General features: G+C 39.7%; 4 pseudogenes; 2 read left to right on the top strand and 2 right to left on the bottom strand.

Annotated features, from left to right (window-relative positions):
* On the bottom strand, positions 14,514-18,141 carry Gm8258 (predicted gene 8258; annotated as a pseudogene).
* Gm19949 (predicted gene, 19949) lies at positions 36,625-37,148 on the top strand (annotated as a pseudogene).
* Positions 41,955-42,640, top strand: Gm3196 (predicted gene 3196; annotated as a pseudogene).
* Gm31526 lies at positions 42,782-46,865 on the bottom strand (annotated as a pseudogene).
* Between the last annotated feature and the right edge of the window lie 10,733 nt (positions 46,866-57,598).

Genomic DNA, 57,598 nt, shown 5'->3' with positions numbered 1-57,598 from the left:
TTACCTGGTGTTTTTTGATTTTAGATCATCTAGATTCATGAGTTCTGTGTATATTTTTGTATATTACAACTTTATCAGATTTGTTTAAAATGTACAAATACTTTTCTCATTCCTTAGACTGTCTATTTGTCCAATTGACTGGGCTTTTTCCTTACACAAACATCACTGTTTCATTAGGTCCATTTTATGAATTGTTGATCTTAGTTTCTGCACTATTAGTATTCTGTTCAGAACGGTGTCTCCTGTAACATTGAAATCAGTGAGGTTCTCCCATTATACTTTTGTCAGAATCATTGTGTCTGGTTTTAAGTCTTTAACCAATTTGGAAAGAAGTTTTGTGTAGGGCAAAGAATATAGATCTGTTTGCATATATCTTCGTGTAGAACTACACTTTAACAAAGCACCACTTTGCTAAGCAAGTGTGGCCCTAGTGGGAACAGGTTGACATGGTTCCTGCCCCTGAGACAGGGCACTTGTATAAGCCTCCATGAGTGTTGATGGCTGTTGTAAGCATAAGTAAGGCTTATTTGTGTAATCATGTACAAATTGTCTAGATCCACTAGCAGAGGAGAACTCTTTCCTTTAGAGGAAGGTCTTCCCTATAAATGGTAACTACTCCATGAGGGTTAGAATCAGATGGAGTCCTGCAGTTCAGGGTATGGCTATGTCACATCAAAGTGGTGAAAACTGAGATTTCAGGACAGCCTTTAAGGCTATGGGAAAAAAAGCTCTAAATACATGAGTTTGAAAATATGTAATTTCTCAACTTTGCAAAAAATAAGGATGCTTTATGAATTATATGAGGGGCATCTTAAGAAATCTAAAGGAACAAAGGCAGCTACACTATGAGCAAGGGAGTCAGAAAGATACTAAGGCAGGAAAATAAAAAGGCAGGCACATTCCTGAGTTCAAGGTTAGTTTGTGACATAGCAAGTCCAGTCCCAGGAGTGATAACAGTGTTAATTTCAGGGCAAGGTCCCATGCAACTACCAATTCATGAGCATGAGAAAGTTTCCTATCATATCTACTTCAATTTTTTTTAAATAATTGAACTTATTATGCAAATCTTTCATTTACTTTTTTAAAGTGACTTACTTTTTAAATGTTACTCTGACACATTTTATTTGTTATTTATTACACTGTTGCTCTGATTTTTTTCTCGGTCCATTTGTCAGTTTGATATATGAGGTATACATAAGGGATATTGATTTACACAGTTTTCAGTTAATCTTGGATCCAACCTCTTTCCTGAAATGGTTTATAAGCTATAGAAAGTTGGTAGCAGAATTTTTTGGGTCAGGAGGATGACAGTAGGATACCTCTACTGTGAACTGTGTGAATGCAGAGACAGTGCTGCTCAAAATACAAGGCTAAGGGACCCTTGAGTGCTTATCTCCAACAGAACGCCTATAGCTCAGAGCATTGTGGAATATGGGGAGAATGAGTGCAGGAGCCAGAAGATGAAAAGAAGGAATGGAAATGCAGTATTGTGGTCATGAATAGACATAGCAACCATGGTCTGTGGCCCAACTCTACAGCCTAACTGCATAAGCCTGGATCCCTCATCAGCACAGGAAGGAACAAAGGGGACCTCAAAGGCCCCATCCACCATTCTGCTCAGCTATTGGCTACTGGAAGATCATGGGAGAGAGGCAGTCACTGATTCACATTTACACTCACATTCAAATGGAGCCTACAGGACTCCAGTGGAAAGTCAGAAACCCTTCATCACACAGACAGCCCTGTTTAAACCCTTTGGATCACATGACAAACCCAAAGTTGTGAAGGTGAGAAAGAGACTTGTAAAAAGGAGTATGTCAAGGGAGTGTAAAAGAGAAGAGAGAGGTGGGACAGAGTGGGAATGGCTGAAATGAACTATATACGCATATAAAATTGTCAATTTTAAAATAAAATTACAAATATACAAAAATTGTATAAAGTAATAAAGATTGCTATTTAACTTATATTATTCTGTAAATTAGCAATAATTATATGTTTACGAAATCACAAAATAATAGCAAATTAATTATAAGTAAAAGGTTCTAAGCCCTAAACGTCTACAGAGACACTTGCTCATCCCTTGTGTTTCTGTAGTGCATAAAATAAAAACTTCAACAACCAAGACAATATGTCTGTTGTAGAATTCAGTAACTCTATCAAAAACATGAAAACTGATCTATAGGAAGATGCAGTTGTGGACCATCTTAATGTATTAGTGTTCAATGACAAAAGTAAATGAGGTCTCCAGGGTCCTAGTGTCAAGTTATGTACACTAACTGATAGCTTTGGCAATAATCTGTGATGTTCGTGGGAATCCATAGAATCCCCTGTAACAAATGTCTCAACATGATGTAATAAATTCCTAGCACTGTAGATGACAGACATCTTAATTGGTAATTAATTGGCTGGCTTATTGTGCCCTTGTATAATCCATTATATGGTGACTCTATTTAAAGTCCTTTCATAAATGTATACAATGTAGGGTAACACTATGGTATGTAGCAGGAATGGTGGGCCACCAAAGCAACTCCTGCAGGAGGACCTAATTGAAGACTGCCTGAGAGAACAAGGATTGCTGGTTCATACAAAGCCAACCAATCAGAGCTGCCTTTTAGAAGAGGTGCATCCTTGGTCCCAATAGAGCCCCGTGGGGAATATTAAAGGAGCTAGCAGCAGTGGTCAGAGAGCTTGCTGCTGTCTTTCTTGCTTGCTCCTGAAAACTTTGTTCTTGATTCTAGGTCACCTCATCTCCAACCCCCAAGGGCAGGTTGGTCAGCAGGGACTTGTCCAGGGTACAGGAAAGAATGGTAGTGTCTTTGGATATGTCTTTTCGAATGCTCCTTAGTTGTTTTGGTTTTTGTTTGTTTGTTTCCTCCTTTCAATTATTCCTTCCTATATAAGTTCTGGTTTTACTGCTGAGAACAGTACCATGACAGATACCATGATAAAGGCCACTCTTATAAGGACAACATTAATTGGGACTCAATTACAATGCACAAGTTCACTCCATTACCATCAATGCTGGTGCATGGCAAAGCCCAGGCTGGCATGGTGCAGAAGAAGCTGAGGGTCTTACATCTTGTTACAAAGGCTGCCAGGAGAAGACTGGCTTCCAGGCAGCTAGGACAGGGATCTTAAAACACTGTCATTCATGGAACAGAAAAAGTTCATAATGTCATCCTCATATAATACTGAGCTTCACCATGGGAAGGCAGCAAGAAATTAACATAGGCCTTGCTACGCTCTCTGGTCGAGTCAACTGGACAAGCCGAAAGGCTTAAAAGTCACTCATGAGGCAAAAGAGTTTCAAGGAAGCTCTCCTCCTGGAGTCTAGCGTTCCCTACCCATACAGTAATTTTTCATTCTCGCGTTCCATTCCCGCATTAGTCTAGTGTATGGATCCACGTGCTCTCTTTCAGTATTGTCCTATTATAAGTGCTTTTTAAAATTGAATTCTGACATGGCTTAAGCCTTCTGCCAGTGTTCCAACAGTCCAAGGGCATCCTTGACCAAGATCAAGGGTTTAGAATTTAGCAAGATTGTAAAAGCTAAGTCACTCCCTTACACAGGAATTTACCATCACTTAAAAAGAAGGAAGTTTCAGACCAAAGGAGAAACCAGAATAGATACTATAGCAGAGTTACACCCATACACACGTATTTACGATGGCCTAAGGGGAAGGTGGACTATACAAGAGACTAAAATAGGAACTGTGGCAAGGACGCGAAGCCCTTGACCCTGGCTTCTAAGATTAGTGAATTTTAGGTGGAGCCCTTGTTGATCCCAGCTGTTATCAATGTATTCTATCCTGGGTGGTTCCCGTTAGACCTTTTGTGTTTGCATTCCTCTGTTTTATGTAAGATTCCAGTTACCTCAATTATACCTTGTGAATATGTCACCCAACTTCCTTATTGTCCTCTGCATGAAAAGTCTGATGCTCGAGTTGTAAAATTACATTCAGATTCCACACAAACTCTCCTGCGTGTGTGTCTGTCTGTCATTCATCCACGCTTTGCCCACCCACGTCGAGAGACCACATTCCACACAGACACAGGGTCCCAGAAGGTCTGCGGCAGCTGGCGCCTTCGAACAGGGACACCAGAGCGGGTTAGTCTTTAGTTCTTCTTCTTTCTTTTTTCTTTTTCTTCTTTATTTTCTCAGGCAAAGACAGGATCTCGTCGGACTGCACTGCAGGCAGGCTGATTCGTAGATCAGTTAAAGGACGAGTAAGTTTTTATCATGGGGCAGTCAGAATCTAAAGGGAAGAGGTTGTTTCTATCGGTCTTCAAGCACATGTTGTCTGGAAGAGGCCTAAAAGTCTCGGGTAAATCTTTACAAGAATTTTATGATTTCGTACAAAAAATCAGTCCCTGGTTTCCAGAGGAGGGAAGCTTAACATTAGAAGATTGGAAGCGTGTAGGTAAGGATATGAGAAAGTTCTATAAGAAATCGAACTGCACAGGCAAGAAAGGGAGAAGGCTAGAGGAAAGCGAATCAGAGACTACTTACAGCGAAGGTGATGTTGAATGGGATACTACTGAGGGAATGAGAAAGTGTGAATTTAAGGGGAGAAGAGAACGTTTGTTTTCGCAGCTACCAAGACAGCAGTGAGGAGGAGTCTTTACTAGGAGATCTCACACTCACTTACCCGGTAATTTGCGAAGAAGGGAGTGAGCCGCGATGGAAACCTTTGCCATTAAAAACTCTTAAGGAATTACAGTCAGCAGTAAAAACGCTGGGCCCTACTGCACCTTATACTTTACAGATTCTGGATGCAGTAGCAAGCCAGTGGCTGACCCCTTGTGATTGGCACCAAACAGCAAAGGCTACTCTCAATCCCAGAGATTTCATTCTCTGGAGAACAGAGTATGAAGAGAGGGCCAGAAAGTTAGCTCAGGAAAAATCTACATGGAAATATGGAGCTAAACCCATGGTGCCTATGCTTCTTGGGCAAAAAGACTGCTAAACCAGCAGCACAGCTGAAAACCCCAAAGGCAGTGTTAGAGAAAATCAATCAGATAGCCATATCCAGCTGGCAGAGTTTACCTCCACCTAAAAGTTCACAGTCCTTTCAGGAATTAGGCAAAAGCATGATGAGTCTTATGAAGGTTTTGTGGAAGAGGCAGTTTCTAGGATGCCTCCCCCCTCGGAAGGAACTGATATATTAATAAAACAATTGGCTTGGGAATACGTGAACACCTTGTGCCAAGACCTAAACAGACCAATCCGCAAGACAAGTTCCCTACAAGATTATATTAAAGCATGTGTAGATGCCTCACCGGCTGTAATTCAGGGGATAGTTTACACCGCAGCAAAGAAAGGAAAGACATTCGGCGCTAGTGATGGAATTACATGTCTCGGTTGTAAAAAACCGGGGTACCTGAGAGATTGTAAAAATCTCTCAGGAGACAAGAAGAGCATTCCTTTGGGTCCTTTCCAGCGTTGTGACAAACACTGGAGAAGTGTATGTAAACCAAAGTCCCATAAGGATGGGACTCCGCTCACAAAAGAAGCAGGTAAGACAGAAAACTATGGAACTGCATGTTTCGGTTGTAAAAAGCCCAGGCACCTGAGTAAAGATTGTAAGAATCCCTCGGGAAACAAGAAGGGCCTTTCTCTAGGTCTCTGTCCAGGCTGTGGTGGAGAGAACCTTGGAGGAATGATTACAGGTCAAAGTCCCATAAAGATGGGACTCAGCTCACAAAAGAGGCGGGTAAGGAAAAAACTAAAGGGGCAATCTCTTAGCCCCATTCAGGAACTGTAGAGCTCATTATATAGGACACAGCTCCAGTTATAAGAAAAACTTCAAGTGGTGGATTCTGATACTTTAGGTAAAATTAAAAGTTATGGTTAGATTATGGTTAAAGTATAAAAAGAGACTTCATAAAGGTCAAAATATAGCTCACTTCTTACTGTTACCTTATTTACAATTTCCCAATCCTACATTGTGTCAAAAAATTCGTAGTAAAGGCTTATTTGAAAGTTAAGTCATCTCCTCAAACATATATAATTCATTCTATAGATAGTATTTTTGTTGGTTGCAGAAAGTAGAGAGCATTTTACAGATGGCTATAAAATATTTGACTAAGTGTGGACTGATTGCTTCAAAAAAGATTCAGCATGGTAAACTTCTAGGCTGAGACATTTTGTGTATAGAGATTGTGTGTTTTCTCAAAAATTTGCCCTCAGATTAAATAAATTAGAAGTTTTAGATGCTTGCCAAAAGCTGTTAGAAAAGTCTAGATTTTAATCTTGGTTTGACAAGCTACCTCTTACAAGCAGAAAAGGAAAGGAAGGAATAGAGGAAAATGGATTTTAAAACTCTCCCAGGGACAGAGAGAAATCGGGGGACGCCCTGTTTTATTCTCTCTGGCCCCTATAGGAGGAATTCTCTACCCCCTTTATGTATTGTCTAATGTTTGGTGCACCAATCATGCCAATTCATGTGTGTTTTTTGTTTCGTTGTCTGAATGATTGTTGAATGACTGACTGTTTAATGTTTCATGTTAAAAAGAAAAAAAATGGTTAAAACTTTACCTACTGATTCACTCTCAGTTTGCACAACGGAGGCTGAGAGAGGGCTCCCTCACTTTAGCCAAAATTCAAGCACAGCAGGAGAGGTCCTGCTAAAAAACTTGTCTTTAAAGAAAAGGAGTCTTCAACCTCTTAATTCTAAGACAAATAAGCTGATAGTTGTTTTTCCTAAAAAATTCTCTGCAAGTTTGTGATTATTGTGTTTAGCAAATTACAAAGTGTTTTATCTTATAGTATAGCTATAAAAAGTAAAATTCTTTGATTGATCTAAATTTATAAGATTCGTGTAGCCACTTGATTTGGTTTTTGACTGGTCTTAAAGGTATAAATATGATCTGCATATCTTGATCATAGAAAATTGGTTTATAAGTTATTTGGGTATGATTAAAAAGATGTATAACTGGTTATAAAGTTAACTTAAAAGTAGTAACTCAGGGCCAGAGTCGTTTTCAAACAAAAGCACCTGGCATAAACCAGCCCAGAGAACTAGTCCTCTAAAGATACTTCTAAATTAAGATAACATTTTATGTAATTCTTATCCTAAAAGATAGACTTACAAAGATAAAATTTTAAAATGATGTCTCTTTAATGGAACATTAAAATCTAAACTGTCATACATTAATGAATTGACAGCCAAATTTTGTAATGTGATAGTGATGTTTTTATTATTAACTTTTAAGGAAAATAATTTGTTTAAAATTGGGTCTTGCTTTCCAAAAGTTATAGATATATTCTAATATTGCAATGGAAACTTAAAAATTATGGTTAAAATTGTCAGTGTCCCATTGACTGCAGTTTGCAGTTTGATCAAAAGCTTAAGATTTTTAACTCACCCAAAATTAAGATTGTTACAAAAGTAATTATCTTATGAGAGTGCTAATGGCGCTCGTTTTGGCCATTCAGCCATACAAACCAAGGCAGAGTTAACTAGATATATTAGTCTTTGTGCAGAAATTAGACCCTCACACAATCAGTTTGGCTATGGTTGCGGCCTTACAAGACCATAAAAGGTTATAAAAGAAAGTGTTTAAGGTATAAGTCATCTTAAAAAAGATTGCCCAAAATTAGAGATGTGGATAGAGAGTTAAATTGTTCCTCAAAAATCGGTTCTCATTACAGGAGGGCCAAGATGCTCAGTTTGGAAAACATATACATTTGGGTTAATACAAAGCTTAAACCAGCCTCAAGAAAGTTTGTGCAAAGTTTCTTGCCTTTTGCAGACTGCGCCTAAGGAAATTCTTGAAACTTCACCCTCCCTGCCTTCAGGGAGATTTCTTTTAGCTAAACAACAACATTTTTTCTTTTCAGATCTACCCAGGTGTTGTTCATAATAAAGTCTAAATTAAAGATTTATAAAAGGTCAATCAGGCTTTATAACTTATAAAGGCATTACAAGATAGCTTACCTACTTCATACAAAATTATTATAGATTTGAAAGTTTATTATTTCCTTTGCATCCTGTTAACTGTAAAGAGTTTACTTCTAGTGAACTAGTGACCATTAAAGATTTTTGTCCCTAGGTATGGCTAACATAGCTTTATAATATGTAAGAAAATTTTATTGTCAGCTTCATTACAAAAAGCAAAAAGTTTAGATCTTTCAGTGTATATTGTTTCCTAAACAAAAAGTATTTTATTAGCTAATGCCTCTAAAGAAAAGTTTACTTCAAATCTTTGTTTTTCACACAGTGAGCCTTAAAATTCTGGGAAGTAATTGTTGCTTCATAAGATTCAGAGACAATATCTTTTTTAATATTTAGGGTTTTTAATTATACTAAAAAATTGTGGTACAAATTTGCTTCAAAATTTTATTTTCAAAAGCTTCCAAGAGATGTTAATTGGAAAAGACCTCACCTTAAACTCACCACAGGAGAACCTAAGCCTCTATTAGGTGCTATCAAGTGAGATTCAAATTAACTGATGATAACCAACAAGGCTTTAACAGAAAGTACAGGAAACTTCTGTAATCTATTGATATGGATTGTAATTGGTGGTAATCAAATATTAGCTACATATTCTAGTTATTTTTGTTAAAAATGTCCACAACTATTCTTTGACAAGAAAAAACATTAATGTAAAATCATCCTTCTTCACCTTAAAGTTTTAACATCCTATTATAAGGCTGCTGTGGTGCTAATTAAGAATTAAGAATCCCTTCTTCCAAACAGCAATTGGTTATTACAGAATATTGATATTTGACCTATTACATACCATCATTTTAAATAAAATTGATACTCATCCTAAAAATAAGTTAAAAATTGCTTATATGCATGCTTTTGTTTGTTTCTTCTATAAATTCATGCATGCATCACATTTACTGTATTTAATAACAACCCATCTATGGGAAAAAGGTATATGTAAATTAGATCACATGTTTATTCTTTTGAGTTTCCGCCTGCTTCAGCACAGATAATTAATTTATGTGCTGTAGATGGTGTTTTAAAATGATAAGATTGCCTAAAAAAGACCTCTTAAGACAATGCCATGCTAGATTTATATCCCAGGTAGATTATAAATCTTATACAAAAATAATTGGCCATATAATCTCATTCTTTATATCATCAAAATAGTAATGGCTTGAGATAATAATTTGGTATTTTAAATAAATAAGTAAATAAATAAATAAATAAATGGGCATGTCTTTGTAAAGATTTGCTCTCAGTGTCCTCAGTTTCTACCTGTTCCACACATTGGTGTTAATTCTCGACGACCTATACTTTTTTTTTTCCTTTTTTTATTAGGTATTTAGCTCATTTACATTTCCAATGCTATACCAAAAGTCGCCCATACACCCCCCACTCCCCTACCCACCCACTCCCCCTTTTTGGCCCTGGCGTTCCCCTGTACTGGGGCATATAAAGTTTACAAGTCCAATGGGCCTCTCTTTGCAGTGATGGCCGACTAGGCCATCTTTTGATACATATGCAGCTAGAGACAAGAGCTCCGGGGTACTGCTTAGTTCATATTGTTGTTCCACCTATAGGGTTGCAGTTCCCTTTAGTTCCTTGGGTGCTTTCTCTAGTTCCTCCATTGGGGGCTCTGTGGTCCATTCAATAGCTGACTGTGAGCATCCACTTCTGTGTTTGCTAGGCCCTGGCATAGTCTCACAAGAGACAGCTATATCTGGGTCCTTTCAGCAAAATCTTGCTAGTGTATACAATGGTGTCAGCGTTTGGAAGCTGATCATGGGATGGATCTCTGGATATGGCAATCACTAGATGGTCCATCCTTTCGTCACACTTCCAGATTTTGTCTCTGTAACTCCTTCCATGGGTGTTTTGTTTCCTATTCTAAGAAGGGGCAAAGTGTCCACACTTTGGTCTTCGTTCTCTTGAGTTTAATGTTTTTAGCAAATTATATCTTATATCTTGGATATCCTAAGTTTCTGGGCTAATATCCACTTATCAGTGAGTACATATTGTGAGAGTTCCTTTGTGATTGGGTTACCTTACTCAGGATGATGCCCTCCAGGTCCATCCATTTGCCTAGGAATTTCATAAATTCATTCTTTTTAATAGCTGAGTAGTACTCCATTGTGTAAATGTACCACATTTTCTGTATCCATTCCTATGTTGAGGGGCATCTGGGTTCTTTCCAGCTTCTGGCTATTATAAATAAGGCTGCTATGAACATAGTGGAGCATGTGTCCTTCTTATCGGTTGGGGCATCTTCTGGATATATGCCCAGAAGAGGTATTGCTGGATCTTCCGGTAGTACTATGTCCAATTTTCTGAGGAACCGCCAGACTGATTTCCAGAGTGGTTGTACAAGCTTGCAATCCCACCAACAATGGAGGAGTGTTCCTCTTTCTTCACATCCTCGCCAGCATCTGCTATCACCTGAATTTTTGATCTTAGCCATTCTGACTGGTGTGAGGTGGAATCTCAAGGTTGTTTTGATTTGCATTTCCCTGATGATTAAAGATGTTGAACATTTTTTCAGCTGCTTCTCTGCCATTCGGTATTCCTCGGGTGAGAAATCTTTGTTCAGTTCCGAGCCCCATTTTTTAATGCGGTTATTTGATTTTATGGATCTACCTTCTTGAGTTCTTTATATATATTGGATATTAGTCCCCTGTCCGATTTGGGATAGGTAAAGATCCTTTCCCAATCTGTTGGTGGTCTTTTTGTCTTATTGACAGTGTCTTTTGCCTTGCAGAAGCTTTGCAATTTTATGAGGTCCCATTTATCGATTCTCAATCTTACAGCACAAGCCATTGCTGTTCTATTCAGGAATTTTTCCCCTGTACCCATATCTTCGAGGTTTTTCCCTACTTTCTCCTCTGTAAGTTTCAGTGTCTCTGGTTTTATGTGGAGATCCTTAATCCACTTAGATTTGACCTTAGTACAAGGAGATAGTACTGGCTCAATTCGAAATCTTCTACATGATAACAGCCAGTTGTGCCAGCACCATTTGTTGAAAATGCTGTCTTTTTTCCACTGGATGGTTTTTGCTCCCTTGTCAAAGGTCAAGTGACCATAGGTGTGTGGGTTCATCTCTGGGTCTTCAATTCCGTTCCATTGGTCTACTTGTCTGTCATTATACCAGTACTATGCAGTTTTTATCACAATTGCTCTGTAGTACATCTTTAGGTCAGGCATGGTGATTCCACCAGAGGTTCTTTTATCCTTGAGAAGAGTTTTTGCTATCCTAGGTTTTATGTTATTCCAGATGAATCTGCCGATTGCCCTTTCTAATTCGTTGAAGAATTGAGTTGGAATTTTGATGGGGATTGCATTGAATCTGTAGATTGCTTTTGGCAAGATAGCCATTTTTACTATATTGATCCTGCCAATCCATGAGCATGGGAGATCTTTCCATCTTCTGAGATCTTCTTTAATTTCTTTCTTCAGAGACTTGAAGTTCTTGTCATAGAGATCTTTCACTTCCTTAGTTAGAGTCACGCCTAGGTATTTTATATTTGTGGTTATTGAGAAGGGTGTTGTTTCCCTAATTTCTTTCTCAGCCTGTTTGTCCTTTGTGTAGAGAAAGGCCATTGACTTGTTTGAGTTAATTTTATATCCAGCTACTTCACTGAAGCTGTTTATCAGGCTTAGGAGTTCTCTGGAATTTTTAGGGTCACTTATATATACTATCATATCATCTGCAAAAAGTGATAATTTGACTTCTTCCTTTCCAATTTGTATCCCCTTGATCTCCTTTTGTTGTCTAATTACTCTGGCTAGGACTTCAAGTACAATGTTGAATAGGTAGGGAGAGAGTGGACAGCCTTGTCTGGTCCCTGATTTTAGTGGGATTCCTTCCAGCTTCTCACCATTTACTTTGATGTTGGCTACTGGTTTGCTGTAGATTGCTTTTATCATGTTTATGTATGGGCCTTGAGTTCCTGATCTTTCCAAGACTTTTATCATGAATGGGTGTTGGATCTTGTCAAATGCTTTTTCTGCATCTAACGAGATGATCATGTGGTTTTTGTCTTTGAGTTTGTTTATATACTGGATTACAATGATGGATTTCCGTATACTGAACCATCCCTGCATCCCTGGGATGAAACCTACTTGGTCAGTATGGATGATTGTTTTGATGTGTTCTTGAATTTGGTTAGTGAGAAATTTATTGAGTATTTTTGCATCGATATTCATAAGGGAAATTGGTCTGAAGTTCTCTATCTTTCTTGGGTCTTTTTGTGGTTTAGGTATCAGAGTAATTGTGGCTTCATAGAATGAGTTGGGTAGAGTACCTTCTGTTTCTAGTTTGTGGAATAGTTTGTGAAGAACTGGGATTAGATCTTCTTTGAAGGTCTGATAGAACTCTGCACTAAACCCATCTGGTCCTGGGCTTTTTTTGTTGGGAGACTATTAATGACTGCTTCTATTTCTTTGGGGGATATCGGGCTGTTTAGATCATTAACCTGATCTTGATTCAACTTTGGTACCTGGTATCTGTCCAGAAATTTGTCCATTTCGTCTAGAAACTTCTCCATTTCATCCAGGTTCTCCAGTTTTGTTGAGTATAGCCTTTTGTAGAAGGATCATATGGTGTTTTGGATTTCTTCAGGATCTGTTGTTATGTCTCCCTTTTCATTTCTGATTTTGTTAATTAGAATGCTTTCCCTGTGCCCTCTAGTGAGTCTGGCTAATGGTTTGTCTATCTTGTTGATTTTCTCGATGAACCAGCTCCTCAATTGGTTGATTCTCTGAATAGTTCTTCTTGTTTTCACTTGGTTGATTTCGCCCCTGAGTTTGATTATTTCCTACCATCTACTCCTCTTGGGTGAATTTGCTTCCTTTTCTTCTAGAGCTTTTAGGTGTGTTGTCAAGCTGCTAATGTATGCTCTCTAGTTTCTTTTTGGAGGCACTCAGACCTATGAGTTTTCCTCTTAGAAATGCTTTCATTGTGTCCCATAAGTTTGGGTATGAAGTGGCTTCATTTTCATTGAACTCTAATAAGTCCTTAATTTCTTTCTTTATTCCTTCCTTGACCAAGGTATCATTGAGAAGAGTGTTGTTCAGTTTCCACGTGAATGTTGGCTTTCTGTTATTTATTTTGTTATTGAAGATCAGCCTTAGTGCATGGTGATCTGATAGGATACATGGGACAATTTCAATATTTTTGAATCTGTTGAGGCCTGTTTTGTGACCTATTATGTGGTCAATTTTGGAGAAGGTACCATGAGGTGCTGAGAAGAAGGTATATCCTTTTGTTTTAGGATAAAATGTTCTGTAGATATCTGTCAGATCCATTTGTTTCATCACTTCTGTTAGTTTCAGTGTGTCCCTGTTTAGTTTCTGTTTCCATGATCTGTCCATTGGTGAAAGTGGTGTGTTGGAAGTCTCCCACTATTATTGTGTGAGGTGCAATGTGTGCTTTGAGCTTTACTAAAGTTTCTTTAATGAATGTGGCTGCCCTTGTATTTGGAGCATAGATATTCAGAATTGAAAGTTCCTCTTGGAGGATTTTGCCTTTGATGAGAATGAAGTGCCCCTCCTTGTCTTTTTTTGATGACTTTGGGTTGGAAGTCAATCTTATCAGATATTAGGATGGCTACTCCAGCTTGTTTCTTCATACCATTTGCTTGGAAAATTGTTTTCCAGCCTTTCATTCTGAGGTAGTGTCTATCTTTTTCTCTGAGATGAGTTTCCTGTAAGCAGCAAAATGTTGGGTCTTTTTGTGTAGCCAGTTTTTTAGTCTATGTCTTTTTATTGGGGAGTTGAGACCATTGATGTTAAGAGATATTAAGGAAAAGTAATTGTTGCTTCCTGTTATTTTTGTTGTTAAAGTTGGCATTCTGTTCTTGTGGCTGTCTTCTTTTAGGTTTGTTGAGGGATTACCTTCTTGTTTTTTCTAGGGCGTTGTTCCCGTTCTTGTATTGGTTTTTTTCTGTTATTATCCTTTGAAGGGCTGGATTCGTGGACAGATAATGTGTGAATTTGGTTTTGTCGTGGAATACTTTGGTTTCTCCATCTATGGTAATTGAGAGTTTGGCTGGGTATAGTAGCCTGGGCTGGAATTTGTGTTCTCTTAGTGTCTGTATAACCTCTGTCCAGGCTCTTCTGGCTTTCATAGTCTCTGGTGAAAAATCTGGTGTAATTCTGATAGGCTTGCCTTTATATGTTACTTGACCTTTTTCCCTTACTGCTTTTAGTATTCTATCTTTATTTAGTGCATTTGTTGTTCTGATTATTATGTGTCGGGAGGAATTTCTTTTCTGGTCCAGTCTATTTGGAGTTCTGTAGGCTTCTTGTATGTTCATAGGCATCTCTTTCTTTAGATTTGGGAAGTTTTCTTCAATAATTTTGTTGAAGATGTTTTCTGGTCCTTTGAGTTGAAAATCTTCATTCTCATCCACTCCTATTATCCATAGGTTTGGTTTTCTTATTGTGTCCTGGATTTCCTGGATATTTTGAGTTAGGATCTTTTTGCATTTTCCATTTTCTTTGATTGTTGTGCCGATGTTCTCTATGGAATCTTCTGCACCTGAGATTCTCTCTTCCATCTCTTTTTTTTTTTTTTTTTTTTATTTCATCATACATATTTACTTAATCTCTACAGAATTGAGTAGATAAAATCAGATTTACGGTAGTGAAAAATCTCTACAAAATGTCTTTGAAAAGCAAAACAAGACTGCCTCTTAACAATTCATATCCTCATGAAAGACGTGGGCTGTAAAAATAAAGCAGTGTGTTTAGCACAAACTATATCTGCATCATTTTTTCACAGTTATTTCCATCTACAGTCTGAAAGAGGTAGATTTTTTTTTCTGCAACACCTGAGAGTTGAATTGTGATAACCAGGTGTGTAATAAAGGCAGTTGCATACATAACTAAAAAATACAGGTCTCAAGACCAGAAAATGTACTTCTACAAGTCTGAGGATGAAATGGCCTGATACCCAAGTTTCGCTACATTTTGGGGTCTACTGACACTAAAAATATACATCAAGATTGCATGGTAGTGCACCATATGCAGTAAGTGAATTCAACATAGAAATCTTTTCTGGGCCAGCATAGTAGTAGCATTACAGTGTTCTAGAATACGGTAGTACAGGGCGTGCTACAAAGCCACAACACTGGGCTGCTGAGGTGATCACTTTAAGGGAGGGAGGGAGGGAGGGTATCCTTTGAGGTCCCATCTGTTTTCATTCACAGGGTGATGGAGGAGATATTCTGCATATGCATATTTCATACAGAATCTCCTCTAAAGATCTAGCTAAAAATGCATGTAAGCCAAAAGCAGCAGGCCAGGACTGTTAATCACATTGCTTTATAAAGCCCTTGAAAATATGCAATATTCCACACAGGACAAGTACCACAAAAAATGTGGCAGGCTACACACATGGCTTAATCAAATGTTAAGAGCTGTGTATCCAGCAGACTTGTGAAATGTGATCATTAGTAGTAATTTCAATATTTCTGACACGTTCATGGGGAAAAAGTCCAGTATTTGATAAGAGGCTATTGAAAGGGTTTTTTGTTGTTTCTGACTTCACTTCTTTTACTTTTGACCCCTTGATTAGTTTAGAAAAATAACCATCTACAGGGACTGTTTTCTGGCTTTTGGCCATTTTTTCAATTATTTGAACCTAGTTTTGACCATAAAAATAAAATGTGCTAAGGAGTACAAATGAAATTTTTAGCCAATTGAACAAGTCAGTCTCTGAATATGGTGCTTTACTAGAACCTTTAATAAATTTACTTTACCAAAGAGAAAGACCTAGTAATTTGCATGGCTGAGCCATAAATATCAAAGTGTCAAACATTAATACTGGTTTTTATTGTTTTAAAGTGATAGCATCAAAAAACGGAGAAATAGACTAGAAAGCTAGGCGTCTTTTTGACTATGTAAACAATCTGCCAATTTTTCCCAAGCTGGTTCCAGTGTTTTTACTTTGGAAATGTTATGTTATCTGATCTATAATTTAAATTCTCTATTAGGAAACAAAATAACTAGTGTTCTTTGCTGATGAAACTTGTCAACCCAGAGCCTCTTATGATAGGCAAATGCTTGCCACTGAGCTACACACATGTACAGCCCTGCTTGTTGAGTCTTAATGCAAATGAACACAAAACTTCAACAAAGCCAGAATGTATGGTGAGGAAGGGAGCTTTTATGTTTTTGCTGGAAACTGCAAAAAAGCACTTTTCAAGGAATAATCACCTTTTTAATGTCATCTATCCTCAAATCAATATATTAGGACTACTTTATGAGTACTTAAGTTAGTTTTGTCAGAACTTCAAGGTTATTTTACTTTGTCAAGTGAATCAAGAAAAGCTGATTCAAATGAAAAATGTTTCTGACCAGTTCCCGAATTCTAATCCCGTATTTAAATGGGTTATTAAAGGTATTTTCCTTTCACTAATATTAGTGGGATATTGTTTTCACATCAAGGAACCGTTGGGAGAATATAATTCCTCTAATGGCCTTGTTTTTTAGTTATGAAAATTATGTGCTGAAGGCATGCACTCCAAAGGGGGAAAATGAGGCAGATGTGCAACATAGTTGAGGGAAATTTATAGAGTAAAACTATTCCAAACTGCTAAGCAGCCTCCTGTACCACATAAGTCCAGTAGTTCTAAGAAAATACAGATATGGTAGAAAAAGTAAGAAAATCTTCACCACAAAACCAATAGTTACTACTAACAGGAAGTTATACACAAAATATATCTCTCAATACAGTGATCATACTTCACCCTAGTCAACTGACTCAATGCCTTGAGCAGGAGAACCTGAAGATGAGGGCTTTTGTACAGCACTTTTCTCACACACTGACTTGGCTCTAGCCTCCAAGTGCATTCCCAGGGTTCTTCTTGAAGTCTCTTTGAAGGAATCCAGGACAGCACAGGGCTGCGTTGCAGGTGACACCAAGTCCCCATCTGCTGCTTTGATAGAGACCTGCTCTTTCAGGACTTCGACCGACCTTCTCGTTGAGCTCATTTCTCTCTGTCTGTAGAGCCCTGCACAGCTTCTCTAACCGTTCCAGTTTTATTTGAAAAGCCTTGTACTCTTTATCACGGACAGTTTTCTCTTCGGCCATCTGCAGAAGTGCTTTATTATTGTTTTCCCATTTGGTACGCCATATTATTGTTTCTTTTTCCAGTTTTTTAATTTTCTTTGTCATCTTTTCCATTTCCTGCCTGAAGGTTGTAAAAAGTTCATTGCTTTTTGCCATAGTAGTCTGGAATTCTTCAAATTTATCCATATAAAGAAAAAGCTGCTGTTTTAGTTGTACTTCTTGCTGTTTCATTTGTTCATATTTGTGCCTGGATTCTGTTGCTTCTTTTAATAAAAACTCTCTCTCTCTCTCTGATGTTTTTCATCAGCTTCTTTTATCAGCTGTGTTGTTTGCTGAAGTTTGGCATCCACAAGCTGTTGTTGCAATTCCTTGTGTTTGAATACTTTATCAATATGCTCTTCCCTTAGTGCATACTGCTCAATAAGCTTCTTCAACTTCTCTCCCAGTTCAATGTTCTCCTGTCGCAGTTTGGCATTGTGGATGTCATGTTGTTCCAACTGCGCTTGGATTTCATTTAGAGTTATCTGGAAATGTGCTGTTGCTTCTTTCCGTCGTTCTTCCTCCTCTCGTGCCTGCTGCATGTTCTCCTCCTTTAAGGTCTTATTATGACGCTGAAGTTCCCTGCAAAGAGATTCCAGTTTGCTTCTTGCCAAGATGGCTTTGCTGTGTTCACTCTGAAGGTGAACTTTCTCTTTCACAATCTGGGCTTGCTTCTTCTGCAGAATCTTCATTTGTTTCTGAACATTCCTGCTTTCTTCCAGGAGATCAGCATATTTCTTACAGAGAGCTGCCAGCTTCTCCTCTGGGGTTGAAAGGGTGTTTAGCGCTTGCATCAGTAACAAAACTTCTTTTCCTAAGGTCTTCTCTTTGTTCCTGCTGCACTCTGAATCTTGCTGGCCATCAGGAGGACCTGTTCGAGCTTCTCGTCCAGGAATTTCTTCTCTTTTCTCCATGTCTGCTTTTACTCCTAACCCACAAATTCTAGCTTCTTCCATTGTGCCAATTTCAAACAGATCCATTTCAGTCACAACCACCCCGCACCTGCTCCCCAACTATCGTCACTCTTCTGAAGGAAAAGGGGGAACCCGTCCGCCCCGTCCGCCCTCACTAGCCTCCTCAGTACCCTCCATCTCTTGTATTCTGTTGCTGATGCTCAAATCTATGGTTCCAGATTTCTTTCCTAGGGTTTCTATCTCCAGTGTTGCCTCACTTTGAGTTTTCTTTATTGTGTCTACTTCCCTTTTTAGGTCTAGTATGGTTTTGTTCATTTCCATCACCAGTTTGTATGTTTTCCTCTTTTTCTGTAAGGACTTCTACCTGTTTGATTGTGTTTTCCTGTTTTTCTTTAAGGACTTGTAACTCTTTAGCAGTGTTCTCCTGTATTTCTTTAAGTGAGTTATTAAAGTCCTTCTTGATGTCCTCTACCATCATCATGAGATATGCTTTTAAATCTGGGTCTAGGTTTTTGGGTGTGTTGGGGTGCCCTGGACTGGGCGAAGTGGGAGTGCTGGGTTCTGATGATGGTGAGTGGTCTTGGTTCCTGTTAGTAAGATTCCTACGTTTACCTTTCGCCATCTGGTAATCTCTGGAGTTAGTAGTTATAGTTGACTTTGTTTAGAGATTGTTCTTCTGGTGATTCTGTTACCGTCTATCAGCAGACCTGGGAGACAGATTCTCTCCTCTGAGTTTCAGTGCTCAGAGCACTCTCTGCTGGCAAGCTCTCTTACAGGGAAGGTGCTCAGATATCTTGTGTTTGGACCTGCTCCTGGCCAAAGAAGAAGGCCCAAAACGGGACATTTCTCAGAAGCTGTGTTGCTTTGGCAGGTCCCAGAAGCTGTCAGCTTCTGTGGTGCAGACTCTCACCTGTGCAGACTAAATTCCTAAGTTCTGCGGAGTCCCGGAACCAAGATGGCGACCGCTGCTCCTGAGGCTGAGGCCGCCTCCGGAGCCAGGCAGACACCTGTCCTCTGGTCCGGACGGTGGCTAGCTGTCTGCGGCCCGCAAAGGTTGCTGCCTCGGCGGCTCTGTGCCTCCGCCTGTCCCAGAAGCTGTCCGGTTCTCTGGCGCACCCTCTCACCTGTTCAGACTAATTTCCTAAGTTCTGCGGAGTCCCGGAACCAAGATCGAGGACCTATACTTAATCAATTATTACAAATGGATACTCATTTTTGATTTTAGAAAAATAAAATATGCACATGGGACTATTGATCCCACACATCACCAAGCCAATAACCATAACACAGAAGCAGAGGACCTGGGTTAGATCCATGCAATCCCCGTTTGTAAAGGAACAAAGTGCCCTGGGAACTTTCAGGACACTCTGAGGGTGACCCTGGTGACCACTCCTACTAATGGAGGACAGAGTCTTAACTGTTCATCCTTTATAGGCAGCATATATTCAGTGTTGGGAACAGGTTACATTTCATTGAGTTGTTAGCCAAGGATGGCTCAAAACTACCCATGCTGATTTCCAGGAAAAACATCTTGCTCTCAGCAACCTAAGCACAGGGACTAATTATTGGGACAACTTCCACACAACCCACTAAATCTGAAAATCAACTTTGTGCTTATTTGGAGCCTTTATCCCTATGTTCTAGTCTCTTTGCAGAGAGAAGGTAGTCAATAGACCACAGAAAGAAAATCTTGAAAAAAAAAATACGAGCTATAAAACCTCTACATACACATTCCTGTCTGTAAAATGTGCTGAGCAAACTTGCTAATGAACCTCTTTGATTGGCCAACCAATGTGATTTAATTTGAGGAGCTGGACATCAGTGGGAACCTAATTCTTACATGGCCAGGGTTTTCAGAAACCCCACAAAGACTTAAACAGCAAAAAATGGAGATTGCTTGGGGCTCAGCCAGGTCCTCTGCTTGTGTGTTATGGTGGTTAGCTTGGTGATGTGTGGTAACCCTAACACTGGGAGGAAGTATGGCTCTGACTCCTTTGCTTGATCTTGATGTTCTTTTCTTCCTATTGGCTTGCCATGGACAGCCCCAAAATTAGGGCTCTCAACATGCCTTCTCTATCTTGTTTTGTTCTGCTTGGCTCTCCTCTCCTTGCAACCTGCACTCTTCTAACGAGAAAACAGAATGAGAGGGAATCTGTGGGAGAGGAGGATAGAGGAGGTGGCAGGGTAACTGGAAGGAATGCAGGGAGGAGAAACTGTAGGCCTGATATACTGTATGAGGGGAGAAGAATCTACTTTCAATGAAAAATTAATTGAATTATTACTTGAATGAAAAGGTAAAGAGCTGGGAAGTGGTGGTGCACACCTTTTTTTTCCAGAACTTGGGAAGCAGAGGCAAGTGGACTTTCGAGTTCCAGGCCAGCCTGGTCTACAGAGTGAGTTCCAGGACAGCCAGGGCTATACAGAGAAACAATGTCAAAACAAAAACAACAACAAAAGAAAAAAAAAGGAAAAGTAAAAACAAAGGAAAATGCAAAGGAGAGAAACAATGAAGAAAGAAAATAAAAATGATGAAGAGTAGGAGAGCATGATTTTTGACAGATACATTTCTCATGCTCTTTCTGAAGAGGATGACCATCACAGAAGAGTTCATGCCAAGCCTGTGTGTGTGTGTGTATGTGTGTGCCTGTGCGCGTGCGCGCGCCTGAGCGCGCGTATGTTTGTGTGCCTGTACATATATATATATGCAAACACACATAAAATAGGAAAGCAGGAAAGAGACTCAGGTCATTATCTTGTGTTATCTTTCATAAGGTTGGACTGTGGAATTAGAAAAATAATTGCACGTTTATTTCTAAACAACCACTCTTGCTTATCAATATGAAAATTATATTTGATTAACTATTCAAAAATAAGAAATGCATACATATCATTGGGTATTGATATTACAATTATATATTACACTTAACAGACACTCCTGGGCAAAAATGTTAAATGTTGGGCTGGAGAGATGGCTCAGAGGTGAAGAGAACTGGCTGTTCTTCCAAAAGTCCTGAGTTCAATTCCCAGCAACCATAAGGTAGTTCATAGTCATGTATAATGAGATCAGGTTCCCTCTCCTGGCTTGCATACATACATAAAGGCAATGTACTGTATACATAAAAAAATAAATGAATGAAAATAAATGAATAAATAACATCTTTTTAAAAAATCTCTTAAATATTTACAAACATATTCTACAAAAAAAAAAAAAAATGTGTGACTACCTAAGCCTGGTTATTTACTCAGAAGAATTGAAATGGGTCACTTTTCTAAAGTATTGCACTTTTGCTCAATGATCATTTATTGCCATTATTTAAATTCAAACAAAATCAATTTAGTCTGATTCTTAACCTCATTTTTACTTTTTGGTCCACTGTGACTCATGGGCAGAAAGTCCTCTTTGCATCCACATAGAACAACTTTCTGGATTCTTCCAGTCTGCGATGACCTATTTGCTTCTCAATAACCTGGCAACTCTGGTGTAAAAAGCTTGACACTCACTCTTTCTTCCCTAAACACCAACCAGAAGAACTTTATAAAAACATTTTGAACGTGAAAGCTGATGCTACGTTCTGTGCTTTCTCCCCCGAATTTTCAATTTCAACCTGTAATGTATGTAGACAAGTCGGCTGAAGCTCTCACATCCATCTGACAAATAACAGTGTCATAAAAGAAAGAGTCAGCAGGACATCGCTTAAGCTCTCATTCTGTGCTGTTTTTTTTTTAAAAGATTTAATTATTATTTATATGTAAGTACACTGTATCTGTCTTCAGACACACCAATAGAGGGCATCAGATGTCATTACAGATGGTTGTAAGCCACCATGTGGTTGCTGGTATTTGAACTCAGGACCTACATAAGAACAGTCAGTGCTCTTACCCACTGACCATCTCTCCAGCCCCATTCTGTGCTGTTTTATAACCAATAGGGCATTGGTTGTATGGATTCTTTTTAAGGGTATAGTCCCTTAAATGTGAACTTGAACAATGTTACTTATGAGCACATGTGTATTGTAAGTAAAACAAAACAAAACAAAACCTCACAAACTCCAACAACAATAACAAAACTCAAAGTGACTTTAACTGTTAAGTTTCTCACTGTCCACCTACTATTCATCCTCCAAACAGTGAGGCCCCATGCTCTACAGATCTCTCTGCATGAAGAAGATCAGAATGGTGGCTATGGCTCTGCAGTCTCTCATACCTCTTTGTGACTTCAGGAAAATCCATGCCCTCTGAAACCCACAAAGAAAACAACTTGGAAGAGCAATTTAGTGTCTGCTTCCTGCCAAGCACCATGAACACATGAAAAACCTCTGAAACTCAAATCTACTTTTGAACAGTGGACTCAATTTCCATGAAACATGCATTGTGGCTGGTGGTAATAGAACAAGGGACAGATGCATAACAATAGTGACTTTCAAGAAGCGCAGGCCATTCCCTGCTGAGGAAATGCCATCAATAAGATGATGTATGATCTTGTCCTTATGTGTAATATTAGCTGCTGAAATCTGTAACCTGACACACACAGAGGTTCTCAGCTGACATAATTACATCAACAAAGTTTGATCCCACAGAACATCCCCAACTTGTATACCCACCAAACTGTACAATTTCTATAAACATACATGAATTAATAAATGCTGAGGAATTTAAAACACTCACTCACTTTGCCTCAGAATGATGGCCCCTGCAGATGACTCCCTTAAACTTTAGTCTGTGAGCTAGCTCTTGTCTACATTGTTTCACCCTACAGTGTACACAGTAAACCATTCCTCCTGTTCTAGTCTGAAGGCAGAAGACATGTTCCACAGGAACGCACTTTTCCTTTCACTGCAAAGGACAGTTAATTACAGAACTTGCATGAGTAATTCTAAAAACGCTCTTGTACATACATTTAAATTCGAACTTAGAAAGTCTAATAAAAAGGAAAGCAGGGTCATTGCCCTGGGGAGGATGAGACTGGGATGCACGTGACAACATGGCTTGTCTCAGAAACATTTTTCTAAAAGGCTAAAGGTGCAGCTGTACAAAAATTAACGATTCTATTTTTTGTTTCCTTAAAAACACAGACATATTGAAAGAACGTGCTCTCAGTCACCCAACAGATGGGATGCCTTTTACAACTAGATGAAATTAACTCCAAATGAATCACAACAAAAAATGATAGAGGAGAAGAGCTTGTAGACTCTACTAGAGGAACCAAGCCTGCCTGCCACTGGCATCCTGTTAAGGATGTTTCTATACACAAGGCCCTGCTTCAAATGCTTTGTGCAGATTCAGCCCAGAGAGGGAAGTTATTCAGATGCCACTGCTGGGTCTAGGAATGGCTTACACTAAGAGACCTCACACGCGGCTGCATAAACCTGCCGGTTCCCGCCCAGCCCCGAGTAGGACCCACCACAATGGCTCCAGCTCCTCACCTTTGTGGGCAGTGAGCATGTGCTGGCCATGCTGCAATTTCAGAGCTTGCTTAGGCTTCCCTCAGTACTCAGCAGTTGAGGTCGAAGCACAACACACCAATTGACTCACAATAGCATGGAACCTGCCACATGATTTCGGGAAGAAGCCTCCTCCTATTCTGACTGGCAGGCACGTATGGAGGCTCTGATTGGTCAGTGAATCTGTCAGTTCATGTATTCACTTCCGCTGGTTTCAGCCTCTTTGGGCTCTGAACCGAGGAATATATGACTGGTTTTTCCTTTCTGCAGAGTGATTGGTGCTGGGCTTCAGGGGAAGCCAAGACTCTGCTCAGGGATGGGAAATGCAGTCCACGATGAGGGGCAGGCCAGAGCTGGTTGGGGAGTTCCTGAGCTGTGATATGTCCCCGACCTGGGCTGGAGGGTGGGGGTGAGGTTCTGACTCTTGGTCATTCAGACACAGCTGGGAGTCCCAGAAGAGCCAAGAACTGGGTCAGGGCCCTTGGGGCACATACCTGTGTGATATGATTTTTAATTATGTAACCATATTGTATTGACAATATTTTAGCCTCGTAAAGAATAAATTCTAAAGCCTTTTTACAAACGCAAATCTATTCTTTTTGGGTCTCAATCCACCATAAACGTATTTCAAGGCCTCTGTTAATTTCTTTCTCCCTTCCCTTGGTGAAGCTCTGTATTATATGAGGATGACATGAAGTTTTTCTGTTCCATGAATGACAGTGCTTTAAGATCCTTGTCCTAGCTGCCTGGAAGCCAGTCTTCTCCTGACAGCCCTTGTAACAAGATGTGGAACTACCAGCTCTTCTGGCCCCATGCCATCCTGGTCTTTGCTATGCACCAGCATTGATGATAATGGAGTGAACCTCTGAATTGTAATCCAGCCCCAATTAAATGTTGTTCTTGTGAGAGTGCATTTGTCATATCTGTTCACAGCAGTAAAACCATAATTAAAACAGGAAAAATTGAAAGGAGAAAACAAACAGTTAAAGGCCATTTCAAAAGACATATGCAAAGACACTACCATTGTTTCCTGTCCCCTGGAACTCCTGGCTGACCTTAGCTGCCATTGTGGGTTGGACATGAAGTGACAGAGAGTCAAGGACACAGACTTCTGGAGCAGACAAGAAAGACAGTGCAAGGTCTCTAGTAACACTGCTGCAAGCTCCTTTAATTCCCTCCCCCCATGCTCATTAGTACCAAGAAAGTTTCTGTGAGTATGAATATAAATGCTCAGATATACTGTGGAATGACAACTCTTTAAATAATTTTAGACAATTCCCACCATTGTACATGTCAGTTGCAAGTTTATTTGCTGGATTTAGAGTACAAAGAAAAAAAATACAAAATAAAGAAAGAGAAAAAAGAAGATTGTTTCTGTTTCTTGTCAGGATATTTCAAACAAATCAGAAATTTAAATATGAAAACATCAAAAATGGTAATTTAACAATGAATCCTTTTTTGAAGAGGTAGCAATTGTACATAATTAATTGTTAAGAGGATAATCATTATACAAGCTAAAGACAGGTGATTCTCTCACAAACCCCATGATGAGACATGGAGGCCCAAGATGAGAGATGGAAACCCTGGGTCTCCAAGAATTCTTCACCAGCACATCTCTAAGACAACACACTCAAAGGTAATGTCAAAGTTAATTCAGGATATTTACTGTTGCTTCCATTTACAAACATATAGTTAAAACACATCATACGAGTGTGAGACAACACACTCAAAGGTAATGTCAAAGTTAATTCAGGATATTTACTGTTGCTTCCATTTACAAACACACAGTTAAAACACATTATTAAACATTTCCTGTTATTTAATTGACAGTAGTCCTGATATGATTACAATTTTGTTATACATCATTCCAATCCATCAATTGTATTGAATCTGGTACTTTAGTTAATTTCAAAAACAATACAAATGAGGTTAGCTGCAACATCTACTCAAAAGCATACTGGAAATAGTCTTAATAAGCTTGGCAAGTTCTCAGATCAACACTGTAATCCAACTGTGTAGACACAACAATGTTGTTCATTTCTATATCTATAATGCTGCCCTCTACAAAGGGGAAAAGTATGGATCGAATATCGCTACTCCTGTAGAAGAAAACCCCGGCTTCCTAATGACACAGATGTTTCAAGGAGATAAACGTTTTGTCAGCATTTTGCTTATTCTGTAGACACTCATGTACAAGAACAGAAGCAATGAAGCCTAGACCTGGGACCAGAGGAGGACAAGAACTTCATTCAGCCAGGAGACAGTGAATTCCTGTCTGCTCCTATACAAAGTCTGAAGTGACTATAGCTTGTGTCAAGTTGACAATAAGGTACCCAGCATAAATCCCACACAATTATAACCTATATTGCATCACCCATACATAGCGCCAGGTACACATTTGAATTCCTGTAAAGTGTAGGATGGTTAGAGTTTATTCTCTGGATACTCTCCATGGCCTCTCTAAAACAGACCATTTACCAGAGGGGTCTCATTGTCCTGCATCTTGACTGATCTAGGAAGAAAAAACACTACATGTCCTCTCTGAACATTATGTCCTCTTTGCTGTAGATTTCAAGGTTTGTTTGAAATACGATAGCAAGCCGGGCACACGCCTTTAATCCTACCACTCGGGAGGCAGAGGCAGGTGGATTTCTGAGTTCGAGGACAGCCTGGTCTACAAAGTGAGTTCCAGGACAGCAAGGGCTATACAGAGAAACCCTGTCTCAAAAAAAAAAAAAAAAAAAAAAAAAAAAAAAAAAAAAAAAAAGAAAAAGAAAAAAGAAAAGAAAAGAAAAGAAAGAAAGAAATACCATAGCTTTCCCAGTGTTGTCACTTAAACTCTGTGCAACATGCAGATGAAGCTCAGACATTTAAAATGAATGTTGGGTTTTGTTTGTAGAGTAGTTCAATCTAACAAAGTTTAAAACACAATAATTATCTTGTTTGCATGTATCTTTGTTTTGTATCTTTGTTTTGTATCTGTGATAACTGAAACACCTCACATAAAGCTTTAGAAGCAAGTATTTATAACTGTTACCAGGATTGGTCAAAGCTAATGGGAACTCTGTTGATTTAAGTAGAGGCTTGACATCAATACATTGGTCCTTGGCTTACAAATTGAAATATCCTGTCTATCATCTCTTTTTTCTTTTTTTTTCTTTTTTTTTTGGTTTTTTGAGACAGGGTTTCTTTGTATACCCCTGGCTATTCTGGAACTCACTCTGTATACCAGGCTTGTGTTGAACTCAGAAATCCACCTGCCTCTACTCCCAAGTGCTGGGATTAAAGGCATGTGCCACCATGCCCGGCTCCTGTCAATCATCTCTAAAGTTTATCATTTACATATCTTAATAACTTACTTGGACACTTCCAACTTGCATAAACTTCCTAATTTCTCTTTCCATTCTGGAAACATCCAGCCATTCTAATCTTCATAGATAAAAGTTTATTTATTAAAACTCAATCATTGCCTTCTCTTACTCCTCCTTCTCTCTTTTGTTTTTGTTATTGATAAAGGGTTGCTCCGTGTAGCCCAGGCTGTCCTGGAATTCAGTACTATTCAGTACTACCTCCTTCTGCAGGAGGATCCCCTGTAGAAGCCACCCAAGTTGCTGCTCATGCTCAAGAGCACACTGGGGAATGAAAGCTCACAAATGTGTTTCAATGTTGCCCTAGTTTCAATTTCTTGAGTGAAGACTGTAATTGTTGCAGATGCATATGAAATTTAAGAGGCAAACAACTCCCTATAGCAAAAGCCAACAGAGAAACTGAAGTGGACAGGCTGACAAGCAACAGGAGCAACAGCCTTAGTGAAAGCTGTGGTTTGGGTCAGCTCAGCCCACACAAAGGCCAGTCTATTACACAGAATTTCAAGAGAACTCCAGGACACAATTTAACATCACAGTCTCTTCTGTACTCCTTTTGAAATTCCACCATATATCCTAGGGGGTATAAGTACTGTTATTTATCCATATTGTTCCCTCATTACTCATCACAATCACACAGGAGAAAAAATGGGAGCAATCACAGACTCTTTTCCCATTTATTTATATGTACTCATCCAATTGTCTTTCACCCTCAAGCCAATGCTCCTGAGTCACTGGAGAACTGCATTTCATAGATTTGTAATCCTCTCTCATAATACACAGGCAGCTATTGGCTCTGAAAGGTGCCCACATATTTATGCTCATACTATCTATACATATACACATATACAATAAATAGACATAGACTAGATGTAGACTTACAATAGATGTAGACTTGATGTGTACATTTGTAGTCTTCCTGAGAAACAAATATTTTTTTATTTTTATTTGAGTCCATAGATTCAAAAATATTGCACATTTCAAGAGTGCTGGAAATCAAAGTGTTAAGCCTATATTTAGAGTCAGAGACTACTCCATAACTGTATCCATATTTCTAACAGATGAACCTGACTGCATGAACTTATAAAAAGCACTCACCATACAATCTGACTCTGACAAAACCAGGCATACCAAAAATATGAAGTCTTATGAATAGTATAGTCTCTACAGGGCACAAGCAAGGCCTGAATCTGAAATTAGAACAGATTCCTGAGTTGAGTGACATCTCCACAGCAGCTTAGAGTCAATACCCTAGGGGAAAACTGAAAATCACCATCTGTACGTGGTCTTTTCCCAAGCTGTTCAAAAGATGAATAAGTGGGCCTGAAGCCAGCATGTTGAGTAAGAGGGTCACCACAACTGGGAAGCACAACAAAGGGTTCAGTAAGAAACAAGCATGCATGCAGGACTAGAGAAGGAAGATGAATAACAAGCCAGTACTGTTAACCTAACACAAATCCTGCCACCAATTTAACCACTGGTATTTAAAGTTGAGAAACCCACACACAGTTAAGTCTGCATCCCTGATTTCCCCTGTTCTGGTTTGCAGATCCTGTGAACGAAAAAGCTCTCATAACAATAGATGACCATCCCTGCAGATCTGAAGGACTTCAAAGCATCCTGTGCAGGTCCATGAAACATAATTTTTTCTGAAGCCACTAAGGTGAGGCTATCAAAAAATCTGAAGATAGAGTACTGAGGCCGATTGATGGATAAGATGATGGTCCGTCCCCTCTTCAACATCGTAACTTCACAGAGGGAGACATGCTAAGTCACTGGACACTGGAACCTTGACTTCTCCACAGAACATTTCACTCCTGAAGGCACACTCTTTCCTGTCATTTCAGGTTGAAATTTCCTTATAAACACCTCATCTCCCTTGTATTATATACCTGAGTGACAAACCAAGATCCATGCTTCTATTTAAAAGTTTATAGCTCCTTATCATGTGGAATATCAGGGGTTCACATTCCACCAGAGTTTTATTGACACTGTAGATCCCCAGACACTGTAGCTCTGGGACATTTAATTGGATCACTCACAGGCACACCAGGTGATCTGCAGATTTATCTGAGATTGAGAGCTAGTGATAAGGCATTTATTGATATTATGACTGTATGCACAGTCCCTTTGATCACATACAGTTTCTGCCTCTTCAGGAATTGGTTTTTATTGTTCTGATAATATGATTCATATTGCTAACCACTTGCTCACTCTACTCAGTGCTCCAGTGAAAACCTCACTTCAATGTTAAAAGTATTGGCAAAATAAAAATTTTAATATAAGTTTCCTATTCTGAGGAAAAGCATCAAAAGGATAAGCAACAGCTTTATGGTTTACAGTTCGCCTGCCTCTGCCTCCCAAGTGCTTGGATTAAAGGGGTGCACCCGGGTACCACACCCGGGTAAAACTATTAATAAGGCAATGTTTCCTACAAATTCTTCAGACACAGAATTTATTTTTGAGCGCAGGACATGTCACTTCTTTTACTTCATTCTTCTTTGGGTTCAGAGACCAATCTTAGAAACCTGTTTCCTCTGCATCCATCACTCTATTCATATCTCTCCACTCAGCCCCAGTTCACTTGTCCCATGCTTGAGGGTTTAGGGACGTTCTATTTAAAGCAGTTCTTCTCCACAGTCACTCATCCTATGCTCTAGGCTATATTCCTGATGCCTCTTCTTTCTTGGTTGAAGTTTCCCTCTAATAAACAAGACTTCTGTCATCTACTTTTGAATCTCCTTCACAAAAAATGCACACAATCAACTGGGTATTAAGTTAATACAACCTTAATGGGCTATCAATGGGAGGTGATGCCCTTGGTCCTGGGAAGGTTCTATGCCCCAGTATAGGCCAATACCAGGGCCAGGAAGCAGGAGTGGGTGGGTTGGTGAGCAGAGGGATGAGGGAGGGAATAGAGGATTTTTGGGATAAACTAATGAAAGAGTCTAGTGGGGAAACCCCCACTCAATTCCTGTTCGGCGTGCACCCAAGAATCACGAACAAATGACCATCTTGATGTAAAAGCATGAGGTAGTTTAATGACAGAGCTCCGGGCTGACACATATCTCCCGCAGGAGACAGAGGTGTCGACCACATGATGGAGCCATAATGGCAGAGCTCCAGGTCGAATTGTATCTCATGCAGGAGACAGTGGATTCTACCCCAAGGCTTGGAAGCTAGGGACTTTTATAGAAAAGGGGTGGGGCTGGGGGAGGAATTGGCGCGGTTTCCCGTGATTGGTCCATTTAAACATCAACAGACTGTCAGAAGGGCGGGAGATAAAGAGGCACCAGGCCAGTCCAGACATGTAACCGACGGGCTTGCTCGTGTATGTCCTGACCTGTTCTGCTATGTTCTCAGCCCCTGGTTTCAAAGCTCACAAACAACTCTTTGGGCTATTTGACATACATTACATGAATCACAGGCCTCAAGTTTTATTTCCTTTCACTAGGAAAGGGGATAACATTTGAAATGTAAATACAGGGACTGGTGAGATGGCTCAGCAGGTAAGAGCATTGAGTGCTCTTCAGGAGTTCCTGAGTTCAAGTTCCAGCAAGCACATGGTGGTTCACAGCCCTAATGCCCTGTTCTGGTGTATAAAGACAGCTACAATGTACTTACATGTGATGAACAAACTCCTTTTTAAAAAAATGAAATGTAAATAAAGAAAATATCTAATTAAAAAAAAAAGAAAAAATGTAAAAACAAAACAAAAACCAAACCCTTAATGGCCCTTTAGCACATACCTTCTTGTGGGAAATATTTAAAAAGAGAACCTGCATGTTCCAGTGCTAGTGCCTGCAAGGCAATCAGCAAGCTGCAGCTCTTCTGCCCAGGGCCACAGGGAGTCACTGTGGCCCTGTAGGAGCTCTCACTTGACAGTCCCTGTGTCTGCCAACTGTCTGTCCCTGAGGGGCCACAGGGCCTCCACTATGACATCTCACTCAGTGTCCCTCTGCTAACCATCTCTCCAGTGACCCCTATCCCCCTCCCGAGTTGATCTCACTACCATGCAATGCCCATTCACCCCATGATCAGCCATAGCACCACCTAATTTCCTGGGAGAAACAAGACTCTTAAAGCTTAAAAGTTAACCAATTAGATATATTTTTCAATATAATCATGATTTACAAGATGCCAATAAATAATTTCAGAGTAAATTAATGATGATAAAACTTTACTCCAATTATTCTACACTTGTGAAAATCTCAGCTAATTGCAGCTGTTTAAAACCACTGCAGATCAGGATCTTCTTGTCTATCTGCATCTGTGTTGGCTTCCTCCTTCCCTTCCTACTCCTGAGACCTCAGGAAGACCTGCTGAGAATTCAAAATTGTCTTTCCCCATCAAGCCATCAGTATGCCCAATATCACATCATGTTTGTGGGCAAGTGCAATTTTAATTAGATATTGTTATCACTAAGTCTCTAAAAATGGAAGATAGTCCACACATACAACACACCCAGTATTACTCAACTTCAATAAGTTATCAATTTCACTATTAGAAATTGAATAAAATGTTTACATCACAGAATGTTTACATGCATGTCCATAAGGAGTAATTATCTGGCAAAACATACATGAACTGTCACAGCTCCAGAGGTTCTTTGAAAGTTAAAAATCAGAGCTATTTAATCCCAACACTTGGGAGGCAGAGGCAGGCAGATTTCTGAGTTCGAAGCCAGCCTGGTCTACAAAGTGAGTTCCAGGTCGGTCAGGGCTATACAGAGAAACCCTGTCTCAAAAAACAAAAAACGAACAAACAAACAAATGAAAAAAAAAAAAAAAACAAATCCCAAACATCTCTATCTCAGCAAGGTTATTCTGGAGAGCCTCTTGCCAAATTCTATCCCTCTGACTTAATCCTGGAGGTTAAGTGACTTCACATCCAGAGTTTACCCTGAAATGCCACAAGAGCCATTTCATATCACAAGGACCCTGTCTTTATTATTGTGACTACACCAAATTCCCAAGTTAAGACTCCCGATCCATCACCAGAGAAGGATCCCTCTGTACTAGCTAGGTTTATGACAACTTGTCACAAACTAGAATCATCAGAGAAGAAGGAACCTCAATGGAAAAAATGCCTCCATAAAATAGCTGTAGGGCACTTTCTTAACTAGTGAGTGATGGGGAAGCGCCCAGCTCATGGTGGTGGTGTCATCCCTGAGCTGGTGTCCTGAGTGCTGTTAGAAAGCAGGCTGAGCAGCTAGAGAGATGGCTCAGTGGTTAAGAGCACAGGCTGCTCTTCCAAAGGTCATGAGTTAAATTCCCAGCAACCACATGGAGGCTCACAACCATCTGTAACTGGATCTAATGCCCTCTTCTGGTGTATCTGAAGGCAGCAACAGTATACTCATATAAACATAAAATAAATATTTTATTTTTTAAGAAAAGAAAGCAAGCAGGATGAGCAATTCTGGTGAAGCCAGCCAGCATGTAGTACCGTCCATGGCCTCTCCTTCAGATGCTGCCTCTAGGTTCCTGCCTTGCATTAGATCCTGTCCTGACTTTCCTTATGTGATGAACATTACAATGCTTAAGTTGATCTCAATAAACCCTTTCCTACCCAACTTGCTTTTTGGTCACTTTTGTTGTTGAATCAACAGAAACTCTGAGATACTCTCCATAAATCCTACTTACTTAATGAGCTGATCAAGATGTTTTTATAGTTACTCATTATGTTTGGGTTTCTGTTTGATTATTTTTGTTTTTGATGTAGTGTCTTTTGCAGCCCAGTTAGCCTCAAACACAGTATCTAGCTGAGAATGACTGATCTTCCCAACACGAATCTGATTCATTAGCTATGACATCTGGAGGATGATAGCTTAAGTTCTCACTGAAAAGATGAAGAAATTGATACCAATGAATGTAAGATATTCTAGGGGAAATGCTCCATTTTTGGGTCAAAAATATTAATTATCTTTCATCATTATTAGAGATGAGATGAACTAACATGCAGTACTGACTACCCTTAGTGTGGGGCTGGGTATCTATAATTTAGTTTGTTGTTATATTCTGTTTTTTTTAAATAATTGCTGATTTACAATATGACAGATACCAAATACAAAAAAAATTCTTCCTTACATACTTTACATAAAAAGTTAGAGGTTAAGAGCTCTGACTGTTCATCCTGAGGTCCTGATTTCAATTTCCAGCAACCTCATTGCTATGATCTTGAACATTGCATGGCTTCAGAAGGACCACACCAGTCCAAAACGTTCCACATGAGATTTATTGAGAGAGAGAGAGTGGCAAGGTGGCAGTGGAAAGAAAGGCAGAAAGAGAGCGAGAGAACAGGGGGTGGGTGCTTTTTTCATATATGGATGAGGATGTAATGACAGATAAAGGAGGGAGGTGAGCCAAGTGGATTCTGGAAATATGGTGGCTGTTGCTTTGGCAACATCTCTATAGGTTCCCCTTATGTGATGTCATGGGTTTCAGATGTGGTGATACCAACACACATGGTGGTTGACAGCCATCTGTAATGGGATCAGAGGCCCTCTATTGGTGTGTCTGAAGAGAGTTAAAATGTACTCACATAAAATAAATAAATATTAATATTTCTGTTTAATATTCATCATTTTTATTTTTTAAAATATACAGTTCCATAGTGTGATCAGTTATATATGCTTGACTCAGAGATTGGCATTATTGGCATGTACAGCCTTGTTGGGGTAGGTATGTCACTGTGAGTGTGTACATTAAGACCCTCATCATATCAAACTGGAAGCCAGCATTCTGCTACCTGCCTTTAAATGAAGATGTAGAACTCCCAGCTCCTCCTAGACTATGCATGCTTGGATGCTGCCATGTTCCTGCCTTGATGATAATGGACCGAAACTTTGGACTAGTAGGCCACCACCAAGTAAATATTGTCCTTATAAGAGTGCCCTTGCTCATGGTGTCTATTCACAGAAGCAAAACCCTATGTAAACAGAAATTGGTACCAGGGACTACTAGGGTTTGCCTATCACAAGGGTGATACACCTGACCATGCTTTTCTCAGGAAGAGTGTGGATTTGGAAAGCAGTGGAATGCTTTAAGTTCGGCTTAATACAATATAATAGGAAAAATAGGAATGACTTTTTGGTGATATTCATTTGAACTGTGCAGACCTGGCCCAAGAGGGCTCAGTGGAGAAGAATTTCAGTATGTGGCCTAGAGTCTGTTTTTGTGGTAATTTGTTGAAGAATGTGGCTGCTTTTCGCCATTGTCAGAAGAGTCTAGATGAGTCTAAGGTACAGAGATTTATATTAAATGCTTTGATAAAAAAAGTTTCAAGAAAAAAATATCCCAGCAGAGTCATTGTTCTCTGGTTAAGTTCCACAAAGAGCATTTTGAACAAGCATACCAACTTAGAAAGGAAAAATATAAAATGAATACAAGTATTAAAGAAGCAACAGGAAGTAAGTAAATTGGAACTGAATCCTACGTTCTTGGAGACTGTTAAGAGATTAAGAGATATTGGACTAAGAGTCCATCCAGCTAAATTTACATCCAGGCATGGTGGGACACACCGTTAATCCCAGAACCAAGCCAAACAGTTCTCTGGGTTCAAGGCCAATCTGGTACAAAACAGGTTCTAGGGAAAGAAATGCTTAAATCCAAGCATAGTGGTACACACATTTAATGCCAGCATTACAGGAGACAGATCCATGCAGATCTCTTGAGTTCAAGGTCAATCTACTCTGTAAGTTCCAGGAAATCCAAACTTAGGCAGTGAGAGAGTCGGAAAACCGAAAGCTGGTGATAATGTGATAGAAAAGGGGGCCATGTCCAGCCCAAATAAGCAGCAAAACTCAACAGCTTTGGCCACGTGGCTCTGGCTATAGAGTCAAGAATAGAAAGGTCTACTGAGACAATTGATGCTGGTTAGCTAGAGCTAAGACATTAGTGGTGATTAAGAAGAGACTGGTATCACTGAGGTGAAATCTTCTGGGAAGTGTTTGGTAAGAGCACAAAGATACTCTGTTCCAGAGATAGCCAAGATAGCACCTTGTCCTACAGCTGTACTTGGTAAGGTGAAAGAGTCGCCAAGGTGATATTGGTTTTGAAGGCATGAAGGCATCATGAAGAACAGCTGAGGCTTGTCACTGTGAGAGACCATGGAAGGCCATTGGTGAAAAGTACAGCCTCAGTTGCAGTTGATGGCCCAGGCCTGAAGGGGTCATGAAAAAGAGTTGAGGCTTGGCACCATGAAAAAAGGTATTTGGTGAATCCATGTTGTAGCAGAAGACCCCAGTGTATTGGAGATACCAGTACCATGGGATGATTACCAAGAACAGCAGAGAAAAGAAAAAGTGATGCCAGCCCTTTGGAGGTTTCCAGAAAATCGTGTGTAGATCTCAGACATTGGAACATGAAGCTGTGGGGTTGAAAGTGCCTTGGAGACCCAAAAATAGTAAAGATGTCAGGGCCATGGGATACCTGCTGAAGACAGCTGGCAACAGGAAGAAGAACCTGCCCAGGAGAAAGAAGTTTATTGTAGTCAACAAAGATCAAACTGGAGTTGGAAATTTGAATATGATAGCTTTGACTTCAGATATGAAATGCAGAGTTTGGATTTGTACAGGTGGTTTCCTGTCTTGCTGTGGGGATTACAGTTAAGTGATTGAATGAATCTCAGAAGAGACCTTTATCATTGGACTTTTAACATTGTTGATACTGCATTGTTGATACAACATAGTTTAGACTTTGTGTGCTTTGGACGTTGGACTAAATGCATATTTTTATCATTCTGTGTGCAGGTATGGCCCACATAGACTCATGGGTTTGAAAGAGCCTATTGAAGCCAGCCAGTGGAATGCGATGGTTTGTATATGCTTGGCACAGGGATTGGCACTACTTAGAGGTGTCACCTTGTTGGAATAGGTGAGTCACTGTGAGTGTGGGCTTTAAGACCCTCAACTTACCTTCCTGAAAGCCAGTATTCTGCTAGCAGCCTTCAGATGAAGATGTAGAAATCTCAGGTCTTCCTGTATCATGTCTGCCTGGATGGTGACATGTTCTTGCCTTGATGATAATAGATAACCTATGCACCTGTAAGCCAGCCCCAAATAAATGCTAGCCTGTTAAGAGTAGCCCTGGTCATAGTGTCTGTTCACAGAAATAAAACTCTAACTTAGACACACGTATAATTCATTTCTGTGATTTCCCCCTCCATCACTCGTTTTATTTATTTCCCTTACAATCCTTTCAATTATTCTTCTTTACAAGGATTCTCTTACAGTCACATCTTAGGTCTTATCTTGTAGCCCACAGAGTTTAATCTAGGCTGTCTGTGGGATCCTGGGTTTCAGTCTTTCCACTTGAGCCCAACCAATGCTGACCTCTCTCCAAAGATCTGCCAGTGGCCAAAAGTTCAGTAGAATGGGGGATGGGCCCAGTGAGCCCCTCTCTGTTCCTTACTGTGCTGGTGAGGTCTCCACTCTTGTGCAGAGAGCTGCGGAGTTGAGAGACAGACCATGGTTTCCTTGGCTGTGCATGAGCACAATATTGCATTTCCATTGCTTCTTCTCATCTTCTGGCTCTTGCATCCTTTCTCCCTATATTCCTTAATGCACTGAGCTATATAGGGGGTCCTATAGGTTTGTGGTTTGGAGTTAAGCAGTTGCGTGTTCTGTATGTAGCCTTATATTGTGAGCAGACATGAGTCTCTGCATTCACTACATTGGACAGCACAGGCAACCTCTCTGGCTAATGCTGGCTGTAACATTTCTCCATAAGAATAATTACAAACATTCAGTGGATAGTTTGGAATCACATCTTTTTAAACAACTATCAAAAGTTCCTACCCAGGAACTAAGAACTTCTAATGTCTTAAGCTGTAATAACTGCACATAGGTAATTGATTTGTACATTTCCTGTTGGCTCCGGCTGGAAGGTTAAATACTGAGTGTCCCAGGAATTCAGATTGACGTAAGCCATGAATGCTGGGTACGGACATGAACATGAACATGAACTTGGCCATGGCCATGGTAAAATGGAACTCCCAGATTACAGACAACAAAAAATTGGAGGAAAGCCATTATAAACGATGCGGAAGAACCTTGCTACCTGAGGGTTGAGGGATCCATAGGATCTCAATGACGCTTGCAGTTACATGGGCGGCTTTGCAGGCAACATCACCTTCACGGATATAATATTTAAAGGATTCAAATGCGGGTTTGAGACATATATGGTAGCTTGAGGGACTGAATATTTCCTGGATTTCCAAAATAATGATAAGAAGCAGCACCTTGGGAAGTCTCTTTTGTAAAAATAAGATTCTCTCACTGTAGCATCCTAGGCTGTATGTTTGTCCTTGAAAGAATATTAGTATTATTTGATAAAGTAAACAAAACTTGTTTTCATAACTAATAAATAATTTTTTAAAAAATTAATCATTATAGTACAACCTATGATAATCATTATACAAGCTAAAGACAGGTGTCTTCCCCAGAAGCCTCCCAATGAGAGTCTAATGACCTGGATCACAAAGAACTCTTCACCAGGGCTAGAGAGATGACTCAGTGATTAAGAGCACTGATTTTGGGTATCGGGGCACCCAGGCACCCAGAAGCTCCACCTGAGCAGTAGCAGAGGTGCCTTCTGGTCTGCGGTGGTGCCCTGAATAAATCTGGGACTCGAACTCTGTAGCCAGTCCCACAACACCCACAGGAAGATCGCCTCTCAGTTGTTCTAACACTCCCAGGATCACAGGATCAGAGGCAAGGAGGACACAACATCTGCCCCAACACCAGGAGAAACTGTAACCAATAGAACCCTGCACCAAGGAACTCTGCGAGACCAGTGTAGCAGGTTCCTTCAGGTCTGGGTTGGTGCCCTGAGCAGATGTTGGGCACAAACTCCGAAGCCAGCCCCACACACTAACAGGAAGGTCCACTCCCAGGTGCTCTAACATGCCCAGGATAATAGGATCAGAGGTGCCCTAAACAGAGCTTGGATGCAAAATCTGCAGCCAGTCCCACAACACCCCGGAGAAGCTCCACTCCCAGTTGCTAACATGCTCAGGAACAAGGGATCCCAGGATCCCAGGAGCTTGGTCACACCAGGATCTCAGGGTCCCAGAGGCAGCTAGACTCCCAGGAGCATTGACAGACCCAGGATCTCAGGGTCACAGGATGCCAGAGATAGCTGAACTTTTAGGAGTTCTACCACAACCAAGATCAAAGGTAGAACAGGCTCCAGGCAGATATAGCAATGCAGGAAACACTAGAAATAATCAAAAGGCAGGAGGCAAGCTTAACAACATATGCAACAAAAACCAGGGTCATTTGGCATCATCAGAACCCAATTCTTCCACCACAGGAAGTCCTGGATACACCTTCACACCAGAAAAGCAAGATTCAGTTCTAAAGTTAGATCTCATGAAGATGAGAGAGGACTTTTAGAAGGACATAAATAACACCCTTAAAGAAATACATGAGAAAACATGTAAACAGCTAAAGGGCCTTAAAGTGGAAACATAAATATCCCTTAAAGAACTACAGGGAAACACAATTACACAGGTAATGAAGGAAATGAACAAAACCATCCAAGATCTAAAAATGGAAATAGAAACATTAAGAAATGACAAAGGGTGTAGACACTGGAGTTAGAAAATCTAGGAAAGAGATCAGGAGTCACCAGCAGAATACAAGAGATAGAAGAGTGAATCTCAGGGGCAGAAGATAAAATAGAAAACATGGATACAACAGTCAAAGAAAACGCAAAAAGGAAAAGGCTTCTAACCCAAAACACCCGAGAAATCCAGGACACAATGAGAAGACCAAATCTAAAGAGAATAGGTATAGAAGACAGTGAAGATTCCCCCCAACTTAAAGGGCCAGTAAATATCTTCAACAAAATTATAGAAGAAAACTTCCCTAACCCAAAGAAAGGGATGTCCATGAACATACAAGAAGCCTGCAAAACTCCAAATAGAATGGACTAGAGAATAATTGAAATTCCTCCTGTCACATAATAATCAAAACACCAAATGCAGTAAACAAAGAAGGAATATGAAAAGCAGTAAGGGAAAAATCAAGGAACATATGAATGCAGACCTATCAGAATTATTCCAGACTTCTCGACAGAGACTGTGAAAGCTAGAAGACCCTGGGCAGATGACATACAGACCTGAAAGAACATAAATGCCAACCCAGCATACTATACCCAGCAAAACTCTCAATTATCATAGTTGGAAAAACAAAGATATTCAATGACAAACTATCTTTTTATAAATCCTGCCCTACAAAGAATAAAGATGGAAAACTGGAGGAAACTACACCCTAGAAAAAGCAAGAAAGTGACCTTTCAACAAACCCAAAAGAAGATAGCCACACTGTGATGGTTTGTATATTCTTGGATCAGGGAGTGGCACCATTTGGAGGTGTGGCCTTGTTGGAATAGGTGTGACCTGGTTGGAGTGGGTGTGTCACTGTGGGTGTGGGAATAAGATCCTCACCCTAGTTGCATAGAAGTCAGTCTTCCACCAGCACTTTTGGATGAAGACGTAGAACTCTCAGCTCTGCCTGCACCATGCCTGCCTGGATACTGCCATTCTCCCACCTTGATGATACTGGACTGTGCCTCTGAACCTGAAAGCCAGCCCCAATTAAATGTTGTTTTTATAAGACTTGCCTTGGTCATGGTGTCTGTTCACAGCAGTAAAACCCTGACTAAGACACACACAAATATAATTCCATCTCTAACAACAGAAATTTCACGAAGTGACAATGACTTTTCCTTGCTATCTATTAACATCAATGGACTCAATTCCCCCCAAAAAGACATAGACAAACAGACTGGGTAGGTAAACAGGACCCAGCATTTTGCTGCATATGTGAAAACCACCTCAGTAACAGAGACAGACAAGACACTACCTTAGAATAAAATTTTAGAAAACAATTTTCCAAGGAAGTGATCCCAAGATACGAGCTGGAGTAGCAATTCTAATAGAAAATAAAACAAACTTTCAGCCCAAAGTGATCAAAGAAGATAAGGAAGAACATTTCATACTGGTCAAAGGAAAAGTCTACCAAATTGAACTCTCAATTCTGAACATTGATGCTCCAAATGCAAGGGAATTTAGTAAAATTTCATGAAAGAAACTTTACTAAGCTGAAAGCACACTTTGCACCCCATACACTAGTAGTGGGAGACTTCAACACTCCACTCTCAGCAATGGACCAATTATGGAAACAGAAACTAAATAAAGGCGGAGTGAAATGAACAGAAATTATGAACTACATAGATCTAACACATATATACCTTCTTCTCAGCACCTCATGGTACCTTCTCCAAAACTGACCATAAAATTGGTCACAAAACAGGCCTCAACAGATACAAGAAGAATGAAATAATCCCATGCACCCTATCAGATCACCACAAACTAAGGCTGGTCTTAAATACAAACAATAATAACAGAAAGTGCACATACACATGGAAGCTTAACAACGCTCTACTCAATGATTATTTGGTCAAGGAAGAAATTAATGGCTTTTTAGAATGTAATAAAAATAAAGATACATCATACCAAACCTTATGGAAAAAAATGAAAGCAGTGCTAACTAAGGGGAAAACTCATAGCTCTAAGTGCCTCCAAAGATAACCTGGAGACAGCTTACACTAGCAGCCTCACAGCAGACTTCAAAGCTCTAGAATGCCGGGCATAGTGGTTCATGCCTTTAATCCCAGCACTTGGGAAGCAGAGGCATGTAAATTTCTAAGTTGGAGGACAACCTGGTCTATAGAGTGAGTTCCAGGACAGCCAGGGCTATAGAGAAACTCTGTCTCGCAAAACCAAAAAAGAAAGAAAGAAAGAAAGAAAGAAAGAAAGAAAGAAAGAAAGAAAGAAAGAAAGAAAGAAAGAAAGAAAGAAAGAGAGAAAGAGAGAGAGAGAGAGAGAGAGAGAGAGAGAGAGAGAGAGAGGGAGGGAGGGAGGGAGGGAGGGAGGGACGGAGGGAGGGAGGGAGGGAGGGAGGGAGGGACGGAGGGACGGAGGGACGGAGGGACGGAGGGAGGGAGGGAGGGAGGGGAAGGAAGGAAGGAAGGAAGGAAGGAAGGAAGGAAGGAAGGAAGGAAGGAAGGAAGGAAGGAAGGAAGGAAAAAAGGAAGAAAGGAAAGAAAGCACTACAACAACAAAGAAAAGCAAGTACAGGAGGAGTAGACCATGGGAAATAAACAAACTCATGGCTGAAATCAACCAAATATAAACAAGACGAACCATACAAAGAATCAACAAAACCAGGAGCTGGTTCTTTGAGAAAATCAGCAAGATAGAAAATTCCTTAACCAGACTAAGCAGAGGGCACACAGGCAGTAATCAAATTAATAAAATCAGAAATGAAAAGGGAGACATAACAAGGAAATATATCTTAAAATAACTATTCTGTTCATTGAATATTAACAATTGAAAATATTAAAATCATTTTCTACAAAAATAAATGAATAGAAAAGAAAAATAAATAAAAATAAAAGCACTGACTGCTCTTCCAAAGTTAAATTCCCAGCAACCACATGGTGGCTCACACCACCTATAATAGAATCTGATGCCCTCTTCTCATGTGTCTGAAGACAACTACAGTGCACTGATATACATAAAGCAAATCAATTAGTATACAAAATATTTTTTAAAAATGAGTACATTTGTAATTCAACGAACACAAAGCCAATGTCATAGTTTCTTTATTTACTGTTCCTTCCCTTTTATAATTCATACTTTCAAGACATCATTAAAAATTTCTACATTTAGACTCTGAAGCCCAGCTGGGAATGAAGGTGGTAGCTTGTGGACAATGATGTGCAGACTCAGCTCCCAAGTGGCCTGCCATCCTGCTGGTCTCCCTGGCTCCCTGAGATCACTGAGCACTGGCCCTGGGGGAGGAGGTCTTAGGGAATGGGGTACAGGGAGGGAGGGTGGCCAGGCAGTGGGAGCATCCCGGGTCTGTCACACCAGTCTGACTGTCCAGGTGTTGTGCCCAGCTGCTGCCCGCTCCTATGGGGTCGTCTGCAACGTCCTGACACATATGCTGCTCATATTCTTTGACCTGGCTTGGTGGCCACGCATCAACTTTCCCTACCTCTACATCATGGCTTCCATGATATTCAACGTGGCCTGCAGGTTCATATTGAGATCCACTGAAGGCCATCCTTCACTGATAGGCCTCACCCTGACTCACTGCATCAGAGGACACAAAGCATGAGGGCTGGGACAGGGACCCTGGGTGTTTGCCTGGCCAAGGTAAAGCAGTCACAAGGAGATGACCTGGACAAACCAGCATATGGCCTGAAGAAAAGAAGTCAGGAGAGGAACCCCAGCCCATCAGTTGTGCCTTCTTGGACAGACCAGCCTGTAGCAGATAGCCATGGAAAGTCCCGGGCCATGGAGGCAGCATCCTCAGAAATGAAGCATGGTCAGAGCAAAGCCAACCTCTTCACAGTAGCTTCAAGTGCTTCAGTCACTGAAGGGATCAATGGGGAGAATTTCAGCTCCAGCAGCCTCCCTAGGCAAGGCTGTGGCTCTGTCCTCTGCTCCTTCAGAAGAACAACTAGCCCGGGTGTCCCATGGCATCCAGGATGCACTAGGAAGTGACTGGCCAGGAAGAGAGTCCAGAGCCATGGACAACTGTGAACAGTACCTCAAAGGAGAGTCCTGGGTGTCAGGACGGCCAGGCCATCCAAAACTAAGGGAAGTGGGATCCCTAAGAGGTGAACCCTTAAGTGCTGTCCCCAAGGGGCTTGGCATTGGTTCATAACAGTCTCACTGATACTCTGAGCTGTGCCAGTTGCCATATGTTTACCCCTATTATGAAGTTCTCCCAGAAGACAAGACAAAATGTGTGTCCCTTGACTGTTTCAATCCTGTGCTTTCAGAGGAAACAGTAGGGCTTCTACTCAGTACATGTTCTTTTATGGCATGGAAGATTACTGTTATGAGTCTTTCCAGTGTAGAGTTTTCTTATGCTTTTGAAGATTAGTGTTTTCTGCAAATGCTTTGCCACAGTGGTTACATGCATACGGTTTCTCTCCATTATGTGTTCTTTTATGGCTTTGAAGACGGCTATGACAAGTAAAGGCTTTACCACATTGGCTACACTCAAAGGGCTTCACTTCAGTATGTGTTTTTTTATGAATCTGAAGACAACTCTTCCATGAAAAGGCTTTACCACATTGGTCACATTCATAGGGCTTCTCTCCAGTATGTGTTCTTTCATGCCTCTGAAGATCTCTGTGACAAGCAAAGGTTTTACCACATTGGTTACATTCAAAGGGCTTCTCTCCAGTATGTGTCCTTTCATGCCTTTGAAGATGGTGGTGACGAGTAAAGGCTTTGCCACATTGGTTACATTCATAGGGCTTGTCTCCAGTATGTGATCTTTTATGATTTTGAAGACAATTCTTCCATGAAAAGGCTTTACCACATTGGTCACATTCATAGGGCTTCTCTCCAGTATGTGTTCTTTTATGACTCGAAAGACTACTGAATCGTGAAAAGGCTTTACCACATTGGTTACATTCATAGGGCTTCTCTCCAGTATGTGTTCTTTCATGCCTCTGAAGATCTCTGTGACAAGCAAAGGTTTTACCACATTGGTTACATTCAAAGGGCTTCTCTCCAGTATGTGTCCTTTCATGCCTTTGAAGATGGTGGTGACGAGTAAAGGCTTTGCCACATTGGATACATTCATAGGGCTTGTCTCCAGTATGTGATCTTTTATGAATTTGAAGACAATTCTTCCATGAAAAGGCTTTACCACATTGGTTACATTCATAGGGCTTGTCTCCAGTATGTGATCTTTTATGAATCTGAAGACAATTCTTCCATGAAAAGGCTTTACCACATTGGTCACATTCATAGGGCTTCTCTCCAGTATGTGTTCTTTCATGCCTCTGAAGATCTCTGTGACAAGCAAAGGTTTTACCACATTGGTTACATTCAAAGGGCTTCTCTCCAGTATGTGTCCTTTCATGCCTTTGAAGATGGTGGTGACGAGTAAAGGCTTTGCCACATTGGATACATTCATAGGGCTTGTCTCCAGTATGTGATCTTTTATGATTTTGAAGACAATTCTTCCAAGAAAAGGCTTTACCACATTGGTCACATTCATAGGGCTTCTCTCCAGTATGTGTTCTTTTATGACTCGAAAGACTACTGAATCGTGAAAAGGCTTTACCACATTGGTTACATTCATAAGGCTTCTCTCCAGTATGTGTTCTTTCATGCCTCTGAAGATCTCTGTGACAAGCAAAAGTTTTACCACATTGGTTACATTCAAAGGGCTTCTCTCCAGTATGTGTCCTTTCATGCCTTTGAAGATGGTGGTGACTAGTAAAGGCTTTGCCACATTGGATACATTCATAGGGCTTGTCTCCAGTATGTGATCTTTTATGAATTTGAAGACAATTCTTCCATGAAAAGGCTTTACCACATTGGTTACATTCATAGGGCTTGTCTCCAGTATGTGATCTTTTATGATTTTGAAGACAATTCTTCCATGAAAAGGCTTTACCACATTGGTCACATTCATAGGGCTTCTCTCCAGTATGTGTTCTTTTATGACTCGAAAGACTACTGAATCGTGAATAGGCTTTACCACATTGGTTACATTCATAGGGCTTCTCTCCAGTATGTGTCTTTTCATGCCTTTGAAGATCACTATGACAAGCAAAGGTTTTATCACATTGTTTACATTCATAGGGCTTCTCTCCAGTATGTGTTCTTTTATGACTTTGAAGATCACTGGGATATGCAAAGTCTTTACCACATTGGTTACATTCATAGGGCTTCTCTGTAGTATGTGTTCTTTTATGGCTTTGCAGGTGGCTGTGACATGCACAGGCTTTACCAAGTGAGTTACAGTCACTGGGTTTATCCCCTGCCTGTGTTCTTCTATGCATTGGACCACCAGTATAAGGTACAAAGGCTCCAGTAAGCATTCCTTTATATATGTGAGGATGATTGTGACTCGAAAGCACTTCATTACATTGCACACTTTCATAGGTTTTCTCTCCAGTGTGAGTTCTGTCTTCCGTTTGAAGATGCCTATGACATACAAAATCGTTAGCATTTTGCATATGTTCAGAAATTATCCCTACATTATAAATTCTTTTATACCTATAGATGCAATTGGCACCTTAGAAAGGTTTACACCATGTATTATTGTAATGAATCTTTTTAAATGTATGAATTAATTTACAGTGTTTTCTAAATGGAAATAGAAATCAGATATAATAAGGATTCATCAGTTTGTTTATATCCATGGTGTTTTCTTTCATTATGGGTTCCATTAAATATTTGAAGATAATGGTGATTGTAAAAGCATTTATATCATGGCTCACATTCATGGTAATGTTTTCTTATATCGGCTTTTTCACAGATTTAACAAAACCTGCAAGCACTCAGAGCTTTATCACGATGACTGCATTCATAAATTTTCCTGTAGATTAAGCCATATTATATTTGGACAGTGAAACAGAAAAAAATGTAAAATTCCTACATTATTAATACTCCTAAGAATTTTTCGTAGTGTGAGTTTGTTGATTTACTCCCAATTAGTTGAAATATCAATTATCTGTAAAATCCTATCTAGTTCAACAAATATATTCTAAGTGGCGATAACAAGATATTTTCTAAATGTCCTTGGAGAAAAAGACACTCAGTGTTTCTGTCAATATCTTAGGCAAAAGGGGACTGAATCCTTTATATAAGATAGAGACAGATAGATGTGTGCCTTATGATATACCTATGAAATGTACAAAACAAATAAAATATAAAAACATTACACTCACAAATTTTGAATTTTTATTCTCCAGAGACATGTGAGGTATTTCTATTAAGTTTCTATTCAACTTTCTCAAGCCTTATAAACGTCCACTATCACTAAGCTTAAGCACCTTTCTACAAGTACACAAGTTACATATGTTTTACTGTGAACTATTTGTTTATGAGAAGTTTTTGGATATATACACATCATACTATCAAAGTGTATACTTTTTTGCAATATCTAAGAAGTATAAGACTAAATTGACTATAGGTGGAACAACATTATGAACTAACCAGTACCCCGGAGCTCTTGACTCTAGCTGCATATGTATCAAAAGATGGCCTAGTCAGCCATCACTGGAAAGAGAGGACAATTGGACTTGCAAACTTTATATGCCCCAGTACAGGGCAACGCCAGGGCCAAAAAGTGGGAGTGGGTGGGTAGGGGGGGGAGGGTATGGGGGACTTTTGGGATAGCATTGGTAAAGTAAATGAGGAAAATACGTAATTAAAAAAAAAAAAGAGTAAACCGAGCATAGGGTCTGCATTTTACTGCCAATGGGGCTTTGCTTGAAATAGTTCTATCTGTTAAGGCAGTATTGGGTATTGAAGAATGCCCTGCCAACTGAAATAGAGTACATGACATAGGGGTAAATGCATTTGTGAGAATTTAATACTCAGTATCTTTAAAGCTATGCTTATTTACATACACTGTTGCCTTGAACTAAAATTTCAAGAACACATGAAGATTTCTTCTGAGGCACATTTGGATCAGCATGTAAATAAAAATTACCTTCCATGTCTTCTAGAAGTTTGAGAATTCTCTTCATTACTGTGGTCATTCCAATAACAGCCTAAAACATAGTACCAGAAAATGTATATTATTGGAATTGATGGAAAGTTTAACATACTATCTTCAGTGAACCTTAGAACCATGTCTGACTCATTCACCTCATTCTTCCTTCTCAATGTAAATTATAGAAGAGCATCATCAACAACAAAAGCAGCAAGCAAAAGGACAAACACACATTCAAACCTAAGGAAACAGTTTCCCTCTAACTTGTCAAGGAAAACCACATGAACAGTCTTACCTATAGCTCTGAGGGTCCTGTAGGTCTCCAGCATCACATCCGTGTAGAGACTCTTCTGGGAAGGATCCAGCAAAGCCCATTCTTCCCGAGTAAAGTTCACATGCACATCCTCATATGTCACTGCATTCTAGAACATCCCATACATGTTTATAATAGAAAGCATGGTGCTCACTTATTGGACATATATTTCATTGACAATGTATTCAAGTTATTCTCCCTTTTCCTCCATCCTAACACAGAAGTTATAATGTAATCTCAACGTTATTTCAGACAGAAACTGAATTATGACGTTCACATCTCGCATTTCCTCACCTTTTGAATGGGACATGCATTTGCAAGAAGAGTACAAATTAACAGATATAAAGAGACAAGCAAACAGTTCAACAACACTAAGTAGACACCATAGATTCTGTATGAATATTACAAACTACAAAAAGCAAGGAACTCTAAATTCTGAACACCTATGCTCCAAATGCAAGGGCAACCATTTTCATAATACAAACTTTACTAGAGCTCAAAGTGCACATTGCACCTCACACAATAATAGTGAGAGACCTCAACACCCCACTCTCAGCAATGGACAGATCATGGAAACAGAAACTAAACAGAGACACAGTGAAAATAACAGAAGTTATGAAACAAACATTTCATCCTAAAGACAAAGAATACACCTTCCTCTCAGCAGCTCACAGCACCTTCTCCAAAACTGACCATATAATCCGTCACAAAACAGGCCTCAACAGATACAAGAAGACTGAAATCATCCCATGCACCCCATCAGATCACCACTGACTAAGGCTGGTCTTAAATACCAACAAAAGCAAAGGAAAGCACACATGCACATGGAAGCTTAACAACACTCTACTCAATGATAACTTGGTCAAGGAAGAAATAAAGAAAAAAATTAAAGGCTTTTGACAATTTAATGGAAATGAAGACACATGATACCAAAACTGATGGGAAACAATGAAAGCAGTGCTAAAAGGAAAATTCATAGCTCTAAGTGCCTCCATAAAGAAACTGGAGAGAGCTTATACCAGTAGCTTGACAGCACACCTGAAAGTTCTAGAACAAAAAGAAGCAAATGCACCCAAGAGGAGTAGCCTGCAGGAAATAATCAAACTCAGTTCTGAAGTCAAACAAACCAGGAGCTGGTTCTTTGAGAAAAATCAACAAGATAGATAAACTCTTAGCCAAATTAACCAGAGGGCACAGAGACAGTATCCAAATTAATAAAATTTAAAAAAAGGAAACATAACAACGAAATATACCTTAAAACAACTATTCTCTTTGTTGAGTATTAACATTTGAAAATATTAAAATCATTCTTACAAACATTATAAAAGTATCATTGATAATATTTCTCACTGTGCTTGAAATTAGCATTTTCTTAATGTTTAACTTCAATGAGTTTTTCCTATTTCGATTTTTTGTTTGTTTTTTTGTTTTTGTTTTTTTGTTTTGTTTTATGAGACAGGGTTTCTCTGTGTGTAGCCCTGGCTGTCCTGGAACTCACTCTGTAGACCAGACTGGTCGAACTCAGAGATCCGTCTGCCTCTGTCTTCCGAGTGCTGGGATTAAAGGCACGTGCCACCATGCCAGGCGAAATTTTTAAAATATACTTACTGATAAAATAATTTCTGTCCTAGAAACACTGATAATCTTTTGTAAGTAAACTGATTATTCCATAGTATACACAGATATATAATGCATTTTAAATACTCACCCACAAAGTCAGGAGGAATCATATAAGGGCTTTTGAAAATATTTTTTAATGATTCATTTTTAATATTTTATGCTCTTTTACTATGGTTAATTCCCACAAAATATATATGTTTTGAAGCAATGTAGTATTGAACATTAGATTTAGGATCCTCAGTTATGAATAATATTAAACATTCATTAATGATATCTTTAGCATATGAAAGGATATAAACCTAAAAGTTAAACAGATTTTTACATATTATTTATCAAAATTCTAAATTTAATTAATATGTTTGATGCAACAAAAAAGAAAAATACATGAATCCAATGATATTTTAGAAAAAGAAAAGAAAATATTAAAATCATGTTCTACAAAAAAATTAACAAAGATATATGACTTATAGTAAGTATATTTTATATAGGTATATTTAAATGTTTTCTTTATATAATTTCACAGGCAAAAAAAAAAGAAGCAGATAACTATTGGTAAGATGCCCATTTTTTGCTTTGGGAATCCTATCTATACATGAGAATGGAAGATCTTTCCATAATTTTAAATCTTCACTTTCTTTCTTCAAGATTTAAAGTTCTTTTCATACAGATCCCTCACGTGCTTGGATAGAGTTATACTAAGATATATTATATAATTCATAGTTACTAGAATTGGTGTTATTTCCCTTATTATATTCTTGGTCTAATTATCATTTGAATAAAGGAGGGCTATTGATTTCTTTGAGTTAAGTTTGTATCTAGCTACTTGGCTGAAGGTGTGTATCAATCCCAGGAAATCTCTGGTAGAATCTTGGGGGCTCATTTATGTATAGTATCTTATCATCAACAAAGAGCGATACTTTGGCTTCTTCGTTTCCAATTTGTATCCCCTTCATCTCCTTGAGTTGTTTTATGGCTCTGTTTAGGATTTTGACCTTTATCTCTAATTTCTCTAAACCTTTCACATTAAGGGATGCTGGATTATGTCAAAGGTTTTTACAGTGCTTTAGGCGATAAGCAAGACAAATCTGAGATTCCATTTTATACCAGCCATAATGGGTAAGTCCAAAAGCTCAAGATATAAAAAATACAGTTACCAAGCTATTCCATACAGAACCAAAAGCTAATGAGCAAGAAAACAGGCCCAACTTAGGAGGATCTTTAAATCTCACTCAGAAGGGGAATATAATAGTCATAAAAGCCAGATGGAGGGAGGGACATCGGACTGGTAGAGTATGGAAAGGGAACAGTCTGTACAGGATCAGTTTTGGGGAAGGATGGGAGAGATGACTAGATAGCCATGAATATGAATAGAAATCTGCAACTGAGCCGGGTGTAGTGGCACATGCCTTTAATCCCAACACTTGGGAGGCAGAGTTTGTTGGATTTCTGAGTTTGAGGCCAGCCTGATCTACAAAGTGAATTCCAGGAGAGCCAGGACTATACAAAGAAACCCTGTCTCAAAACAAAACAAAACAAAACAAAACAAAACAAAACAAAACAAAAAAAAAAAAAGAGAGAGAGAGAGAAACCTGCAACTGATGTGGGTGAGGAGGTGGCTGGGCATCTCCAGAAAGAGACAGAGACCTGGTGTAACACAGACTCTCAAGAATCAATGGGGATAGCCGGGCTTGGTAGCACACGCCTTTAATCACAACACTCAGAAGGCAGAGGCAGGCAGATTTCTGAGTTTGAGGCCAGAATTGTCTGAAAAGTGAGTTCCAGGACAGCCAGGGCTATACAAAGAAACCCTGTCTCAAAAAACAAACAAAACAAACAAACTAACTAACTAGAGAATCAATGGGGATGACCTCATCTGTGACTCACTACAATGGGGATATTGATCATGCAGAGGACACTTCCTGGTGCCAGGCAGGAACCCCAGTGAAGCATTAGAGATACCAACCAAGCCACAAAAAATTTCAACCCAAAATTTACTCTGTCTAAAATAAATGTGTGCATGGTGAATGGAGGAGAGACTGAGGGAATAGCCTAACAATTACCAGCCCGAATTGAGACCCATCCCATGGGTAAGCACCAGTCCCTAACACTATTAATAGTACTCTGTTATGCTTACAGTCAGGAGCATGCTGTCCTCTGAGTGGCTCCAAGCTGGGCCTACAGAGACAGATACCCACAGCCAAGCAGTGTTGGGAGCCATTAAGACAACACAATTGTCCTGATCTCTGAATTGGGCCTCTCTCCGAGAGAAGAAAAGGGGGTCAAAAGCGGGCCACCAACCTACCACTCCGAGAACAACCACAGATTGTTCCAGCCCTAAGTCAGAGCCTGATGTCCTGACCTAAAGATGTACCCTGATACCACCAACTTCCTGCTTCCCCTTGTAACTGCCTAAAGAATGTGCAATGCTATTGCCCCACCCCTCCTGCTGATAAGTACCTGTACTTCCCCTTTTGCTTGTGCAATTCTCCTGCCCATCCTTCCTGCTAAAAGGCACTTCCCCTTTTGATTGTGCATTTAAACCTTGGGCCTGGCTAATACATTGGAACCTTGATGCCACTCAGACTGCTTCCATGTGTCCTTATTTGCACAAGGTTCTCATCTCTCTCTATCCCCCCAATTGGTTCTTAGGAGAAGGTCCCCTCGAGACCCTTGAATAACTGGACCTGCTGGACGGGTCAAGTGGCGTCAGACGTGGGGCACAAGGTACGACCACTCTCCGGACAACGGATTCAAGAGGTACAGCGCAGACAGTGAGACAGTTCCCTGCCACTTCGCTCGAGTGTCGCGGACATCAAGAGGTAAGCCTAGGCATTCAGTTCTTGTCCCATTAACCATGGGGAATGTTCTGTCCAAAGAGACAGTTTTTAGTCAAGAGATGAAGGGGTCTCTTTAGGAGAGAGGGATAAGAGCTAAAGAAAAAGGATTTAATAAATTTTTTTTGTTTTGTGGACAAGAGATGTCCATGGCTGGTATTGAATGGTCCTGAAATACACCCTTTAACTTGGAATAAAGTAGGCAAAGATATTAATGCTTTGTTAAAACAAGGAGAAGATGTCCCTGAGTCCTTTTTCAGCAATTGGGGAATCATTAGAGATCTCCTTAAACAGGCAGAAGAGTGTGGAGAAGGTGCTCACCTCCTAGCCCTTACTGAAGATTTTTTAGAAAACTTGCCGTCTCACAAAAGTGAAACTAAGTTGCCAGCGAATCGTCAGTCTTGGCCATCATTGATTATCGATGCCCCGTGCACAGTATCTATATTAGAAGGTTTTTTAGCAGGAGAAGGCTACTTGATACCCAATGAATGGAATAAAGTTGTTCAGTCTGTCCTCACTAGAGGACAATATTTAACTTGGAAGTCAGAGTTTGTGGACAGAGGAGAAAATTTGGCTGCAAATAATAGAAAGAATCCTACTAGTAAGACAGCATCCTGGACTGCTGATAAAATCTGCGGTAAAGGCAATTTCACTGCAGACATAAAACAATTAGGGCTCTCCCCTGGCTTCCTCACCCAGACGGCACAGGCGGCCCTGGGAGCTTGGCGCGCAATATTATACAAGGGCCCCAAGAGTCCTATGCGCAGTTCGTTGCCAGATTGCAGGAAGCAGCTGAGAGAATTTTGGGACCTGAGGAAAGTGAGGGTCTGTTAGTCCAACAACTTGCTCTTGAAAACGCCAATTCGGCATGTAGGGCTGCCCTGAGAGGTAAAACCAAGACTCTAGATATAAATGGTATGATCAAGCTTTGTAATGAGGTAGATGTGTTTTCTCAACAAGTTTCTAAGTCTATTAACCTGGCCATTGGGGCTGCTCTACAACTAAATAAAGGGAAAAAAACTTGCTATAGATGCAACCAACCTAGACATTTTGCTAGAGAATGCCCTACACACAAAGACAGAGCACCCTAGTCTCAACCATGTGTGCTACCCAACAAAAGTCCCCCCCATCTTTGCCCTAAGTGCAAGAGAGGCCACCATTGGGCACGAGATTGCCGATCTAAGACTAATATCAATGGCCACCCACTACCTGCGGTCCAGGAAAATGGCCTGAGGGTCCCCCTCCCCGGATGGCAACTGCAGACAACCCCCTAGTCACCACTGGAGATTGTGCAGGGTTCCAGCAGAGAGCGCAGTGAGCTCGGGAGTTCGGCCTTCTTCGCCCTAGACCCCTCACAGCCTTGATCCCTCCCCTGTGGACACCAGGAGCCCTCGTCCTCCAGGCAGCCACTGGCTAGGCCTGAAGGCCAAGGCTGGGCCTTCGGAGCTTCTGCAGCCTAAGGTGGCAGGTCTGAGCAAGAACACTATGCCATCACCGGCACAGGATGGGAGGCACGCCCGTGGCCGAGCACGCAGACCTGGATGAACCGAGGCCTAAATGGGCCTAGACTAAGGTGGGTGGGTGGGGCTCTTCCACTGATTTACTGTGGTCTATATTGAATGCTTCTGCTTTAGCCTTGTCTGGATAAGACACAAAGAGATAATGCGTCAGATTCTGAAGATTGTTGGATGTGCTTTTCTGCTTCCCCTCCCTTTTATGAGGGTATAGCCTTATTTGGAAATTTTACTCTGCTTTCAGATGCTAGGCAGCTTCCCTTTGAGTCAGTTCAACTTACCTTGTCAGAACTCTCTGGGATAAAAAGTTGTGTGTTGGGCCCAGGCATGCTTCCACCGCGGCACTTGCTAGAGATTTGCAATAACACATTTAGAGTAAATAAAAATAGGTATTCTTATCTTCTTGCCCCAAATGATATCTTTTTGGCATGTTCCACAGGCCTTCCACAGTACATTATTATACAAGATTTTATAAATAATAGAGATTATTGTGTCTTGGTTCAGCTTTTTCCAAATTTTAGTATTCATGAGTCAGATGACTTACTGAATTTTTGGGACCGAGGTGCCTCCTAGCCATCCTGCCACAAAAGAGAGCCTATCTCGGCGGTGACTCTTGCAGTCCTTCTTGGCCTGGGTGCTGATGGGACCGGGACCGGAATCCCAGCCCTTGTGTCGTCGTCTCAACAGAATGCGTGCAATTACCATCTGCTCAATGAGGCTATCAGCCAAGATATAGAGAATATAAAAAGGGGCCTAGATGATCTTACTGATTCCTTGGAGGTCTCCCTTTCAGAAGTTGCCCTTCAAAATAGAAGGGGATTAGATTTGCTCTTTCTACAACAAGGAGGCTTATACGCTGCACTTAAGGAAGAATGCTGTGTATATGTTGATAAAACTGGACTAGTTAAAGATAGCACAGCCAAGGTTACTGCCAGCTTAGAAGAAAGAAAAAGAGAGAAAGAACAACAAGAGTCATGGTATACAATAGACTAAAATAGGAACTATGGCAAGGGCATGAAGTCCTTGACCCTGGCTTCTAAGATTAAGTGGATCTTAGGTGGAGCTCATTATAGGACACAGCCCCAGTTATAAGAAAAACTTCAAGTGGTGGATTCTGATACCATAGGTAAAATTAAAAGTTATGGTTAAATTATGGTTAAAGTATAAAAAGAGACTTCATAAAGGTCAAAATATAGCTCAATTCTTACTGTTACCTTATTTACAACTCCCCAATTCTATGTTGTGTCAAAAAATTCATAGATTAGGTTTTATTGGAAGTTAAGAAATCATTTCCTAAAACATATATAATTCATTTTGTCGATGGTGTTTTTGTTGGTTGCAGAGCATTTTTGCAGATGGCTATAAAATATTTGACTAAGTGTGGACTGATGATGGCTTCAAAAGAGATTCAGCATGGTAAACTTTTAGGCTATTTGAGACATTTAGTGTATAGAGATTGTGTGTTTTCTCAAAAATTTGCCCTCAGATTAAATAAATTAGAAGTTTTAGATGCTTGCCAGAAGCTGTTAGAAAATTTTGGATTTTAATCTTGGTTTGACAAGCTACCTCTTACAAGCAAGAAAGGAAAGGAAGGGATAGAGGAAAATGGATTTTAGAACTCTCCCAGGGACAGAGAGAAATCGGGGGACGCCCTGTTTTATCCTCTCTGGCCCCTACAGAAGTTCTCTACCCTCTTTATATTGTCTATGTTTGGTGCACCAATCACATGTCAATTCATGTATATTTTCTGTTTCGTTGTCTGAATGACTGACTGTTTTATGTTTCATGTTGAAAAGAAAAGAAAAAAAAAATAAATGTTTAAAAGTTTACCTGCTGATTCACTCTCAGTTTGCACAACTGAGGCTGAGAGAGGCCCCTCACTTTAGCCAAAAATCAAGCACAGCAGGAGAGGTCCTGCTGAAAAACTGTTTTTAAAGAAAAGGAATCTGCAACCTCTTAGTTCTAAGGCAAATAAGCTGATAGTTGTTTTTTCCTAAAAATTCTCTGCAATTTTGTGATTATTGTGTTTAGCAAATGACAAAGTGTGTTTTTATCTTTTAAGTATCGCTATAAAAAGTAAAATTCTTTGATTGATCTAAATTTATAAGATTCGTGTAGCCACTTCATTTGGTTTTTGGTTGGTCTTAAAGGTATAAATATAATCTGCATATCTTGGTCATAGAGAATTGGCTTATAAGTTATTTGGGTATGATTAAAAAGGTGTAACACTGGTTACAAAGTTAGCTTAAAAGTAGTAACTCAGGGCTAGAGTAATTTTCAAACAAAAGCACCTGGCATAAACCAGCCCAGAAAACTAGTCCTCTAAAGATACTTCTAAATTGAGATAATATTATATGTAATTCTTATCCTAAAAAGTAGACTTATAGAGATAAGATTTTAAAACAATGTCTCTTTAATGGAAAATTAAAATTTGCACTGTCATGCATTCATGAATTGGCAAGCAAACTTCGTAACATGATAGTGATGTTTCTAGTATTGATTTTAAGGAGAATAAATTGTTTAAAATTGGGTCTTGCTTTCTAAAAGTTATAGATATATTCTAATATTGCAACAGAAACGTAAAAATTGTGGTTAAAATTGCCAATGTTCCATTGACTACAGCTTGCAGTTTGATTTCAAATTTAAGATCTTTAATTCACCTGTATATTGTAATTAAGATAATTATAAGAGTAATCATCTTATGAGAGTGCTAATACAGCTCACTTCATACAAAACTGGGACAGAGTTATCTAGATATGTTTGTCTTTGTGCATAGATTAGACCCTCAGACAATCGGTTTGGCTATAGTTGCTGCCTGGCAGGAAACTGCAATACGGGCAATTTTTTCACAGCACAAAAGTTGTGAAGAACGCTTTAACTGTAAGTCATCTTAAGAAAGAGTATCAAAAATTAGAGGCATAGACAGTTAAATTGTTCCTCTAAAATCAGTCCTTATTGCAGGAGGGCCAAGATGCTCAGATTAAAAAATATTTTACGTTTGAGTTAATGCAGGGCTCAAGACAGCCCCAGGGAAGCTTGTGGCCTTCTTTTATTTTGCAAACAGTGCCTAAGAAAGTTTTTCACTGTGTTCAAGAGAATTACTTTTTAGCTTTGTTGCAGATCTATTCAGATGTTTAAAATAATGCTTAAATTCAAAGAGTTTTGCTTTTAGTGAACTGGTGATCACTAGATAATTTTGCCTGTAGGTATGGCTAACATAGCTTTACAATATGTAAGAAATTTTTATTGTCTGCTTCAATACAAGAAGCAAAGAGTTTAAAACTTTCAGTATATATTGTTTCCTAAGTGAAAAGTATTTTATTAGGTAATGCCTCTAAAAGGAAGTTTAAAGTTCTGGGGAGTAGTTATTGCTCCATAAGATTCAGAGACAATATATTTTTAATATTTAAGATTTTAGTTACAGAAAATCTAAGAAAGAAAAATTTATTTGCTTCAAAATTTTTATTTTCAAAACCTCCAAGAGATGTTTTGCCAACAATTTAATGTTACACATGTTACTGAGATATTTTATAATTCCCAAAGACAAGGTGTTGTAAAACTTTAAAAACTATACCTTCTTTAAAAACAAAGGGGGAAATTATATCCCTGTGCACATTATTTAAATCACATTTTTATTTTTAAAAAAAGAACTAGATATAATGATGTCTAAGGCAGATAAAAAGGATCCACTTATTGGCACATGCCATGATCCTGTTCAGATACTTAATATGGGGAAAAGGGGGAATGTTTCTGTTTTTTCCACAGAATGCTACAAGAGCATGCTAGCTTCCAATGCGACAGGCTGACCTGTGACCTGTGAGTGCCCTGACAGTGGTGACCAGAAAGCTGTGTTGAGTGCACAAAAGAGGAGAAATCGGAGAGCAGCCACTGACAAACAGATGAAGAAACTTCCTATCTCCACCATGGGCTGCAGCAAGGAGTGCCAACCTGGTGCCAACTTAAAATAAAAACAACTAAAAAAGCTGTCTCGTGAGGAGGAGAGACTGGTACAGAGAATGTACAAGATGCTTTCGTCAGAGACACTGTTTTTGGCCATTCAGGCCAACTCCTTATAGCTATGAAAGTTTGTGTACCTTACCTATATGCTTCTTGTTAAATAATTTTAAGAGTCAAGATCACCAATCTTGACAAGTCTTTTTCATATTCATTGTAATTCTTGTCAATCAATTTATTGTGTAGACCCTAATTTAGATAAGGAATCTGCTGTTATGATTTTGTTAAAGAGACCTGCTTATGTTTTGCTGCCTATTAGTTAGGAAATGATCCTTGGTTTAATAATCTGGGAATGCAAACTTTAAAAATGTATCTACCATAGCTTTAGATCAGCAGCTACATACTGCTCATTTTGTTAATGATAAACATAGCTCTGTCAGAACAACTTATTATATAAAATTGGAGGCAAAAGATGTCTTAGAAGTAGTAGTCTTAGTAATAGGACAGGATATAACATACATTAAGGCTAGAGAGGCAGAAATTTCAGATATTAGTAAAAATCATTTGGACACTTGGAACATTGATGAATTGGCAAGAGATTTAAAAAATAATCTAAGTGCATTGAACCCCCTGAATTGGGCTCAATATATAATCCTACTTGTTATTATTATTGGCATTGTTTTATTAGTAATCGCTGTGTTTCCACTCATCTTTAGAGTGCTCCTGAGGTCTGTAGCTACGACGAGGCGGGACATCCTGGCCATTCCCGAGTTAGTCTGGTGTGTGGATCCACGTGCTCTCTTTTAGTATTATCTTATTATAAGTGCCTTTTAAGATTGAATTCTGACATAGCCAAGCCTTCACCGGTGTTCCAATGTCCTAGAAAGTCCTTGAGCAGACCATGGGCTTGGAATTCAGGAAGAATGTTGCCTATTCAGTGACATTCAGAATAACCTCTGGCATTACACTATCACTTTGAATAAAAAATAAGTCACTGCCCTACACTGGAATTTACCATCACCTAGGAAGAAGGAAGTTCGAGACCTAAA

The sequence above is a fragment of the Mus musculus genome, chromosome 5 (genome assembly GCF_000001635.26).
Source record: "Mus musculus strain C57BL/6J chromosome 5, GRCm38.p6 C57BL/6J".
Taxonomy (NCBI): Eukaryota; Metazoa; Chordata; class Mammalia; order Rodentia; family Muridae; genus Mus; species Mus musculus.
This window is presented reverse-complemented; position numbering and strand designations above follow the sequence as displayed.